General features: G+C 38.4%; 5 protein-coding genes and 1 long non-coding RNA gene across 8 annotated transcripts; 2 read left to right on the top strand and 4 right to left on the bottom strand.

Moving 5' to 3' along the window:
* Positions 1 to 25,106: 25,106 nt before the first annotated feature.
* Positions 25,107 to 25,798, bottom strand: LOC121049867. Its single transcript, XR_005801488.1, has 2 exons — positions 25,538 to 25,798; positions 25,107 to 25,158 (listed from the first exon to the last, which is right to left on the bottom strand). It is a non-coding gene; the product is annotated as an uncharacterized LOC121049867 (long non-coding RNA).
* Positions 25,799 to 25,858: 60 nt separating this feature from the next.
* Positions 25,859 to 27,038, bottom strand: LOC121050176. The gene is made up of 3 exons (XM_040509509.1): positions 26,733 to 27,038; positions 26,534 to 26,617; positions 25,859 to 26,426 (listed from the first exon to the last, which is right to left on the bottom strand). The coding sequence occupies exons 1-3, from the start codon at positions 26,872 to 26,874 to the stop codon at positions 26,170 to 26,172; spliced, it is 483 nt and encodes a 160-aa protein (XP_040365443.1). The 5' UTR covers positions 26,875 to 27,038; the 3' UTR covers positions 25,859 to 26,169.
* A 2,247-nt stretch (positions 27,039 to 29,285) lies between these two features.
* Positions 29,286 to 31,606, top strand: LOC112174120 (histone H2A variant 1). Of its 2 annotated transcripts, none has more exons than XM_024311830.2 (3): positions 29,286 to 29,440; positions 29,875 to 29,993; positions 31,084 to 31,606. In XM_024311830.2, the coding sequence occupies exons 2-3, from the start codon at positions 29,880 to 29,882 to the stop codon at positions 31,378 to 31,380; spliced, it is 411 nt and encodes a 136-aa protein (XP_024167598.1). In that variant the 5' UTR covers positions 29,286 to 29,440; positions 29,875 to 29,879; the 3' UTR covers positions 31,381 to 31,606. The 2 variants fall into 2 exon arrangements, with proteins under 2 accessions (XP_024167598.1, XP_024167599.1); XM_024311831.2 differs by having other exon boundaries at positions 29,348 to 29,435; positions 29,873 to 29,993.
* A 1,483-nt stretch (positions 31,607 to 33,089) lies between these two features.
* On the top strand, positions 33,090 to 36,306 carry LOC112172803 (beta-carotene isomerase D27, chloroplastic). Of its 2 annotated transcripts, none has more exons than XM_040509298.1 (8): positions 33,090 to 33,538; positions 33,638 to 33,777; positions 34,193 to 34,285; positions 34,510 to 34,571; positions 34,868 to 34,974; positions 35,487 to 35,579; positions 35,794 to 35,863; positions 36,034 to 36,306. In XM_040509298.1, exons 1-7 carry the CDS (start codon positions 33,280 to 33,282, stop codon positions 35,829 to 35,831), a joined length of 792 nt encoding a protein of 263 aa, XP_040365232.1. In that variant the 5' UTR covers positions 33,090 to 33,279; the 3' UTR covers positions 35,832 to 35,863; positions 36,034 to 36,306. The 2 variants fall into 2 exon arrangements, with proteins under 2 accessions (XP_040365232.1, XP_024166058.1); XM_024310290.2 differs by having other exon boundaries at positions 33,135 to 33,538; positions 35,955 to 36,306.
* A 2,258-nt stretch (positions 36,307 to 38,564) lies between these two features.
* Positions 38,565 to 39,875, bottom strand: LOC112171550 (zinc finger MYM-type protein 1-like). The gene has a single exon (XM_024308716.1). It carries the CDS (start codon positions 39,873 to 39,875, stop codon positions 38,565 to 38,567), a length of 1,311 nt encoding a protein of 436 aa, XP_024164484.1.
* A 15,571-nt stretch (positions 39,876 to 55,446) lies between these two features.
* Positions 55,447 to 59,100, bottom strand: LOC112174819 (protein LONGIFOLIA 1). The gene is made up of 4 exons (XM_024312630.2): positions 58,757 to 59,100; positions 57,209 to 58,639; positions 56,907 to 57,078; positions 55,447 to 56,229 (listed from the first exon to the last, which is right to left on the bottom strand). Exons 1-4 carry the CDS (start codon positions 58,901 to 58,903, stop codon positions 55,679 to 55,681), a joined length of 2,301 nt encoding a protein of 766 aa, XP_024168398.1. The 5' UTR covers positions 58,904 to 59,100; the 3' UTR covers positions 55,447 to 55,678.
* Positions 59,101 to 71,701: the final 12,601 nt, after the last annotated feature.

The following is a 71,701-nucleotide window of genomic DNA, read 5'->3' on the forward strand; positions in this document are numbered from 1 at the left end:
GCAGGATGCTGTTGCTTTATGAATATGATGGCATTGGGGATCCGGAACGGGTTCCTCTGTCAGCGTTAGAGGCATGGGTGGTGGTGCGCTTTCTCCTGCCGTGACTTCGGACTGAGGCATCTCTGGTTTTGATTGGAACCTCTACGAATAGGTTTCTTCAGGCAGATCAGTTTATGATACAGCGTAGCCTTCTAGAGTAGCGTTTTCAGGTTTTGTTGGATGTCCGCTAGAGTAAGTTTGGTTTCACGACGGCAACGATGGTTGAGGTTGATCTGCACTATGAAAAGGTCAAAAGGTAGTGTCGGGGTTGTGGGTTGTTTAGTCATAGTGATCGCGAATGCAATCAGTTCCTGACTAAGAAGGGCAATGGGACGGCTGCCAGACCTTCTCTAAGCCGGCGGATTGGTGGTTTAAAGGTTGTAGGTGGTGATATTATACTGGTCTCCAACCCTAAGTTTTGGTCTGCCTAATCACAAGGGGGTTTTGAAAATTTCACCTGTGAAGAGCAAGCATGGTCGCCCTAGAGGTTGAAAGAACAAGACTACCCCTTGTGTGAAGATTAAGAGAGTGGCCCGTAAATTGGAGGGTGATGGCACTTTGGTGGTGGCTAATGTGCAAGTCGAGGGTGAAGATTCTACTTTGATGGCTGCTAATGAGGTTATAGGAAATAAGGAGGTAAAGGTTGGTGAGGTAAGTGAGACTCCTCTCCTTTTGGAGATGGAGTCTGTTTCCACTCATGAATGAGATATGCCACTAAGAGTATCTAAGATGTCTTTGTCTTTAATTTCTGAGGATGTTTTAGGATAGTTTTTGGCTAAGTTTCATATCTTTAAAAATGTTGAATTACTTTGATAGTAATTCTTTTGAAAATCTCACTTAAATGGGTAATTATGTGTAATTTCGCTGATCAATAAATGAGTTTACATTTAAAAAAAAAAAACTCCAAAAATTTGTATTCATTTGTTAAAGATGTATATATTTCACTATCTAATGCATATGTCTTTTACTTGTTTGCCATTAAGTGGAGAGACATGTTATGTCAAGTCATAATCATACTTATCTTATCCTAGCTAGATACCTAGTGTGTCAAAGAAATCAACATATCGTCATTTCTTGAATTTTATGACAATGGTTTCCTAATTCTGTTGGCACTGAGTGCATGACTTGTTCCTTTTTCTTGTTAGTTTTTATAGTTGTCCAAAGTAATTCATTAATTTATTAAAAGCTTCAACAAACACACAATTTAAAAATAAAGCATCTTGACTTGAAGTGGAGATAGTGTTAATTGCTATTTCATATAGAAAAAGGGGAGAAAACATTAAAAGATGATCGTTTAAAGTTAGGTTTAAAAGGCATGAGAAGAAGAAATAGCATGAGAACGAAAGAATTAAAATATAAAATCTTATCATTTTAGTATGGATGGTCGTTATACTATTTAAATAATATGCATGTAAAAAGTTGAACCTTTGATCTGCGCGTACCCCTTTTTTTTTTTTTTTTTGAATTAGCCTGAGAGGCAATAATATCATTCATCTCAAGTCAGAATACCGTTACATACCATTTCGCTGCCATTTAGGGACATAGGCAGACAAAAAGATAGTAGTAGTAGCCACAGTGGTACATAGAAATAGACATACTCATTATACATTCAAATACGTAGAGGTAGCGGAGATCCTCCTTTGATATTACTCCAGAGACGCTAGAGGTACATAAAGTACGCACAAATGCTTAGCTTCCTAATACAAGGAATTATTGTAATTTAGACAAAACTAAAAAACATAGAATTGGGCCAAGGGCAAAAACCCTAGCCCAAACATAACCAGTCCAGGGCAACTCCAAGAGAAGGCTCGCCCAAGCCCATTACGTCTGGCTTGGCCCAGACCCAGCCTCCACCTCCAGCAAACACTGAACCAAGGCTGCAGTTGCATTTCCACCGACCTAGGCCGCCGCCACGATTGCTCCGCCATGCACCAAAACGCCACGACCAAAACCCACGAACCAGCTGCCACAACCCGTATCGCCCGAACCTGCACTGATCTAGCATCCTCCGATCCTTGTCCCCTCGCATCGCCGCCGACCCAGGAGCTTCAAACGAGGACCATCGATCCTGCACTGCATGGCATCGCATCCTGGAGATTTCCACTTGAAATCTGAAGCCAAAAACCAGCTTGTAAGAACTCCGAGCAACACCTCTCCAGATCCCCAAGAATGTTAGTATCAATCCCCATCCGGCAGCAGACCGAGAGGCATAGGTGGGCCTATGCCAGGGTCTCCACTAGACGAGGGCGATCTGTCAATTGGAAAACTGCCACTGACCTAGGGTTTTGGAGAGAACCTTAGAGACGATTGTAGCGATTATTATGGTCTCTACGCGTACCTCATCACTTGCCTCGATTGCTGTTTATTGAGTTTTTCTATTAGAACCTCCAAATTTACTCACTTGACCTCTATGCTTTTTACACCTCTTATCAAATTTTCAAATACTAAATTTACTCACTAAACCTCACTAAACTTCCTCAAATAACCTCACTATAGAATTTGCAAACTAATTATTATCTTTAAAATAAAAATTTAGCCATTTAAATTATTTAATCACTTTATAAATCTTAACTAAATATACATTTTTTTATCAAACTTGAGTTTCAAAATTAATGTCTAATCAATAAGAAAATGCCATGAACTATTATGTTTTTTTTTTTTTTTCTATTTTAGCTGTGTAAAAAAAAATATGAAGAAACCATTTGTTTTTATTCTCAAAAAAAAAAAAAAATCATTCGTTTTTTAATGTTTTTTTTCTGTATTTTTTGTACCACATGATTAATTATTTAAATATTTTTTATTTATTATTAATTTTTTTATAGCAAATATGATGGATTAACTTAGATTTAGGTCATAAATCATAAGAGGATTTATTTTGTTTTCCCTCACCAATGTGCATTCAATATATATATATCATACATTTTTATGTCACATGATCTTAATCATATTTTTAACTCTTATTAAATATATATATATATATATATATATATATGAATGCTTTAATGAGTATGTAGTGAAATTGGAAAATGAAAATAGACAAGGAAAATAATAAGGAATACAATCTAATATTACTGAATTGGAAAGTCTACATAAAATAAATATAATATTTTTTTTGTATAATTATTGTCCTTAATAGTCATTTTATAATAGGTTATATATGTCATTTAATAATTCATAATAGAGTGAGGTCAAGTGAGCAGATCTGGAGGTCCCAATAGAAACTCTCTTTGTATCATTTTATTTATTTTCTAGAGGAATTTTTTACTTTCATGTCTCCAATTGATTTTGTTTATTGACTTTATTCTTCATTCTTATTTTTAGTAAAATCTTAAATTTAACCAAATATATAAATTAGAAAAATAACTTTGCTAGATTTACCACTTTTCCACTAGCCCTTGATTTTTTTACCATGTATAGACGATCCATAGAATTAACAAAATGACAGAAAGCGAAAAAAAAAAATTATACTAATTAGATGCATGTCAATCAATTCCATCTTATTTGTTGATTAAGAATGGTGCATGTAAATCTAGCTACTTATTTGATCCTATTTTCCAAATGCATCAGGGAAAATTCACAAATGGTCGATCTCATTTGGACACTATCATATCAATCACCATCGTACATGAAACATTGAATTCAAAGAATCTCTTTTCTCCATAGTCCATATTTTGCTTTTGCTCTTGTTCATCGATCTTTTCTCCACTTCTAGCAACCAGTTATGCACCGTACATTCTATAGTTTCTACTTTCTCTAATTGCAGCAAAAAATGTCACTGATATTTGGCCTTTGTAATAGTACTGAAATTAATGGTAGCTAGTATAGCAAAAGGCAAACTTAAAAGAAGAAAAAAAAGTTATGGCTAGCTAGGTTAGTAATGTGACAGAAGTTTTTGGTCCCTTATATAAATGTATACATTTTGATTCTTGTTTATATACATATTGTAACGACATATCCTTGTTTTTTTTTTTTTTTTGAGGGAAAGATAGAAAGTTCATTCAATCAATCGAAAAACAAACATTAGAGGGGGGACATAAACCGAAACCCCAAGAAACCGCTGTTACAGATATCATTAGGCTAATGGGCTCAAATTCTAACGACAATACACCTCTTTCCAAGGCTACTTTGATCAGATGATCATGAATGTCCTAGTAGTACCTCATAGTCAATAGCAAAAGGACTGCGTTCTCTTCAACACTGTGTCCAAAAAGTACTAGATCACATGTAAAGGATCGCTCGTCAGCAAATCGACCACCACAGGAAACCATAGTTGAACCAAATCATCCTCGAGAATGACACCATTTACATGGCATAGCACCTAGACCTAATCTTAGCTCAAAAGAGTAGGAACACAATCCTAACTCAAAAGAGTAGGAACTTACTAACCCTAACCAAAAAACTAACTGAAAAAACAAAACCCTAACAATAACCAAAAGGAAAACATTGCAACCCACAATCCGCCGCGAAGCTATAGTCGTCGAACCACAAATGACGGTCGTCGTTGCTAGATTGGTGCTGGCGTCATTGCTCCACTTCGCTGCAGATATGCTCTGTGATCGACCCCAAACATCAAAGCCCAGCTACAAGGCCATCCTCCATGCCAACATAACAAAGCAGCCTTGAAAAGCCTCCTCCGAGAACCCATATGATCTACAGCCTCCCGTCAACCCCTACCACAGCAAATCAGACCCAATAGAGATGCAAACCAACCCCGCCTTACCACCCAAAGCCGAACGCTCCTGATTTGGACAAGAATCTGTGCAACTCGACCTTGGAATCACAGCCACTGTCATGCCTCACCCTTGACTAGATTGGAAGCACCATTAGATATGCCGTCGACATCAACCAAGGCAGAGAAAAGTCTCTTGTAATGATTCCGCCTCCACCTCCACAAAGACACCAAGTACCCGTCTGACAACAACCACCAAGCATCTCCGAGGTTAGAGGCCCATGCCAGAGCCAGGGCGCCACCGGACAAGACCGCGCAACCAAAAAAGATAAAACCCAAAGGTTTAGAGGAAACCAAAGAACTCTGATAATCTAGCCAAGAGAATTGAATCGCTAAGTGCATTTAATAACTACATCCTTGTTAGTTCAATATGATCGTAAATTTCTTACTTTCTACTAACTTCTCCATTTTTTTAGTTTTTGTTTTGTGAAGACTAACTTCTCCATTCAAGTTCTTAATATGCACGTATATTGTTGTGTAATCTGTCAACAATTTAAACAAAAAAAAAATTAAGAAAATTAATGTTTAATCAAGTCATTCTTGATTTTATTTAAGGATTAAATATTATTTAGTCCTTGAACTTTTACTGAAAATATACTTTAGTCTCTTTCCTTCTAATTTCACATGTTTAATCATTCTACTCTCAATTTTGGATCAATAGGTCCATCCGTTACTCTCCATCCAAATTAAGTTTCACCTGCTCAATCTTCCTCACTTCTCAACACCCTCAACTGAGAGAGTAAAAACCCAGTATAGGCCTAAAGCCCTTGAACCCCACACAACAGCCACAAGGCCCTCAAAACAACCTAGCAGGAAAAAAACAACAACAACCCGAAAATGGTTAGGTGGTGGCACTCAGCTGGCAGAGGCCTCTAGTCGCTTCTCTCAAACCCTCCCTCCGCCTCATAGCCCTCTCTCCAATTGCAAGTTTCTCTCTACTACATCATCCAAGCCATCCCCAGAGAGTTCACCGGAAACGGAATCTCAGCCAAAGACAGAGCCCAAGGTCGAATCCCAGCAGTCGTCTTCGCTTAGCCGCCACCGGAAAACAGCCCCAAGCCCACCGATTGATCCATCGCCAGAAGGCCCATTGTTCTGGGAAACTCTACGCCTAAATTAATTAAAGACGCAAAATTGAAGGTTGTGGTTTTGGGTGCAGAAATTATAAGAGAGAGAGAGAGAGAGAGAGAGAGAGAGAGAGAGAGAGAGTGTGTGTGTGTGTGTGTGCGTGCCTTTGTTGGGGGAAAGGAAAGGAGAGAAGCAGAGATTGAGAAGAGGGTCAAATTGGGGTCGGAGAGTGGAACCGATTGAAGAGAGAGAAGTGTGGACTAGGGTTTTGCAGGTCACCATTGGAGAAGTGGGGGATTTTCATTTCGGATAGGGTTTTGGGCGACGGAGCAGTGGTGTTGGTGATGGCTGTAGGGATTAGGGCATGGAGTTGTTTGGCCTGGGATTGGGATTTGATGGTACTGGGGTTATTGAAGAAGGTTTTGAGCAAGGTTTGGTTTATTGGTCCAAAATTGAGAGTACAAAGATTAAACATGTGAAATTAGAATGACAGAGACTGAAGTGTTTTTTCAATAAAAGTTCAAGAACTAAAATTCATGGATCATTTTTTTTTAAGGGGAAAGACGTCAAACTTTTATTAATGGAATCAATTCATACAATGGTTAGTAACAAAGTTGCTAATGCTAGAGGGAATTTGACCACTCCAAGCTAAATCTATACTAGAATTAAGAGCCAACTTAGCTAACATATGCACAGCTGAATTAGACTCTCTAAAGACATGAGTAAAGTAAGAACTCGGTAAAGAAGCTTGGAAAAAAGAAATATCTTCCACAATCCTCCCATACCCAAAAGCATCCTCCTCATCGGACATGATATCCTTAACCAATTTTTGGCAATCAATTTCAAAAATAATTGGAGCCAAGCTATGACTCACAGCAAACTGACAAGCTAATCTAGCAGCAAACGCCTCCACCATAGCAGGGGTTGTGACATTAGACACTTTCCTGCAACATCCTCCCATAATTAAACATGAAGAGTCACGAATTATCACTCCAAGGCCCCCACAATTAGTGTACTGATCAAAAGCACCATCTAGGTTAGCCTTCACCCACCCAATTGGAGGAGGTGTTCACTGCCTAGCCTCTCGAGCTGCTTTCCGGCACTGCCCTTTACTAATAGAATTAAACAAAACATGTTGGGAGCAAAAACCGTATCTCAACTGAATAGGAATAGACACCTTCCCTTGCCAAACTCTTTTATTTCTTTCTTTCCATATCAACCAGATTCCCCACAGCAATAGGGAAAATAAATCCCTAGAAAGTATACCATTACAAAATTGCAGCCAATCCAAACAAGAAGCAACATTGTGATTGGAAAAAATACCTTCAAGGCCCGGGCATAGACATAGAGTCTCTTTGACAAAAGAGCAATCTCTACTAACATGTTCAATCGTCTCATCTTCCGCATTACAGAAGTGGCATCCCTCATCAATAAACACTTGTTTCTTTCGTAGCTATGATATTGTAGGAAGAATAGAAGAGCAAACTCTCCAAATATGAACCTTCACCTTACCTGGAACATTAGCTGCCCAAATACTAGATACCTCCGAACCACTTGATGCAGAAGCAAGAGAATGTAGCCATTCAATAGCCTGTACATAAGCAGATCTAGTAGTGAAGACTCCCTTAGCATCAAAGTGCCAAACAAGTCTATCTGGAATAGATCTTGAGCTCAAAGGAATAGCCAAAATTAATTCCGCATCCACAGGGTCAAACAAATGATTAACAGTATCAATATCCCAATGAGAAGCAGTAATTAGCTCACTAACCCGAGACAAAGGAGGATGAATGCAGAATCAAAGGCCTGAAAAGTGTAGGTCTAGGTATCCATGGATCTGCCCAAATTCGAATAGAGGAGCCATCACCCACCTGCCATCTGCCCCTCAATAAAACTGCCTTAGCTTCCACAATTCCATGCCAACAAGAAGAAGAGGAACTTGCTACCGTAGCTAACCAGAAATCACTAGTAGGAAAATATCTAGCTTTATAAAGTCTAGCTAGCAAGGAATTTGGATACCTCAAGAGGCGCCAACCCTGTTTTGCTAGTAAAGCTAAATTATGTGCATAAAGATCACGAAAACCCATGCCTCCTTGCTCCTTTGACTTACACAATTTCTCCCAAGACAACCAATGTATTTTCTTATTATCCTGGTTACTGCCCCACCAAAACTTAGCACACATTTGGTGAAGAGAAGCACAAAAACCTTTCGGCAAGAGAAAACAACTTATAGAATAGGAAGGAAGAGCCTGAGCCACAACTTTGATCAACAAGTCCTTCCCAGCACCACTAAGCATCTTACCTTGCCAACCTTCTAGCTTCTTACTAAGTCTCTCTTTAATGAAGGCAAACGTTTCAGTTTTGCTATGACCCACATAAGTTGGCAAACCCAGATACTTCTCATGTTTAGCTACAATCTCCACCCCCAATGAAGTAGCAAGAGAATGTTGCAAATCAGGATGCACTTTTTTGCTGAAGACAATATTACTTTTACTAAAATTAACCAGCTGACTTGAAGCCAATTCATAATCTTTCAGGACAGATTTGATATGCATACATTCCTCCTCAGAAGCAACACCAAATAGTAAACTATCATCGGCAAATAATAAATGATGAATGACAGGAGCACCCTCACAAACTCTGACACCCTGCAACAGACCTTGGGAAGCTTTCTTATCAAGCAGAGCAGAAAAGACTTATGCACATAATAGAAACAGGTACAGAGATAAAGGGTCGCCTTGTCTTAGCCCTCTAGTAGGAGTGAGGTAACCTTTAGGTTGCCCATTAATCAGAAAAGAGTACCTGACTGTGCTTACACATTGCATAATAATTCGGACCCATGATTCAGCAAAACCGAACCTAAGCAAAACAGCTTCAAGAAATTTCCACTCCATTCTGTCATAAGCTTTGCTCATGTCTAACTTCAGTGACATAACCACCTTAGACGACGTGCAAGTATGAATATAATGTGAAACTTCATTGGCTATCAATGTATTATTAGTGATTAATCTCCCAGGAATAAAAGCACTTTGAAAAGGGGAAATCAGATGAGAAAGAATCTTCTTCAACCTATTCGCCACCACTTTAGAACAAATCTTATAAAGTACATTGCATAGCGCTATTGGTCTCAAATCAGACACCTGGACAGGGTTTTGCACTTTCAGAATCAAGCATATGTAAGTATATAATTAACAGCACCGAGTAGAATTCCAGAATGCAGAAAATTTTGAACTGCAGCAACAACATCAGCTTCTATGATATCCCAATAATGCTGAAAAAATAAAGGAGGCATACCATCCTGCCCTGGGGATTTAGTAGGGTACATTTGAAAAAGTGCTTCTCTGATTTCCATGGCAGAATACTCCGCACACAAATCATCATTCACCCTAGCTGTGACCCTTGGTTCAATGAGGTTGACCACAGACCTCATGTGACCATGGTCCACCTCAGTTGCCTGAAACATATGCGAAAAATAGGATAGGATAACACCCTCCATACCTTCCTCCGTACCCTACCAAATCCCAGAATCGTCAAACAAACCTTATAGTTTGTTTTTCACCCTCCGGTTAGAAGCCTTTCGATGAAAGTATTTCAAGTTACGGTCCCCATCCTTAAGCCAAGTAACTTTGGCCCTCTGCTTCCAGTAAGCATGTTCATCATTCAGTAGACCATCCAACTTGAAAGACAACTCCATACTCTCTCTTTGATTACCCTCTGATAAAGGGAGCGTGAGTAAAGTCTGTAATCTCCCACGCAAAGCCTCAATCTCCCTTCCCCTATTACCATAGTTTGCACGCTGCCAGTCATTGAGAGAATATCTTGTAGTTCTAATTTTCTGCACAGCTTGGAACATTGGGAAGCCCTCAGACCGGCACTCCCATCCAGCCCTTACTGGCCCCATGCTGCCTTCATTATGAGTCCAGTGACTTTCAAAACAAAAATGTCTTCTGCACCTAGCAATTGCTTGCACTGGACGCTGCCAAACCCCAAGCAGAATTGGTATATGATCTCCATGTATAGGAGGCAAGTGATCAACCCTGGCTGCTGGAAAGATATCCAACCATGATGTCGTCGCCACACCTCTGTCTAACCAGTAACCCATCCCCGGACCTTTCCAGGTAAATGGTGCCCCAAAGAAACCCAAATCGACCAATTCAGAGTGGGAAAGTGCATCCCTGAAGAGCTGCATCTGTCCTTCACCCCTCACATCGCCACCTTCCTTTTCCTGAGCGTGTAAAAGCTCGTTTAAATCCCCAACGACCACCCAAGGCAGCTGAGATTCCTCACTCAGATCACGTAGTAACGACCATGTACGATGGCGTTGAGCAGTCACAGGGTGACCATAAAAACCTGTCAGTCTCCAACGTAAACCGGACCCATCAGTTTCCGTTATCTCTAGATCAATGTGGTGCCTCGATTTCGACCGTAACCTCACATCCAATCCATCAACCCAGAACATAGCCAGTCCACCAGATTGCTCAGCTGAGAATACTGCTTCACAGTTCAACAGTCCCAACTCCAGACGAAGATTTTCATGTAAACCCAATCCCTTACCTTTGTTTCACTGAGGAAAACAAACGCCGGCTTCTTCTGTTGAATCAGACGACCCAGAGCTTGCACTGCGGAATCATTTTTAATCCCACGACAATTCCACGCTAATACCTCCATGGAAGCAACGCAGAAGATTCAAGAAAACCCTAACCCTAAAAAGCTCATTGCAGAACCCTAGGAGAGAGAGTTTTCAACTGTTTAACTCTGACAGCAGAACGCCGTAGAGATAGCACGACGGCCACCGGTGTCGGAGCCTCGAATAACGACGGGCGGAGGCCCGAGTTAGGGTTTTTGGACAACGCGAAGTTAATACTAAAATGAGTTAGTTGGACAAGGATTCTAGATTTTATCTCTAAAATTCATGGACCTTAACAAAATAAAATTAAAAGAACAACAAAGTAAATATTCCAACACCTAGTTATAAAAAACTCACCAACTTAAACCGTATCAAAACCTTCTAACACTACACGAGCATAATTTTTCAAAGCTAGAGAATCAAACCATAAAATCTTAACCGCTTGAATAGCTTGCACTCATGCAGCCAGTATTTGGTCTAGCTATGCACTTCAATATGCAACTAGATTTGTGACAAAATTAATTAATGAAAAGATATATTTGAAGCTAAGCATTTCAAATGACGAAACCAAAAATCCGACATCTAGAGTAAAAATGTTTAGTTGTCAGGAACATTACATCTGCCGGTGATAAAGTCATGTACAATAACTAACTTTGATTCTCTTGAATATTAGAGTCATATAGACTAGCTTTGAATCTTTGATCACCAATGCATCCTACCTAGCTTTAAAAAAAAAGAAGAAAAAAAAAAGGAGAGAGTGAGAGACAGGAGTATATAGTCATTTCTAGCTAGCTCTGAATATCTTGCAATCCAAGGATCCTTCCACTTAGGTATAAAAGCAACTGCTCAAATGCTTTTCACTTTTTTTGACTTGTAATGAAAAGCTTCATAATGTGGTTGCCACAGGTTCGGTCCTTATTGGGGATCAACTAAGTCTCCCTGGTTTTAAAGCACAATCTCAACTCTTTCTTTTGCTTTAAAATCCTTTTAACTTTGCTGCATCATATTTTCCATAAATCACCGAACTTATTTACTTTGATGGCCAGGCAGCAGAGTTTGAGTGCGTGAGGGATAAAGAATTCCAATTTCCAATCGAGTGCAGTTACGAAGTTAGGACCAACATACATTCCCCTCTTTCACTCATTACAGTGGTTTAAAGTCTCACGCTCACTGGCGGGGTTAATATTTTTCTTTTACTTAAGGAAAGAAAGCCACGTCAAATAGCAATTTGCAAATTCCTTGCAAAAGTTCTTGTTTTATGTTTTTCCTAGCCTTTTCCTTTTTGTTTTCCTTGATGGTTTATCAAAAGTTTCTTCAATCACAATGAAGGGCTAAAGCAACTAGGATTAAGTACGGTTCTAAAAATCGCTAGGAATTAGTCGAGCGGTTGTCAAAGGACTAGCGCCCGGGCAGACGGTGGACACCTAGGCAGTTTTTATTTTTCTTATTCTTTATTTATTTTAATAACATATAATTATATAATTAATTAATTAATTATTATTTAATTAAGAAAGAAGATAGAGAATGCCCGATATAATGCTATATGCCTAATGAATTTCTCATCAATACCAAATCAATCACTAGCTAACCACTCATATATATTAGAAATTCATATATTCATCGACGATGCAATTAACTCAACATTTATAAGATGATCTCAACCCTTGATATTTATAATCAACTTTTTTTTTAATAACCAAAAAGTGTATTTGATGTAATCCAACCATCTATTCATGTTGGTGCAAGTGCACATCTGTGCTATGAATCCTTTCCTTTCATATATTAACTTCAATCTTCTTGAATAGTAGGTACAGTAATTTTAAAATAATATAATAGGAATATAAAATAAAAATCCCCGCATGCACTCGTCCATCGATCCTTTGTCCCACGACCCAAACCCCCAAAATTCAATTTGAGAACGTAGATCGAGGAACCATTGAGAGCCATCTAGACTAGGACCCTTGACCCGATCCATAGAGATCGCCTTGGCGCCGCAAAAGTCCCTAGACCAGATTGTCCCAAACGATGCCGTCCTCGATTTCTGAGAACAACGAGGCAAACATGTCGACGTCGTTGTTGATGGTGGTGAAATATGATGATGACAAAGAGGAAGAAGGCGTGTGCCAGATTTGTAAAAATTTTGGAGATGTAGATAGATAACCCGTTCAAGTACCCAACCCGCCCACCCCACCGATTTGTCATTTATCAGGGCGGGGACCTACCACCCATCGCTTAGGCGGCCTAGTGGTTGAGTTTTAAAACGGTGGGATTAAGCAAGAAGAATAATTAAGCCCATCCATTAGTTTTTATTTTTTTATTGTTTATTTTTATTAAACAAATAAATTACAACTTAGTACTTAGTACAACAAAACCTAAATTATCAAAAAGAAACGCTTGATTTATAGTAAGAGGTAAGGCATGACTCCAACTCTGAGCTATCCTTTTGTGACTAACATTGGCAATAACATTAGCCAAAAAGTTTGATTCCCTCTCAACATTTTTGAAAGACACCATGTGCAGTAACCGCTTCAAATGTAGAATGTCCTAGACCAGCTTCCTGATTCTCCAAGTTTGAATGCATCCCATTATACTATTGATAAGAATTTTGGAATCACCTTCCACTTCCTGTTGGGTTTCCAGCCCATGAGTCTTTCGTAAGACAATTGTCTTAGAGTATGAGAATTGTTTACCCAGTAGGTTTTGGATTCTTACTGATGAATGGAGTTCCAATAAGGAAGGAAAATCCTTATTGATGTAGGATTACCTGTAATCCTTGTTGATTACAGAAAAAGAGAAGGCATAATTGCCTACCACCAATAGGAATAGGTTTCCTAATCCGTGAAGAAAGTTGATATCCTTATGGCTCTATAAAGAAGGGTTATGCGTTTTGCATCACAAAGACAGAGAGCAAAGTGTATTCCATTCTTGGAGTTAGAGAGTGAGAGAGGGCAAAGAAGAGAGAGATAGGAAGAGAAGAGAGAGTCCTTATTTTCTTATTCTTTTTGGTTGTACCCATTATAAATATAGTGGAAGATCGTTTTTTCTGCCCGGTGGACGTAGGCAAAAGTTTTGCTAAACCACCTTAAATATGTGTTCTTGTGCTCATATCTTTGGTTGTTCCTCTTGGTGTGCTGCGCTTATTTATAGTTTTCGACTTCACATATTGACCGATTCTCAACACTTCCAAATATGAGAATCGATGAATTAATGCAGCATGAAGGCCTGCTCTCAAAGCTAATGCTTCAGTAGTTAAAACATTAGTAGGACCTAATAGTTTGAGGCTGCAAGAACAGGTTCTCCATCTGTAATTCTGAATATGAATCCCCCCACACTGCTTTGGTTTTGTAAACTGAACTTTCAAAGTTAAGTTTCATAAAACTTCTTTTAAGAAGTTGCCATTTAATTAATGTCTCAGAGGAACATTTTTGTCAATTATGTTGATCATAACCAGACAGAAATTGAGCTGTAGCATGTACCATCTAAATTGGTAGTGATTTATCTCTAAAGATTAAATTGTTTAGAGCTTTCCAAGTAAGGTAAGAGGTACCAAGAGCAATATTGAAATGGTGTTGATCATTAGAAGGAGGCAATAAATTAAACCATTCAATAAAAGAAGCATTCCAATCCGAGAGTCATACAAGGAAAAGTAAGATTCCAAACCTGTTTTGAGAAATCACATTGGAAGAAAAGATGATCCAGAATTTCTAAAACAGAATGACAAAAAGGACATTGTCGATCAATAGGTGGGTTTCTTGTAAGCAGTTTTTTCTGAAATAGTTGCCAAGCAAAGATCGACTTTAACTTTGGGAGGTAAGGTTGTGCACCACAATTTCATTAGAAGTTTAGAAAATCCATGCTCAGCTAGGTTGCGGTTACTATTCAATTTTACCTTATTTTAAGCCAAATTAGGGGTTTGTGAGGTTTGAGTTGGATGGGTCTTGTGTCCAACCCGAAACTGTAGTGATTTTTTTTTTGCATTGGGAAAAACACTATTACAGAACACTAGGGGCTAAACCTCTTTTACAATCGGAGCCAAAAATACCAAAAATAAAAACACATAGAGCAAAAAGAAATGGTTAAGGGCATTTTATCTACATGCTAGCTAGCTACCAACTTTGGGGCAAGTCCAAAAATTAACAATATGGTAATTTGACAGTAAGTGGTTTACGGTCCCTGTGTTGAGCATATACCTTGCTTGTAAAGAGTATTGCCTAACCATACAAATAAACAAAAGATCGAAATCGAACTAGCATCTGAATCTAGACATCACTTCTTACAATTTAAAGGACTTGAATGGTTTCAATTAAACTGTTGATGAATGACATGTGAGTGAATCACCATTCAGATAACAAAGAAAATACACGATGGCCTGGAACGTACGCTCCAATGTATGTACAAATTCTCCAAGACGCTATTTTACAGATTTTACTCAGGTGCATGTGCATGCAGTTTCAGCCCATGGTACCCCCCGCATGACATTTGTGACGAGAAGAACATGGGAAACAAAAAAACTTGTTAACACGTCGAGCTTGAATTCGGCTCTCAACGTCTTGAAGACCCTTGAATTGAAACAAACCCGGTCGTCCTCTACGTTGTTCTAGTATATTGACTACCAGGCTAGCTACGCCTACTTGCTAGCCAGATATTTTGATTATACAGGGAAGAGCAAGTTACATAGATCAGTGGAATACCTAATGCCTATAGTGATTGTTTCTTCGACTTTCAATAAGGCTGGACTATTAGCTATTTCGCCCCTTAATTAGTGGGATTAGCCAGGAGTCCAGGACTACCTCTTACTGTGGATTCGCTTGGGGTCATCTCTCACTTTTAAGTGCTTAATCGGTGGTTTGGTTGAAATGTAAATATGTAATAGGTGTATTTGCAAAGCACATCTTTCCATTTTATTTTTCTTTCTGGTTTAACCGAAATTGTTTATATGTTCTAAAGTAACGCATGAACAACAAACAAAAAATCATTGAGGAGCACTCCTAGCTAGAATCATTCTAGGAGCCATGCCATATATGCATGATCTTCAAATTTTGGAAGTGTTTTGGAGTACGTTGTAATCTGTGGAGCGCTCCTAGAATCATTGATGTCTGGTGGGGAGTGTGTGAAACTAGATACAGATGGATCATGGAGGAGTGGTTGTTGAGTTAGTTTGAGTGATGGATTGTGAATTTGAGTATTTGACTGACTTATCCCTTTTGCTCGACTTGACATGCTCTCATTTACTAGTTCCTTAAACAGTTTTTGTGTTGCGAAAAAATTGCCTCGGGCCACCGGATTGCGATGAGACAACAATTAGGATTACAATGGCATCACCCTCATTGAGTTTGAATTGAAACCCCTCAGTTTTCAGGTTTACATTTTGATATGATTCTTAGTTCCGATGCGTATTCTAATCTGATATCTTGGTATGATTAGTCTTGATTGCCATTGTTTAAATTAACTACATCCTTGTTAAATAAATGTGATTGTAAAATTTGTTACTGAGCTGGTACAATTTAGATTAATTGTTGATTGATTGATTGAATTGTATAATAAGATTGATTGATAGGATAAGGTTGCAATCATAGGGCTGATTAGTGTAGGTGTTAAGTGCTTTCCTTTTGTAGACAATCTGTAATCCTATATAAACATGAGTGTAACATGAATAGAAACACATAAGTTTACCCAATATCTATCATGGTATCAGACCTATATCCATATCTAGATTATCATGCCCTAATTCTGCTGTTGAAATACCAAATATCTTAAGAACCCTGCATACCTGCATACAAGTATCAGAAAAGTGTCCAAATACCAGTCTACCAGAAAGATTGGTTCACTCCCAGAACTAGTATACCCAGATTGTTCTTAACATCGCTGCAGCACCTCTATCAATCCCGAAAGCCTGTGCAGACCCACACCACCATATCGAACCTTTAGTCGCTCCATCAGACTCTGGCGTTCGATCGAATTCAATCGCTCCATCAGTCGATGCATTCAAACGCCGGTCGAGAATCTTGTGTCTTCCCGTACCAGATCAGAACCAGACCTCCTTGTCATCAACGAGCCAGCAATCCAGAATGGAGATGTCGCCATTTGCTTCAGATTCCTTCCTAGAAGCCACCTTCCGTCACCGCCGTTTGCTTCAGATACCTTTATCCAAATTGATTGTTATTTCCTCATCAGTCTATTTATTTAAAGGGAGAATTTCACAAATGATCACTCAACTATGACTCATTCGATACTTTGGTCACTGAAGTGACTTAAGTAATTGACAGTGTAATAGTTGAGTGACCAAAGTGATATATTTGAAACTTCAGTGACCAAAGTGTCGAATGAGTCATAGTTGAGTGACCATTTGTGAAATTTTCCCTTATTTAAAAGCTTCTGTTGAAAAAACAAAAAAAACAAAAGCAGCAATTATGGTTCTCGACAATGAGCCATCCAAGAAGGCATCTGAGAGTCATCTAAGGTTTTCCAGAATATGGGAAGATTATCATCCAATGATAATAGTCCCATTGCTCTTGAAAAATTGGATCGCACCAATTTTATTTCTTGGTCTAAACATACCAAATTGAACATCGCTAGCAGAGGTAAACTTGGTTATCTCACTGGCAAGAAAAAAGCATCTTCAGAGGAAGAAGATGAAGACGGCTATATGACTTGGGTACAAGAAGACAATCTTGTTCAAGCTTGGCTACTCAATTCCATGCATAGAGATGTAAGAGGAAATTATGAAGGACTGGAGACAGCTAAAAAGATATGGGATGTTGTCAAGACCACCTTCTTTGTTGCGCAAGATGATATCTTAGATCCTCTCCGGCTCTAAGATGCAGAGTCTATAGCTTACATGGCAGAAAGGGTCAGTAAGCACCGTGTCTACTTCTTCTTGGCAGGACTTGATCCACACCTCGATGGTGTCAGAAGTAGAATTTTGAACACAAAGTCGCTGCCATTTATTGAAGAGACTTATTCCCAAGTCAGTGCTAAACATTACAGGCTTCAAAAAATGATGTCTGAAATAATTGTTGAAGGATCCTCCATGCACACGCAATACCGACCACCACATGTTCGTAATTCCCAGTCTTCGTCATCTGCCACCTCTTGGAAAGCACCCACTCCAGGCCTATGAAATGCACTCATTGTAAGTCTCTTTATATATATACAGAAACTCTCAAGTACGATTCTAAGGGAAGGAATTTACCCCCCTATTCCAACCGGGGAGAACAAGCCGTTCAGCAAGGGGATTCGGAAATTGCGGAGGCTTGGTTCGATCAAGCCGCCGAGTATTGGAAACAAGCTATAGCGCTTACTCCTGGTAATTATATTGAAGCACAGAATTGGTTGAAGATTACAAGGCGGTTTGAATAAGAACTTGACTATGGATAATTATTTTCAATTGAAAGGTTATCTAGAATGGTGGGAGGGGCATGTTGCCCGTCGTAAGGAAACCCAAGCGAAAGAGACAAGAGGCTATTGCCAAAGGCAAACCTAAGGCGGCCTCTGGATTGCCTCACCAGCTCCAGAAGAACCAACTGAAGGTGATTACATTGGTGGCCCTGCCTTCGTTCTCATGACTGATTCAGGTACATTGAGTTCCTCTCTATCTATTATTTCTGACTTTAATTGGAAAGATATGTGTATAATTGATTCAGGCGCAACAGACCATATAACTAATGACTCTAGGAACCTTCAAAATTTGACCCCAGTTCACCGATCCGGCTTAACCAATGCAAATGGTGTTTCCTATCCTATTACTAGTGCTGGATCTGTCATTTTGATAGACTCTATTACACTTGATACAGTTTTGCATGTGCCATCATTATCACATAACCTTTTGTCTGTCAAACATATAACTAAACAATTATATTGTTATGTGATTCTTTATCCATGGTGTTGTATAATTCTGGACATCGTAACAGGGGAAATCATTGGGCTTGGTATTGAGAGGGGGAGGGGGAGGTTGTACTACATGGAGAAGACATCTGCTGGTAATCGCCGTGTAAGTGAAGTGAATCAAGTTCAGAAGAATTCGTCTATCGAAGCAGAAAAAATCTGGTTATGGCATAAAAGGTTGGGGCATCCATCATTTAGTTATCTTCAAACTTTACTACCTTCATTGTTTAGGCATCATAAAGCATCATAATTTAAATGTGATACTTGTATTTTAGGTAAGAGTCACAGTATGAACTATCCTTTGAGTTATAATATAAGTGTTGCACCTTTTGATTTGGTTCACTCTGATGTTTAGGGGCCGTGTCCAGCAACCCCCTCTGGTATGAAATTATTTATTCTCTTTCGTATGAGCTGGATCTATTTGACGCAACATAAGAGTGATGTGTTCTCTGTGTTTCAAACCTTTCATGCCATGATCCATACCCAGTTTCAAACTCCCATTAAAGTTTTTCACTCAGATAATGGTGGTGAATATGTCACAAATACCTTCCGCCAATATCTCAACATCTATGGCATCATACACTAAACCACCTGTCCTTATACACCCCAACAGAATGGTGTGACGGAATACAAGAACTGCCACATTCTTGAAGTTGGCCGATTCATGTTGCTGGGAGCTCATATGCTTGAATATTTCTGGGGTGATGCCAACCTCATAAATCGACTTCCTACACAAGTTCTCCAAACCTCTCTTGGGGAAGATAAGCCACCTCCAAAAACACCTATCCAAGCCCTTTCCAAACATTTACCTTTGCACCCACTCATGCTCTTCCTCCAAAACTCTTTGGTTGTGTGGTTTATGTTCATGTTCTCGCGTTCAAAGGACCAAATTGGATGCATGCATGTGCGGAAAGTGTGTCTTCATAGGTTATGATTCTACTTAGAAGGGATATCGATGCTTTAATCTCATCACTAAACGGACATATGTTACTATGGATGTTACGTTCTGTGAACATGATCTCTATTTTGCCCGGAAGACTCCTCTTCAAGGGGAGAATCGTGATGTAGAAGAGCAGTCTTCAGATATATCTTGTCTGTTGGAGATAGTGGACAAACAAGACAAGTTACCAACTGTAGGCGGAGATTTAGCAGATTCTGCGATGACTGAGAGTAATAATCACTCACCAGTATCAGAAGCTACAGAAACAGAACCTTCACCAGCCGCAAAAATAGAATCTGGTGATTTTGAAGGCGAAAACCAGTTGTTAACACCAAAAGCTATAGACACAGACGACACCCTCACCCCTTCTACTACTACATCAACTCCAATGCCCCTTCAGGATGATCTAGAGGTAATTACTAACTCTGTCTTTCAATCACATGATAATACAAATGTTGAACATTCCTCTGAAATAGGACCAAGTAATACCACCAGTGTGTACCAATTGCCAGATTGAAAAAATAGAGGGCAACCAAAAGCTCAATATGAAGTAGACCCTAAGGCCAAATCCAAATATCCAATAAACAACCACATGTCATCCCATAGGCTATCCAAGTCATATGAGTCTTTTGTGTTTCATTTATCTGCTATTGTCATTCCAACTAAAGTACAGGAAGCATTAGCGTCTGGACTAAAGCTATGGAGGATGAGATGGAAGCCTTGCAAAAAAATCATAAATGGGAACTAGTACCAAAACCAGCAAGAAAGATAACTGTATGGTGCAGATGGAGCTATACACTAAAGTATGCTTCTGATGGGACATTAGACAGATATAAAGCCAAGTTGGTTGCATAAAGGTACAACCAGAAATATGATATTGATTACCAGAAATTTTTTGCACTAGTTGCCAAGATCAACACCATTCGAGTACTATTATCTCTAGCTGCGAATCTAGACTGGCCTCTAAAACAGTTTGATGTAAATAATGCATTTCTTCATGGGGACTTAAAGGAAGAAGTGTACATGGATCTACCTCCAGGCTACTCTCTGCCTTCACAAGCAGGAATGGTGTGCAAACTGAAGAAATCCCTTTATGGTATTAAATAATCTCCTAGGGCATGGTTTGGAAGATTTAGCCAATCTATGAAACAGTTTGGTTACAAACAAAGCAACTCTGATCATACACTGTTCCTGAGACGGAGGAAAGATAAGATCACTATTCTCATCATTTATGTTGATGATATGATTGTGACTGGTAATGATCTAGAAGAGGTGAAGAAACTAGAAGCACATCTCTCATATGAGTTTGAGATGAAGGATCTTGGAGGATTGAAGTACTTCTTGGGTATTGAAGTGGCCAGATCAAATGTGGGCATCTTTTTATCCCAAAGAAAATATGTGGTTGATCTAATGAAAGAGACAGGTTTACTAGCATGTAAATCAGCAAACACACCAATGGAGCAAAATCACAAGTTAGAAGAATATCCAGACCAAGTGCCTACCAACAACGAGAGATATCAAAAGTTGGTAGGCAAACTCATTTATCTCTCACACACTTGTCCTAACATTGCATATGTTGTGAGCGTTGTAACTCAATTCATGCATGCACCAAGTAAAGATCACATGGAAGCAGTAAATAGAGTTTTGAGATATTTGAAGTCAACTCTAGGTAAAGGGTTATGTTTTTTTAAAAATAATCACTTGGAGATAGCTGGATATACGGATGTAGATTGGGCTGGTTCTCTCACTGATAGGAGGTCCATTTTATGTTAATTCACTTTTGTGGGGGGTAATCTTGTCACATAGAGAAGTAAGAAGCAGAAAATGGTAGCCAGATCAAGTGCAAAGGCTGAATACCGTGGGATGGCCCATGGTGTATGTGAGATGTTATGGCTCCAAAATTTAATGAAGGATTTGGGCTTCAAACCCAAATATGCCATGGACTTATATTTTGACAATAAAGCAGCCATTGAAATAGCACACAATCCAGTTCAACATGATAGAACCAAACATGTTGAAGTGGATAGGCATTTCATCAAGGAGAAGTTAGAGTCAAAAATCATTGACATGCCCATGTAAAAACTGAAGATCAATTGGCTGACATTCTGACGAAAGCTGTCTCTAGTAAAGTATTCCACAGCTCACTGGACAAATTGGGTGTTAGAGACATCTATTCCCTAACTTGAGGGGGAGTGTTACTGAGCTGGTACAATTTAGATTAATTGATGATTGATTGATTGAATTGTATGATAAGATTGATTGACAGGATAAGGTTGCAATCATAGGGCTGATTAGTGTAGGTGTTAAGTGCTTTCCTTTTGTATACAATCAGTAATCCTATATAAACATGAGTGTAACATGAACAAAAACACACAAGTTTACCCAATATCTATCAAAATTTTACTCCCTACACTATACCAACAAACCCATCAGACGACAGACTTTGACTGTCATCTGATATGAAGAAAATCTATCGTCTATTAAGCTGATATCTGATTGACGTTCAGAAGACGGTTAATGCCCGACATTAGAAGGTGATTCAGACGACAGTCAACAAAAATATTTATGTCGTCTGAATGTGCCCAGATATGCATAAAATGTAAGTGTATGTAGTTAAATATGATATAGAACGACAGTCAAATGTTGTTGTAGTATAACTTTGGCAACAGACTTCAACACTAGTCTATTGTCTGATCTAATATGAGACAACAATAATGTGTCGACTGAATGTACAGAATTTAGAAGTTTATTTGGGAAATCTGTTGTGTGAACTTTATTCAAACAACATCTACGGTGCGTTATCTATGGATTCTCGTTGTTTCAGACAACAAAATTTTGCTTGAATTCTGTTGTTCGATGTTCAGTTGTTATGCTTTATATGTTGTGTGATTTGGTTTACAACCACAAAATTTGGCTTCAATATATTGTTCTTTTCTTAAAGAAGCAACATACATTCAGAAACCTGGAAACCACAATGATGTACCATACATTCATCAGAACTTGAAAATATAAACCACAATATACCATTCATATAGAAACTGGAAATTGCTTTGTACCATATATTCATCAAAAACCTGGAAACCACTAACAACATATCCATTGATAAACACTGCAAAAATATTACTACCACTTCAATCAGCCACCAAGTGACCAAACTACATCAATTGTTCCAAATTTTCAACAAAGTAAAATCAATCCAGCTTGAAATTGACTACTCTGCTAGGGTTAAAATGATCGATAATAGCAGCAAAAGCCGTTCATTTAGTTAGGCAAAAAACCCTCCATGCTCAAGGTCAAGTGCCTTCTTACCTCTCTGAGAGTGGGGCGAGACAAGTTATGTGTTTGTTGCTTTGTCATCTCCATCATCCTTCCTCATGTAAACCCATGTCCAAACCATCATTGAAGAATACATGACTGTTTATTTTAAGGATAGTAGCAATTGTGTATCCCAGAGCTTAGTCCACCAAGAAGACGCACAATGACCTCAAAAGTTATGCTTGGTGATATAACAAATGAATTATCTGTCACCCACTCCTGAAATATGCAGCACACTGTCTAATCATGTACATGAAAATACATTGACTTTTGGCTATATAACTCTCTTATCATTTAAGGCTGAGGCTATATATAATTTTGACCTCAGTAAGTCCTTCACAACATAACTCATCTCACACAAAATACAGAAACTAAACTTTGAAAGGCAAACCTTAAACATGAGACTATATTTCCCATCTTTATCCCGCATCCTAAGATATGATTGGCAAGATTCTGGATCTTCACCAGGTGGTAGAAGGTATGTGTCATTGGTCTCCTCCTTGGCTTATGTATGCTCCTTAGTAAAGACTGCCTTTATTTGTATTTGATCCACTGACAAGGGCTTCACTGACTACAATATATATGGTGCACTAAATTTTCAGTGAAGATGCAAGTGTAACAACTTCTGGTTAGCAATCAACACCAACACAAGCACATTTACTAAAAGGAATGGAGATTAACCTTTAAAATGTAAGTGGGACTTAGAAATCCAGTAAATGCATGGATTGAACTTGTTGATAATTTTTAGGGTAAAATTATGTTTAGTCCCTGAATTATGCCTTCGTTCTCATTTCAGTCCATGCCTTTCTAATTTAATCTCAAAAGTCCCTGAACTCACAATTTCAATCTAACTAGTCCATTTTCTCCATTTCTTCCAGTTGCTTGATGATGTGCCAGTCATGTACTTGCCAGCTTAGCGCCACCTAAGACACAGAATTTGTAAAGTTACAAGAATACCCCTGCTTCAGTTTCTTCCAAAATTTCCTCAAATATTCAGCAGCAACGCCACAATTGATTGCAACAAATCACGAACACGAAATCGAAACAATCAAAAGCAACGCATACATAGCAAAGCAAAATTAAAGGTACCCTGAGGGAGAAATTTTTGTGCGGTCTCGATGGGATAGTGTATAGCCAGAACACTCTACTCCAATTTTGATTCTCAGCCCTTCCACCAAGAACTCGACGAAATATCACCCAATTCGCAACTTTTGGAAATTTAACCATAATCAACATCCACTTATAATTCATGACGCCAAATTAAGAGGAGGAAAAAAACAAGGCAGCCACCACTAGCGGTGGTGCAGCGGTGGTAGAATATACCCACCTCACCATTTCAACCTTCTTAAGAAATTAAGCTCTAGCAGACATCAATTCGTGTCTCCAGACATCGGAATTGAACCCAGAAACTGGAGAACCGCCACCATGGACGGTGGTTCCAACAATTCCTGAAATAACCCAAAACCACAAATCGTCAAAATTCAATCGAATCCAAAAACAAGTTATACACTTATACTAGCATGTAGAGAATAAAGAGGAGAAGGGATTTCTCACCTCAATCATCATCGGTAATGGCCGGAGTTACCAGAAAAGGCGAAAATCCGCCAGAAACTCAAAACAGTTCAGGCTTCGATTCTCTCTCCTCGCTCCATGCATGGACTATCCGTGACCATAGAAGAAACCACGACGAGGAGAAACGTTGAATGTCACCGGTGCGTCGCCCGAAGAGGGAATTCTGGTCGGTGAAGGAGGTAGAGGTCGTGGGTGCCCAGAGAAAATTTCTACACCCACTTTGTACCAACACCCACTCTGACCCTCTCACTCCCACACTTTGACCCCCATTTCTCACCTCAAAAACCTCCATGATCGCTCCAAAGTTTCAAACTTTACTACCCACAGAGCTCTCACCCCTCTCTACACCCCCAAATGGGCCCTCAAAAGCCCACACCCTCATGTCTGCATGGTCTTCTCTTCCTCCGCCGACGGACCCAGATGGAGCCTGTGACACAATTTCAACGGCAACAAGAACGGCGCCGCAAGAAACCCAGAAACACAGAAGAGGCGGAGGAAGGAGAAAGAGGAGAAGAGACAAGGGTGAGTTGTGAAGTGGATATGATTTCGTGGTGGGAGCGCCGAGTCAAGGCCGAAATTTCAGGCAACGCAGACATCGATTCTGTCTAGAACGCTTTCAAGGATTACGAGTGCCTCGTTGACTTCATCCCCAATCTTGTTGCCAGGTACCACAAAATCTGTGAGTGGTGTTGAAGTGCAAAGAAACTGAAGCAGGGGTATTCTTGTAACTTTACAAATTCTGTGTCTTAGGTGGCGCTGAGCTGGCAAGTACATGACTGGCACATCATCAAGCAACCGGAAGAAATGGAGAAAATGGACCAGTTAGATTGAAATTGTGAGTTCAGGGACTTTTGAGATTAAATTAGAAAGGCAGGGACTGAAACGAGAACGAAGGCATAGTTCAGAGACTAAACAGAATTTTGCCCTAATTTTTATATAAGCAGTTTGAAGATCTGGTTTAATAAAGGCCTTGTACATTGGGTATACCTATACATGGGGAAGAAGTTCAGAGCTTCTGAAAAAACAACAATTTGTCAAGAGCTTAATGGTAACGAGGGAAGCAGAGAATATCATGTCATCTTCAATTACAAGGTACACGGACAATGATTAGAGAGAGTTGTTTTACTTTTTAGGCCAATATTGTAATTGTTCCTACAAAGTAATTAGCTCATAACCAACTAAACCATGTATCCTTGGATGGAATGCAAATCTTACGTAGTTCACTACCTACTTCAATATGCTTATATACTATGGCCATGTATATGTTCTCTAACTGTTCGTAAATACAAGTTTATGTAGTATGACATCCAAACTCCTAGCACGAAAAAATAGCAAATTGCACAAAGACCAAAGCAAGATTCCATACCTATTACACAGATGATCGATTTTGAGAAAGGAACAAAACTTATATTGCCTTCCTCCACATCCACCACTCCACCTTTTATTTGCACCAACAACATGCATAAAAATTTATACGAGCTTCATAAGACAAAGATAGAATAACTTAAAATAGCTTCAGAGTCATCTAGTTTATAGATAATAACTGAAATTATCCATATGAATTAAAAGTTATCGCACAAAATTGTAACATTCTTATCTCACAAAGGAAGTAGGATGAGATAACAAATGAAAATCCAAAACTGGACTCCAAAAACAAAATTTCAAAAAGTAAAAGCCAAACTTTCCAATATCCAACCCCACAGACTTCAAGTCATAAAAACAAACCATTCACACTCCTAAGCATCAATCCTGGTTCCTAGAATCTCATTGCCTATTATAACTACCAAGTCACATGGAACTGCATTTCCCACTTCTTCAGGTCAAGTGGCTGTCTCATTGTTCAATTAATATACTCTCCTCACACGCTCCATGCTTATGTGACAAAAGATTGCAACTTTTCGAATAGTTGAGTAGAAAATACTTCTTTCTTACCATTTGAACTTACCTCAGAGTCAGCCACTTTTGAACTATTATCCACATGAGATAAAATCATATTAATTATCCAGAATCAAAGAAAGAAACACAACCCAGAAACCAATGCAAGCAATTACAAATTTCACCGTTAACTATAGAGAAAAAAGAAGAAGCAATTATCGTTACCCTCCGTTCTTCTCTTGTTGAATGAAACAGACTCAGTTTTATCCTCCATTGCTTTGTCTCGGTGTCTGAGAGTGCTTTTGCTTTTGGGTCCAAAATCGAAGGGCTTAAGCTTGGGTTTTTAATTTGACCAAAATCGGAGCAACTTCTAACCTCAGCTAAAGAATGGTCAAGGGCTGGAGATTAAGCGGCTATGGTTCAGATCCAGAAAGAAAAGAAACAAAGCAATAAGAAACCAATCCATAATACCATGAAAGATAGATACCAGGACAGTGATTGGCATCGAAAGCCGTATTAGTGAAGGCTCCATCCGGGTCATCAATAGCTACAGATTGCCCAGCTTTAATGCCTACAAACAAAGATTCATCAAGCTGCAAAATCCCAATCAAAGATTGAAACTTTAACCCAAAAAATGAAATGAGCTACTGTAAAAACATGTAAAGTATCAAAATTGAAAGACAAACCTTGGGGTAGTGTTGAAGGAGGGTTTTGGTGAGATGGGTAGAGTAAATCGGGTAAGAAAAGTGGGAGGAGATCCAAGTGGAGTGGTCTTTGTGGGCGTGAGTTAAGAAATGGTGCCTCTGTCTCTTTGAAGAAGGACTCCATGTATCCACTGAAAAGGAGAGCCCTTTGGGCATTTTGATCGACATGTTTGGCTCTCTTGCTATGTAGAATGAATCTGGGTAAGAAATAAAATTTGGGTTTGAGAGAGAAAACTGAGTGTATGTGTCTTGAGTTGGGGCTGCTGGTTTCTCTTGTGCCTAAGGGAGAGCGAGAAAGATAGGGTTTCTGCGGAAGAGAAAAGTTATCAAAAGGTTAAATTTTTCGGGAAAGAGAAATAGCTTTAAAATTTGGCATATGTCCCTTCACGTTGTGCCCAAAAAAAAAAAAAGCTACGAAAAAATTCAAAGCGAATTTATCTCCTTTGACAAAACGACATATATATGTTGTCTGAACAAAAAAAAAAAAACAACTACAACAAGAATCGAAATCAATTTATCTCTTTTGACGAGACGACAGATAACTGTTGTTTGAAAACAAACTTAATTCTCAAAACTAACTTTGTATGGTATGTTGCTATATTCAGACGACAGTTTGTACATTGTCTGTCGTTAAAATATATCAGACAACAGAAACCAACTTGTCTGTCGTCTGATCTATGTCGTCTGATAAGGTTATTGGCATAGTGCTATTAACTTATCCATTCGATCGATTTCTAAATTTGTATGTATATCCCTATGTAATGAAAATTGCCAACATGGAAGATAAGAACATAATGTTTAATAACTCATCCTTGACTAATAGCGAAACAAAATTAAAATGAACAACAAAGTTACCAAAACCTAGTTCTGAGAAACTCACCAACTTAAAACATGTCAAAAACCATGCAACACAAGCCGCGCTAATTTCTTGAAGCTAATCTTAACCGATTGAATATCATGCACTCATGCAGCTAGTATTAGGTCCAGCTACTATTGTTAGAATCAGAGCTCTCCAGGGGATACATAGCTAAGTGTAGATTGTTGTTAACCTCTGCGAAGGACCATAGTTGCACCATATCCCCGACCTGAAAATTTTCAACTTGCACCACCCTTGACCAGCCGCTTGTTAAACCATACATGAGGTCTTGATACCTCCTCACAAGAGTCAAAAAATCATCAGGAAGCTGGGGTGACATGAACCACAATGGAATAGCTTGGTTCGAAACAAAATTAATATCTACATCGCATAAGGACTAAGGTAGATTAAGCACCCCTTGCTGTTTATGTCAGTTTGCAGACAACGTTAAGTTGCCAATAAACTGAACTTTTGCAGGGCGCCGCATGGTGATTCTGGCTCTCATATCAGAATGCATTATGCCCTTCATTGTCCTCGTCTAGCTAGCTACTAGTTAATACTTTTCTTTGTGATCGACTTGCGAGATGGTGTCTGCATGTTTGGTCAATATATAACAAAGACAACTTGATTCCCAAGGTATTTTGAAGGCTTACAACTGGAAATATTGAGCAATATTCCTGATTTAATACATGCACAAGTGTCTGAACGAGGTCTACTCCCTTGATTTCCAGTCCAAAGACCAATAGTTTGCTTCCAACATTCCTGATTTAATACGTGCACAAGTATATACATGAGATCTACTCTCCTGATTTCCAATCCAAAGACCAATAATTTGCTATAGTGTATACGTAGCATATAAGATTTTCTGATTGGTTCTTTTGGTGTTTTATTTGGTTTAGTACTACCAGGCTATAGCGAGGTATTTTGATTATTTATGCAAAAGGAAGAGACATTGATTGGTGAGATATTGATGGTAATTTAAATAGTAAATGGATAATACGTGCACCTGCAAAACATCTCTTTGGTTTAACTGAAATTGTTTAAATCCTAATGAAAGGTCTAAACCCGCCAGAAAGAACAAACGAAACCAGGCTCAAAGAGGATCAAGCTAGGAACAGTATCAATGCATATATATGGTTTGCCGGCTAGCTTATTACTAGACACATATTAATTCATGGTTCTACTCAACTTGCTCCCGGAACCCTACATAACATGGTTACATGATCTTTTGCACTTTGAAGTGTTTCAGAGCTAGTTGTAATCCACAACGCATTCTGAGGCGAATCGGCATTGTCCCCTTTTATGCGCGGGTAAAAAACCGAAAATAACTACAAGATGGGAGCATATACATGGAGAAGTGGTTTAGGTGTTGGGAGTTATATATAGGCTTATAATAGCAGAATTGCCTTCACCAGATTTCAACCATCCTGAACCACCATGAGCCACATGACTCGAACAAATTCCTCTATAAAGAGGAACATGCCAAAGCCTTTGTTAAAGAGTTTTTGAACCAAAGAAGACAAAGATTACCAACTAACAATCGTAGATTCTTGGGGAGCTGGTAAGATTTGGCATTATGTAAAAGTAGGGGCTGGATTGGTAAAGCCTCAAAAATTTGAAATCCCAAAAAAATTTTAATTTTGGATTTTCCCACCCAAATGAACCGCCCTTTGGGTCTGACCGGATTCAAATAAACCCAGCTCTCACCCCATTAAATTGGCCCCTCTCTATTAAAACCCCTTTTTCCTATTTCCCTCTCTCTATCTCTCTCTACAGTTCCTCCTACGACGACTCCCCCCTTCTCTCTCCCGACTTCTCAAGAACCCTTCAGCAGGTCTCCTCTTCTCTTCTCTCTCTCTCTCGCTCTCTCAATTAATTGATTCTGCTTTTAATTTCTTCGAGCCCGAGTCTAGGGTTTTGGGCTTTGTTCGCAGATTTAGGGTTTTTTTTTTTTTTTTGTTTCCTTCTTCTTCGGAATTGGGGTTTTCTGTTTTTTGGTGAGGACGGCTAGGACCCAGATCTAGATCTTGGCTTTGCCTCGTTTTGTTACGGATGTGGTTTCTGGGTGTAATTGTGGTTTGGGTTTTTGAATTTTAACGTTAGATCTGTGCGAAGTTTTTACAGATCTGGATTTGAATGTTGGGTTTGTGTGAAAATTGGGATTGGGGTTTTGTTTTCTGGTTAGAGTTGGTTTGTTTGGGCTTGTTATCTTGTGAATTGTGGGCTGTTTGGGTTTTTAGTTTCTGAAATTTGAAAAGAATTTTGTAGGATTAATGGCGGGGAAAGGCGGAAAGGGGCTTTTGGCTCAGAAGACCACAGCAGCGAGCAAGGACAAGGACAAGGATAAGAAGAGGCCTGTTTCGCGCTCGTCTCGTGCTGGAATTCAGGTATTTCACTCACACACTGAGCTACTCTGTTACCCAGTTGTTGGTTTTAGTTGTACTTTTGTGAATTTATATGTTGTAGATCCAGATGCTTGAATTGAAATTTATGTGTGGTCTTGTTTGAGAGATGTGTGATGTCAACTGGTTGGGTAGTGTTTTGGTTGATTTATTTGTTGGATTTGGGTGCTGGTCAGGTGGTCCTTATGGTTTCTTGGGTAAATTGGCTTTGAAACAGTTAGGAATTCCCATGTTTTGAATTGTGTTGCTGGATGTTATTTTTCATTGGTTGAATGTGTTGCTGTCTTTAATTTGTGGCACTCGGTGTTGTTATTGCATTTGCGGATATAGTGCTTGGTGGGTTGTATTCAATACCCAGAGTGCAGTTTTATGCTTATGTTATTGGGTTCCATACAATTAGGAGTTCCAATGTTTTCAAGATGACTTTCAGGGGTTTGATGTGTTTCATCACTGGTTGTACTGGGTATTCTAAGTTGTGGCCTTGTTGTTATTGCATTTTGGGAATTAGCTCCTGTTGGGTTGTACTCAAAACTGAAATTGCAGTATCATGTCTTATTGGGTTGAATGGATTTTTAATTATCTTGTCTTCAAGATGCCATTCAGGTGGTTGTTATTCCAAACTGGGTGTATTCAGTATGTACAACTGGTGGTTTGTTGTTGCCTTTGGGAATTTAGTTTTGTAGTGGTTTGGATTCAAAACCCTCACTGCAGTCTTTGCTTTTGTGCATTGCCACACTGCAATAATACCAAAATATGAGATTTAGTTCCCTGTGGGTCAGATTTAAAACCAGCACTGTTTTGTTATGCTCTCATGTTCATTAAGATTGATACAATTAGTAATTCCCAGTTATATGCTTCTCAGCTGTTTGATGTTATTTCGCACTAGACAATTGGTATGAATAAGTTGTGGCCTTGTGGGGTTGGTGTTATTGCATTTAAGGATTCATATCCCTGTTGATTGGACTCAAAAGTTTCAGATCTATTTGTAGTATTTGATGACAATGTTATTGATCAAAAGTTGTTTTGGGTTTATTTTAACTTGTGCCCGTTGTTTGTATTGTATATGGGAATGTAGTTTCCGGTTGGTAGGATTCATAGGCAGCTGAAACAAAGGATTGCTGCCCATGGGCGTGTTGGGGCTACTGCTGCTGTCTACTTGGCCTCAATCCTCGAGTACCTGACTGCTGAAGTTCTTGAGTTGGCTGGAAATGCTAGCAAAGATCTCAAGGTGAAGAGAATTACCCCAAGGCATCTTCAGCTGGCTATTAGGGGAGATGAGGAGCTTGACACCCTGATTAAAGGGACCATTGCTGGAGGTGGAGTCATTCCTCACATCCACAAGTCCCTCATCAACAAGACCTCGAAGGAATAAGCGGATTCATATGGCTATTAAACTGATGGATGTGTTTAATATTATGACTGTTGCATTATGCTGTTAATGGTTATTTAGTTTAGCTAGGGATTTTAGTACATATGGGCAATCTGGTGTTTGCCTTTTGGAACTAATATCTATGTTCAGGTTATGTGTCTTGTTGGATAGTTGTAACAGTATTCTCGCTTTATTAATCTTTATCCGGATTTAAAATGTGTGTTTGTTTTAGATAATTGTAGTCTGATAGAATATTTCACTCTTGCGTGATTGAAACTGAGCCTAGTTGCTGGTTGATTAAGAAGCAATTAGATGCTAAATTAGATTGGACATATTGCTGTTGCGCCAAGTCTTGTTTGTTTATGTTTTGGAGCCATAAGCACCGCAAGCAGAAATGCTTAAAGAATACAACTAATGAGAATGATATTTTCCAATGCCAACTTATTTATTGTCTCTCCAATCGAACATGTCTTTTTTTTTTTTTTTGAGAAATCGAACATGTCTTCGAACTACGTGCTATTAGATCTAGGTAGATAACTCTCCATGATACAGCTAAGTAAATGGGAATGTCATGGTGACACCATCTTTACTTATGATGTCGACACTTCGTCGGTTTAGGAATCTTCTGGGTGTGTGTGACCAATGTTTCAGTTTTATGGTATAAGGAGATTTTTTTTTTTTGTCAACTTGGTATAAGGAGATTTAGTAGCTCTATTAGAAAGTTGTGTTCAGGTCTGTCGATTTAACATTGTGAGTGGATTATTAGTGGTTCCTTGCAACAGATAAGAGGCAAGGGCAAAATCGTCTGTTCATGTAACGGCTCGGCTAGAGCCAGCACTTTTACTAAGTCAATAAACAGTTAACCTACAAATAGTATATAGTAAATGATCAAATATATTTAAATACATCGGATTGGCTAGTTTTTCTTGTTTTTTTTTTCGGTCACATCCGATATGCTAGTTTAGACTTGCAAACAATCAAGATGACATCTAAACATCTTGTTTTGCATAAGGTAGGCGGTCTTTTTTATATGGCTTAGTTCTTGTGCTTTGTGCAGGGAAATCATGTTGACTCCAAATGTCAATCTGTGCTAGATAAAGTTTGTTAACTTCATTCTCAAGCATGTTTCATATGTTTCATATGATTAGGCTGGGACTTCAGCTTCCATATACTAAATTTAAATTTAAACAGATTTTGTTCAACTTGAGAAGTTGTATTAGGACCGTACGAGAAAGTTGTTGAATCAAGTTAAACTGTTTAGTCGGTGAGTCGTGACATGTTGGTTAGCTAACTTAACTAACACTGTGGAGGTCACGGGTTCAAATCTCACTGACATTAGAGATGGGGTCGGGTGAGGAGTTACATTGTCGTCCAGAGTAAAAAAAAAAAAAATTAAACTATTTATTTATCAAGTCTTTTCTTAAAAATTATTTTCATAAAAAGTTAGAAAAATATAAAATTTACAAGTTTCGTAACTATTTAACATTACTCCGTAGTGGAATGGATTTTTTTGCGAGTCATTTCACAAGGGACAAAGACTACTTCGTCGATGTTAACAACGTAATTTGCCAGGTTATGTTGGTGTATTTTAGTTTTTACTAGTTGCACAGGTGTCCAGCCTTGTTATACTTCGTGTTGGAATTATGCTCCTAGCAAAAATTCCAAACAGGCCGATACAAACAAACGCATAGCCAAAAGGCATCTTCCAACCACCATTAGTTTGTGAAGGATTTTTTGTTGGCAAGATTCCAAAACTACCGGATCTGTGACATGAGCTTCCTTTAAAATCCCCACCATGCATTCTCTGTTCTCATTACCCTTCATTTCTTTCTCTTCAAAATCACCTGCAAAAGCAGTCCATTCTCAACTCTCTTCTTCTCTCTCTTTTGTCACCGTCATAAAATGGAAGCATCACATTTCTTACAAAGCAGCAGCTTTGTTACAACTCTGCCTCACCAGAGGCATATGCATGCTCATAAGCTGAGGCGCTCTCAGATCGTTGCAGTGCTTTCAACGCCGGCGGATATCATAAACATAGGGGCAGATAAAAGCAGTATAAGACCAGCAGATGGTGCAGCAGAAAAGAAAAGTGTCTATAATGATAACTGGTTCGATAAACTGGCCATTGATCATCTGTCTCAAAATGTCCAAGCTGCATCAGGTTTTTCATTTATTCATCTTCTATTCAAGAACACTAAAAGTACCACAGAAGCCATTAAGAGTATCGGAAATGACATTACTTGAGACATTGTTTTTGCAGGGTTGAGAAACAGCAAGACTGGATTCAAAAGCTTGGTAGAGGCAGCTAGCGCTGCGTCGCGAAACTTTAATCCAGAAAAACAAAGAGAAATAGTCGTTCAAGCTCTTCAGAGTGCATTTCCAAGGCCAATACTATCCCTGGTAAGTTCACAACAAAATCAGTTTCCATTATTGTTATTCTACTTCTGTTCTTTTTCTGTTTTCAGAACTACCATGATTATACTACCTTCATATTCTTTTTTTTCTCATAAAAATCAGAAAAAGAAAGGAATTCAATCATCCACTCACTGCTTTTAAATTATAGGTTAGAATGGAATAGGAACAGTGGAAAGGCAACTTTGTTTAACAAGATTTAATGGTAGAAAATATTAAAAAAACTGTTAAAATTAAGTGGTGAGAGACATTGTGACAAATATATAATTATTGCTGCTACCAAAACCAGTGACATTTCAGCAACAGTCCTAAGAATCTGTCTAACATTCCATATGTCATTAGTGGCTGAGAGAGATTATGGCATAATTAATACTATTGCTAATGTGGTGATGAATAAGGACAGATTAAGGCATTACTACCAGAATCTAAATTTGCAAGGGAATACTTCGCCATCTTCACCACCATCTTCTTCGCCTGGCTGGTTGGACCATGTGAGGTAAACATATGAAAACTATTTGTCTTTTACGACTCAATCACTTGAAATATATTTGAGAGGTTTTGGTATACACCGGTTATACATAACCTCGTCACAGAAACATGTATGCTGTGTGAAAACTTATTTACAGAGTTGTGTATGTTATTATTAGAATAGAATCATAGATTAGTAGGGTAATAAGCATTCTAAGTGAGGAAATCTAACTACTGTGCTCATTCTTCAAGGTGAGGGAATCAGAGTTCAATGGAAGCAAAGAGAAAAATGTAGTCCACATACCAAAATGCAGGTAATCAATTTTAGCTTCACCCTTCAATTTCCCTAGCCATATATATTTCCCTAGCCATTATAACCTCACCGACCTAAGATACTTGATGCCTGAAAACAATCTAAGCCAATGATTGTGGCATTTTGCTAATCTTGGACTCCTTTCTTCTCCATTACCATCATTACCAAATTAATTGTCATCGTAATTATCATTAAGTAAACAAATCATCTTCGACATTTCAATCAACGTCAGCATCGATCATCTGAGTTTAACAAGTGTCCTAATCTGTTCTACTGTTTTTTGCAACAAATTTGCAGGTTCTTGGAGGAAACCAATTGTGTAGGGATGTGCATTAACATGTGTAAGATGCCATCTCAAAGCTTTATAAAGGATACACTCGGAATGCCAGTCAACATGGTTCCAAGTAAGTATATGCTTATACAGATTGCTGCACTGATGACCAAACTATACAGGAAACATATGAAATATCGTCCTAAGGAAATTATAGTATACAAAAGCTTGGATTAAAATATCACAACCAAAAAAGGGAAAGAGGTAATAGTACCTCTGCACTTTATTTGTGGAGGAGGGCCATGCTCAAAATTTCAATGGAGGGTCCATGAATAAACCCACAATGGGTGCAAAGCGGCAACTTGACCAACCCAATTCAAGTTAAGGGACCCCAGAAACATATAGTTTGATTGGTACCATATAAACTTCATACATGAAATTCATATTTCAATTAATTCCTAGCCATAAATCAAAATACAGAACTACTTTCATCATTGCTTACCAAGCTAAAACTAAACCATTCTTTTCCCAGTGAGGGCAAATATCTTTGCCCCACATAGTGTCAGTGTGTCATCACAAATATTGATCATCTATGATTAGTGAAAGGATGCCTGAATAGTCAAGAATTACCAATCAATATTGCAGATTTTGATGATATGAGCTGCCAGATGATATTTGGGGAGGAGCCTCCGGAGCTACTCAATGATCCAGCACTCAAGCAACCATGCTTCAAACTATGTAATACCTCAAAACCACATCGTTTACTTCATATTCTACAATTCTATGCAACTAAATAAAAACCATGTTCCCATGGGTAAGCTTAATAGAGCTTTAGCATGAAAGAAAGAGACAGTACTAGTGAGAAATAGGAAGTTTTGTGTTAGAGATTTCAAAATCTATCTATATATTATGGGATCCCATATATTATATCTTACACATATATTTGATGCAGGCAAAGTGAAGCAAAGGCACAGTAACTGCTCCAGTTAGACACCATGGGGACGCTTTCCAAGGCAAAAGAGGTAATCCTGGGTAAAGTTTATTGGTTTGTGACTGCAGTTTAAAGATCATCGAAGCAATCAGAAAGTAATCTACCTTTCTTTTCTTGAACAGTGTTTGGGAAGTTGAATACATGAAGTGATGAAAACATTGTAAATAATGACAATCATCAAGCGGTTGAATATGTTTACAGAAATTGACAGCTGAAGTTTGAACATGTAGCAGAACAAAACAAAATCAAATTCTAGGAAGTTTGCGGAGCACATTTGGAAAATACATAAAACTTGCAGCTGGAACAAGCAACTGAGAGATTATGGTGTCAACTCAAGCAATTTGTTTATGACAGTTGAGTACTTGAGAGTATATAAGAAAAAAAATGAGACATGAACAAACAAGGAACAGTCATGTACTAGACAGATGTAGTATTTCCAACATACATTACAATTCTACGTACTTAATTGTCTAATGAGTGGATCTATAGTTATGTACCATTGTGAGTACTACCACTAACTTCTTGTCTACGGCGGAAGGATATGTACCAGCCTATTATGGCTTGTGATGCAATATATTGGCACCCGATTTGGGTTTGATTAAAAAAAAACAGTTATTTTTCTCAAATTATGGGATGATGATCTCATGAGTCATCACCTTCTCTTTTACCCTAATTGAAGAGCCAAGTAGCCTAGTAGGTTTCTTGTGAGAACCAAGTGCTTTGAATCAAGATTTAATGTAGGGTATAAAGTGAGCAAGGGGTGACCCAGCAATGTCTCCCACCTTCAGTTTGCTGCTAAGTGACCAAGTTCATACTCTGCCATCTCTTCCGTCTCACTAAGAGAGGAGAGTGACCAGGGACGTAGCCAGGAATGAGAGAAGGGTTGGGCTAATTTTATACATACAAAAATTTTGCGAAGAACTCTTTTTTTTTTTTTAGGTTTGGAACTCAGTGGGAGGCTCATCCTCACGCCTTTGTTATTTAAAACATACAATGGGGGGGGGGGGGGGGGGGGGACATAAAACCAAAACCCCGTAAATTAAAAATTACAAGCATAAATCTATCTAAATCTTACCCTCCGAGACCCACTAACTTCAAATTCAGTAATCACTGAATCATTATCAATACTATCAGCAAAGTCTTTTTCAATGTAGAGAACCATCAAATCATCAAGAAAGTCATCTTCCATCTTATTTCGAAGTCTGTTTTTTATGATGTTCATAGATGAAAATGTTCTCTCTGTTGTTGCTGTAGAAACTGGCAGAGTCAGAACAAGGCAAATCAACCTGTAAATCATAGGAAAGAATGCAGACTTTCCTGATTCAACTAACCGCCGACACAAATCAGACACAGAATTTGTGTTGGAAAATCTTACATCCCTTTGAATATCTGTTAGAAAATACCCACACTCCATGTCTAGAGCATACATATCAGATGATGTAAAATCTTGAGAATAAAACTTCAAAGCAAGATTGCAAACATCTTCAGATTTGAATGAAACAAAATTAGCACGAGGATCAAATGTAGGGGGGGGGGGACATAAAACCAAAACCCCGTAAATTAAAAATTACAAGCATAAATCTATCTGAATCGTAACCTCCGAGACCCACTAACTTCAAATTCAGTAATCACTGAATCATTATCAATACTATCGGCAAAGTCTTTTTCAATGTAGAGAACCATCAAATCATCAAGAAAGTCATCTTCCATCTTATTTCGAAGTCTGTTTTTTATGATGTTCATAGATGAAAATGTTATCTCTGTTGTTGCTGTAGAAACTGGCAGAGTCAGAACAAGGCAAATCAACCTGTAAATCATAGGAAAGAATGAAGACTTTCCTGATTCAACTAACAGCCGACACAAATCAGACACAGAATTTGTGTTGGAAAATCTTACATCCCTTTGAATATCTGTTAGAAAATACCCACACTCCATGTCTAGAGCATACATATCAGATGATGTAAAATCTTGAGAATAAAACTTCAAAACAAGATTGCAAACATCTTCAGATTTGAATGAAACAAAATTATCACGAGGATCAAATGTAGCACTAAGAACAAGAAGCTCCAACGAATTATCTTGAAATCTACTATCCAACTCTGCCAATTAAAAATCTATTACAACATTAAGTATATTGACCCGATAATAATGCTCATTTATAATATTTTGTTCCAAGCCCTTATACCTTTCTTGTAAGGAGCAGACATATCCGGCATAATAATATCATACTCACAACAAAATGATGCAACCCTCATAATCAAATTATCCCAACCATCTTCTCTCATATCTTGAAGTTTTGATTTTGTTATTGAAAGAAAGTTTAGAGCATTCAAAATGTCTATGGCTTTTTTTTGCAATGACTGACAAAGAAAGTCAGTAATCCTCATGACATCATGCATCAAAAGCAAGCAAAACATAAAATCAAAACGCTCCATAGCCTTACCTACACTCTTTGCTTCTCCTTGTACTTTATTTGGTCCGTTTGCAACCAATTCTGCGAGAGTTGTTCGGGTGGCTCCAAATAATTTAATCAAACTTGATATAGATCGAAGATGTGAACCCCAACGAGTAGCCCCTACTCGTTGCAAAGTGCAAGCCTGATTAGCCCCTGTACCTGTACCAACAGCCACTAACTCTGCAATTTCTTCTTCTCTGATAACTTTTAACGCTGAATGCCGTTTTACAGAAGAATCAACAAAATTTACAATGAAGTTTAGAGTAGAGAAAAATTCTCAAATATCATGCACTCCTTTAGCTGCAGCATTTAAAGTCAATTGTAAGCGATGAGCAAAGCAATGCACATAATATGTAGATGGACACTCTTCACGAAACAAAGCTTGTAAACCATTAAATTCACCCCGCATGTTGCTAGCACCATCATATCCTTGGCCACGCATGTTTTCTACCTGAAGATCATATTGAGCAAGCACTTTGGATATTTCATTTTTCAGAGTTAGAGAACAAGTGTCTGCAACACTAATAACTTTGAAAAACCGTTCTCTAATAAACCCATAACAATCAACAAATCGAAGAATGATAGCCATTTGCTCCCTATTAGATGCCTCAACCGCTTCATCAACTAGGATACAAAATTTGGCATCTCCCACTTCCTCACGAATCTTTGTTCTAACTTTGTTGGCAAGAATATTGGCAATTTGTCTTTGAATTTCTGGAGAAATATACTTAGCATTTCCAGGAGCATTTTCTAAGACTTTTTGAACTTCTATATTCATTCTTCCAAAAGACTTCCTTACTGCATTGAAATTTCCACTATTGGATGAATCAATGGATTCATCACGCCATTTAAAAGCACATCCTTGGTGGGCTAACAACCTTACACTCTCTATACTAGTAATAAGTCGGAGTCGGTTATTTGCTACTTCTTGTGATAATTGTGTGCTAATCACTCTCTCAATATGCTTAGATGGGTTTCTTAGTGTCTCCCACTTGTGCATGGTAGCATTATGTGGGGAATTTAATCCTCCCACGTGACCAAGAATGCCAGACTGTTTGGACATAACATTCTTCCAACCTTGAAACCCACACTCAGTGAATGCTGGATGGTGGGATGGATAATTATCAAAGAGGAAACACGAGAAGCAATATGCTTTGTCCAACTCTTCGGAATACTCAAGCCAAGGCCAATCTTTGAACCATTTGGCATTAAATTTTCGACCTTGACCTCCATCAAAACAAGGTGGATACTTGTTTAACACAGGTTGATATGGTCCTAAGACCACATAAGCTCTTCGAATATTGTCACGCTCATTCAAATGATACTTGCATATTGGAAGTCGTATTCCTGGATCACGCTCAAGAGAAGTAACATCAACATTTTCATCTATCTCAATTCTTTCATCACGACACTCTTCTAGTGGACTAGGTGGAGAAGTGTTTATAGGAACATCATTCACAGAATTCTCAGCCACATTTCTACTCCCACTCCCACTCCCAATTTCATTCCCACTACCACTTGATGGAGTATCACTTGTAAACCATGAAAGAATATTTTTGTACCGCTTGGGTTTTTGGCGATCCGTCATTTTATTCAATACCTATAATATATATACATACATTTCAATATAACAATTAACACAATGCATTTTGATGATCATATATTCATATAGCAATTGGAGTTCTCGCACAGGTAGCAGAGTTTCAATGCATTTGGATGATCATATAGCAACTTCATGCTTTAATATATATACATTTTGCAACAAATTACCATTCTACTCGTTGTTTAGTATTTGGTTAATTTGGACTGTTAAACAAAACAAGCTAGACATAAAAAAGAAAAAAAAGAAAAAAAAAAGGATAATATGATTATGATCTTTCATTCTTTCTGTACTCTTTTTCGCAGCTTACTGATTTCTAAGTTTCTAACCTTAATCATTGTAACAGCAACAACCTGATACAGAGATCCATTCCCAATTATCAACCCATCATCAACAACCCATTACCCATGAACCCATCAGCAATGACACTTAATTATCAAACATTCAACAAGATAAGTAGACAACAACCCATTCCCACTGCAGCAATGACAATCAATCAACCAAAAATCCAATACCTGGGATTGAAGCCTTGAAGGAGTCGCACTCACTGTCATAGATTCGCAGTGGAGCCGTGGAGGTGGCTCGGTGGTGGAGGAGGCGGCTCAGGCGTGGAGCGGTGGAGGTGGCTCCCGGCTCGGCGGATTGCCAGGACTCGCTAATCGGACCTGGAAGGCTGGAACTCCTGGAAGGCGGAAGCGAAATGGGGATAGCATCACAGGGAGAAGGAGAGAGTCTGAGACTCTGAGAGTCGACTTGATGCTTTGGTATAATATTTTTTTGAGAAAATTAGAAAAAAACCCAAAAAATGAAGCTCCTTTTAAGGGAAACCCAATCATATGTTTTCTTTTAATCTACACCCATTCACATAATTAAACCTACCGTATAGGTTTTAAGTCTATAATTAAGTTTTTTTCTCTTTTTTTAGTTTGACTATTTTACCCTTATCGTCGAAGAAGGAAAAAATTCATCAAATATAGGTGTTTTTTTTAAATTTAAATATGGCATCAGTTATAAACACAAATTAGAATTTAATACCATCAATTTATTTTTCCTGATTTAAAAACGATTACTTGCCTTAATTATTGCATATCTCTTCCTTTTTTATTTGACCTATATATTTGCCATTTTTTAGTAGATATGTTTGTGTAGATAATCCTATTATTAAATATGTCAACGTGATCAATTGCCATTAACTGATGCCATATTTTAGGAGATATGTTTGTGTAGATATTCCTTATTTAAAAAGATTAATGGTCTTAATTATTGTTTATCTCTTCCTTTCAGATTTGATCTTTATATTTGCTATTTTTAAGTAGATGTGGTTGTGTAGATATTGCTATTAGATTTCGTACATTTCTCAATCTGATTAAACATCCTTTTGTGGAGGTATTCCTATCATGTAGTGATTAAACATCCTCTCATCAAGGTATGTCATTTTGCTTTTTTTTTTCTTCCCTTTTTTTGAATGAAATTTGATTCCCCATTCCAATAGGCGTAGGTATAGAATCAATATTCCATGTTCATTAATTTTTCATAATAGGGTCCATGTTATTGTAGATGATGGAGGGTGCAATCAGATCAAGCGCACTTCAGTAATTTCAGCCCTTAACTCGTCGGTCATAACACGTCCAAACTTGAGAAGGTCGCACCTAAATTCCAGGTGGGTGTACTCTTTAGCCATCAAAATTAACTTGTAGTATCTATTGAGAAACAAGAAGATGAAACAAAACCCTGCAATCAAGAACTTGTATAGTCTATCATACCTACTCAATATCAAAAACCTAGAACCATCACAAAACAAATACCTCTTCGTCAGGAGCACACACACCTTTTGAATAGATAGCAATCACAATACTCATCAACCGTACCAATCGGATATGCTGTCGAACACAGGCAACCCACCAACCTCTGATTGTGCAATCCATTTATATCACAAGCTTGTAGAGATATTGACACCAGCTTTGAATGTGCAGATTACACTTTTCAATGTGAAATTACGTAACCTCCAACCCAGAGGAGAATTATCAATTGCTGAAATCAAGGGTTGAGTAATTCTGGGCGACGTCTATGGGCAGCCGTTTCATGATCGACTTCCATCAGCAACATTACTGGATTTTATTATCAATCCTATTTAATAGGTGAATGGGAATTTAAAAGTGACAGATTCAGTAATTCTTAACAATATTGGGTTTTATTATTTAGTCTATTTAATAGGTTTTTTATTTTGCATAAATCTAATTAATTGGTTTGGGTGTATATTAAAACACACTTATGGATGGGTTTATTCTAAAAGAGGTGTGTCAATTTGGGTGTGGAATCAAATTCCCCTATTTTTTTTATATTTTTTTTATTGGGCTATACCCATACTTAGTCAATTTTGGGCCAAATTTTCCCTTGGGCTGTAGCCTAAGTAGCCTTGTCTTGGCTACGTCCCTGAGAGTGACCAAATGCTACGACCTAATTTGACCCATAAGAGAAAATTTTCAATTCATTGGATCCCTTTTTTTCCCTTTCAGATGTGAACCAAAAGACATAGTATAGGAATGAATGATTGTCACGGTTGGTGACGAATTTACCTGCAATCAGATGTAGAAATTGGCAAAATAGTTTGTTTAGGTTAATTGTCGACTGTTGCTGTAGTATCTTTCAGGCAATTCATCGAACACACTACTACTTCTACACTTTTAAGAAAAAGAACAAATCATATGAATATTGTAGTGGAGACGGTTGCTTTCACTAGTCCTCAAACAGATAAACATAGCAATGGAATTTGTACATGAGATACCAGCAAATTTTCTGTTCTTAACCTTAGCTACAAATTATTATTTGTCTGAATACAGCCAAAGCTCAGCCTCAAAATTCTGTTATGGAATATCTGATGGACTTTACTATACACACTACACCTAAACTCAGTATTTATTGTGAGGTGATTAAGTTGTCCATATGAAATATCTTCCTGGCCCTTTCCCTTTGGGTTCCATATTCGAAGGAACATATTCACTTTCTCCCAACTATATCTCCACATACACACAAACCCCATAATGCCATTATGCTATTTGAATGTGTGAAATATATACATACACATATCTATACAAAGCCTTCTCCTGAGGACGATAAAAATGCCTGTATAAGAGTTTATATTATTGCAATATCTACAAGCAGATCTTATGTATGAAAGCAAGATATTGGTCTTCGGATTGGAAATCAGGAGAGTAGATCTCATGCATATACTTGTGCACGTATTAAATCATCAGGAATGTTGCTCAGAATTTTCAGATTTAAGCCTTCATATTACCTTGGAAACCAAGTTGTCTATGCTATATATAGACTAAACATGCAGACACCATCTCACAAATCAAGCAGAGAGAAAAGTCTTAACTAGTAGACGATGAAAATGGAGGGTATAATGCATATGATAGCTGGATCAACATGCTGCGCCCTGCAAAAATTCAGTTTATTGGCAACTTAATGTTGTCTGAAAATGACATAAACAGTGGTACCCTGGTGCTCAATCTACCCCAATTCTTATGCAACGTAGATATTAATTTTGCTTCGAACCAAGCCATTCCATTGTGGTTCCTATCACCTCGGCATCCTAATACTTTTTTGACCCTTGTAAGGTATCAAAGCCTCATGTATGGTCTAACAAGCGGCTGGTCAAGGATGGTGCAAGTTGAGAATTTTCAGGTCGGTGATATGGTGCAGCTATGGTGCTTCACAGAGGTTAACAACAATCTACACTTAGTTATGTATCACCCGGAAGGATCTTCTCATAAGAATACTAACTAGAGCAAATACTAGCTGCATGCTATTGAATCAGTTAAAATTATTATGGTTTAATTTTCTAGCTTCAGGGAATAATGCTCGTGTAGTGCTAGAAGGTCATCATTTTCTTATAGCTAGGTTTTGTTTACTTTGTTGTTCTTTTAATTTTGTTTTGCTGTTGTTTGAACCTATCTTTGGCAAGGCCCACGTAGCAGATAGGTGGGCCCGGCCTTTAAGGCTTAATGAAGGGGCTGCAGCCTAATGAAGGACCGCGGCCAATTAGCCGCGGCACATTAAATGTTTATTGTCAAATTTATGACCGAAAATAACGTGTGCAGAGAGTCGTTATTAAATAGGGAGAGATCAAATGAATCACAAGGCGTAATGAATGACCGCGGCACATCAAAGATGTTGATTGTTAAGAGAAACGTTACCGAAGTTTGGGGCAATTAACTTAAATGAGCATCAGGAGGTGTTATTGCCAATTAGAGGTGGCAAACGGGCCGACCCGGCCCATTTTTAGCAAGCTTAGTCGTGCTTCGTGCCGTGCTTGGGCCGGCCCATTTATTATCGTGTCGGGCTCGTGCCGACCCATTTACTTAAACATTAAGCCCGGCCCGGCCCATGGCCCGAGCCCATATCGTTCCGGGCCGTGCTCGTGCCTACCCACTATAAAGCACGATTTTAAAATCTTAATTTGAACAAATAAAAATAAAATTTATTTAACTATTTAGAAAATTAAGATAAATTAAGTTCTACAACGTTTTTCTTAATCTTAGCTTTTTAAGATTAGATTTCTAATAATTTTTTATATTCCACTATAAGAAAGAAAGAAAGAAAAAACTCAAAATATATTGTTTTTAGTATATTATTGTGAGATTAATCTTTATTAATATAATGAAGATTTAGTATCTATTATTTTTTCCTTCATTCTATAGTTGTATTATTATGAGATTAGTCTTTATTAATAAACATATATTTAATATTTAGAAAAAAATACTTAAAAAATACTTATGTCAAAATAAGGATATAATGTTTTGTTTCATTATTTTGACAATATAAAAGAAAGCATTGGTGGAATTGTCATGAGATTTTAAATAAAAATGTCTCATATTCAAATCTCATCATCGTAGTTTTTTAATATTTTTAAAAACAAAATGAAATTTTGTGTTTGTAACAGGCCGGCCCACAATATGTCGTGCTCGGGCCGTGCCGGGCCCATTACGGGCTCGGGCCGGGCCGGGCCAATGGGCCAATATTCTTAGGCCCAGCCTGACCCGTTCTTTTAAAGTGCTCAAGTCGTGCCGGGCCACTAACGGGCTTGGGCCGTGCCGGGCCGCTTTTAAGCGTGCCGTGCTCGTGCTTTGTGGCCCGTTTGCCACCTCTATTGCCAATCATCAGTTACAAGACCTGATTGATTGCTCATAAAAGAATCAATCATTGAACATAAAAAATATCACAAACATGAATACTATTCTATTTGTGATCAATTTGGTCTTAGTTGTAAAGGCTGAGACATTCAGTAGTTTAGTTTCACTATAAAAAGGATCCTAGGATTCATTGTTAATGGTCCTCGACCAAACACTTTACGCGATTATTCAAATTTTATCTCAATACATTTCAACAATTCAGCAACACTTATCAATCTTTATGTGTTTATCTTATCGTTTTCTTTACCGGTATTTATCTTTCCGGCACTTTATATTGTTTCTCTTTACATTCATGCAATTTATCTTTTGGGCTAAATACTGGTTACTACCCTGTGGTTTAGGTCCAAAATCAATTTAGTCCATGGACTTCTAATTTCATCAAAAACATTCCTATACTTTCAATTTTGATCTAATAGGTCCAATTCGTTAATATTCTGCTATGGGTTCAACTTATAGTTTGATTATATGATGAAAAACTTTTTATTTGATAGATTTCTAATAGTGAGACCCACTCCTAAATTGACTATGCATGCCACCTCAACACCACATCATAAAACATAGGCCATATATGAGCCACGTCAACAAGTTAAATAACTCAATTATCGGAAGACTAACAGATTGGACCTATTAGATCAAAATTGAAACTGCAGGGCTGTTTTTGATAAAATTAGAAGTCTAGGGACTAAATTGATTTTAGACCCTAAACCACGGGGTAGTAACCAGTATTTAGCCCTTATCTTTTCGTTGTTTACTTTGTCTACACTTTATTTCCCGCGGTAATCAATCTTTACATGTTTATCTTATCGCTTTCTTTACCGGTATTTATCTTTCTTGCACTTTGTATTGTCGTTCTTTACATTCATGCAATTTATCTTTTCGCTGTTCATTTTGCTGCACTTTATTTCCTGCGATTTACATTCTTATTCTTTATCTTCCTGCACCTTCGTTTATGTTATTTATTTCGTGTTGTTTACTTTACGTCATTTACTTTATACAAAATCACAAAAAGAATTATCATTACTTCACTTTCACCTCAATCATCGAGTTACACAGCATTATGGCTAGGTAAGGCTGATCTGTGCTAAAATCCTTGCATTCAAGTCAGAGAGAACCCCGCGGCCGAGATCGATCCTTCCTCAGCCCACAATCGACTAATCAGAAGTCAGATCGGGACAAGATCTACAAACAGAACAAAACCTTGCTTGGCCTACCGGCCGCGAGTTGGCACGCCCACGCACACGTCACCACTCCAGAAGGACATGTGTAAGCCAAAGAAGTCTTCGGCCCAGTGACACACGGTCGAGACAATTTTTGAGCGAACAGCTGTTAAATAAAGTCAAAGATGATTTATCAAACATTACTTTTCTTATTCTTCACTTGTTAGCAACTTTCGTTACATAGTGATATACGTGCAAATTAAGAACTAGAATCAAGAAGTTAGTAGAAAGTAAAACTGTACAATCATATTGAATTAATAAGATCGGAGTAGTTACGTAGTACAATGGAAACCAAGACATAATCACATTAAAACACATATCGGAACCAAGAATTAAAATGTAAACCAAAAAAATGAGGGGATTCAATTCAAAACGATAATGAAAGTGATGCCATTGTGGTTCTAATTATTGAAAATCAACTGTCTCAAATAATCTGCAAATAACACAGGATGAAATAGAACTACTCAATGTTCAAATTACTTCCACACACACACACACACATGCATGACAAAGCTAAAAATTCGCATTCTCTGGGATAGAGATGGGCACATAACCATTTGTTATCACCTTCTCTTCGACCAACTGGGTGGCGTTAGATGCATTACCAAACTCATTAGGCTGGTTGGTGGGAATATTGTCGCCCTTAATAATGGGCTGGGGATTTCCTCCCTGTTCAGTTAACATGTCGGATGATGGCGGGTTGAGAGAAAATCTTCAAATCACTTGTTCGTTAGAAAGACCACGACAGTCTGCACGAGAGTGCAGCCTGTAACTGGAGGTCTTGTGTTTCGGGCAGTTAACGTAAACTTTTTGGTAAGGATTTCCGCTTGACTTCCCAATGGTGGCAATCGCGAAGAAACGCTGATGCTGGTCCCACTAGGAGTGCCAAAATGTTTGGCTCCATAACCAGCTTGGGTACAAACAGTCTCTTTTGAGTGCGCAGGCGTGCCAGCACCGTGAGGTGCAGTCTTTGGGGCGTCCCTTGACCTGACTTCTGAATCAAACCCTGTGGACGAGGAGAGCACCAACCTTGTCACCAGGTTCTTTTCTATGCCATTCGGAAAAGGACTTCTTGCCTTATGGATAAGGGCTTGTGGTGTGATCTCTTGCGTCACCGAGTCAATACTCAACGTTGTAGGTTGAGCAGAGCAATCACTGGGAAGTAGGAGAAAGCACGGGTTTTGCTAAAGCGTGACTTTAGCTTCGCTGGGTTGCTAGGGCGTTACCCTTGTTTCGCTGGTTTCAACTAGGTTGAAGGTAGGTTGCTCCGGAAAGACTTTGGATAATCGTTGGGATTGATTGATTGAAGAGTTGTTTGGTGTTGTGTCCTTGAACCCTGGTATTTATATCTAGGTTGAAGGTAGGTTGCTCCGGAAAGACTTTGGATAATCGTTGGGATTGATTGATTGAAGAGTTGTTTGGTGTTGTGTCCTTGAACCCTGGTATTTATATCTAGGGTTTCGATTGTTCCTTGCCATAGAAGGATTATTGACTGAAGATTCCTAATTGGTCTCTGCTACTTGATTCCCATAAGGGCTCGTTTTTCTTATGGATCCCGGAATGGGCGAAGTTATAACCCAAACTCAAGTAGACTTAATTTTGGGTCGCAGGTATCGGCTCGCTACGCTAAACTCCCTTAAGGGATCTTGCCAAAAATTCTTTTGGGCTCAAACAATCCTCTGTCACCATCTCCAAAGGATCATGTTGCTACTAGAATCAGCTCTAGTAGTGTCAAACCTCCAGAGGATAATGCAAGAAAGAGTTCTGACTAGTGATCCAATCTTTCTTAAATTTAGGTATCAAAATGTGACTCTCAGTGTTGCTTTTGAATTTAGGTGCTTACTAGCAGTAACTAGAAAATTCTAAGCTCATATTGAATTATTGCTTAAAGCATGGAACTTATGGAACTCGGAACTTATAGCATGTTTTGATAATCATTTGCTATAGCATGTCTTCATAAAGAGTTGCTGACTAAGATACAAAGATGAGAGCTTCCATGGGGCTTATGATATTGCAGCAATTTTCTGTTGTCTGTACATTTTGTTTTTGTTTATATTGCATTCGGAACATAGAATGAATATCTTGAACGCTGTTCTTTACAGTCTTTCAATTTTTTCCCTGGCATATGCTTATCATCAATGTTCGGCATTTGATATTATCTCCGTCAATGGTATAAGTTTAATTATCATTTTCAACATTTGTAGTTTGGGTAAAGCTATGATATGTTAACATTTCTCATACATCAACTATTTTTACCCCTTTAAGGACTCATGTTACCACTTTGAGGACTAATATTACTATTTTGAGGACTCATATGGTAAACTAAGAAAATTTACCACTTTAACGACTCATGTTACTACTTTGAAGACTAATATTACTATTTTGAGAACTCATGTGGTAACTAAGAAAATTTACCACTTTAAGGACTCATGTTACTACTTTAAAGACTAATATTACTATTTTGAGGACTCATTTTACCACTTTTAAGGCAATTGTATGCATGTTATACGTTAACACATTGTAGAACTTTCCTTGTAGTTTTGTACTATAAACGGTTAGTCTTCTACCAAATTGTCTAAACTTATATAATTATGTATAAGTTTAATAATAATTCTCGGTCTTTGATTGGAAATTAGGGGAGAGAGAGGGAGAGAGAGAGAGAGAGAGAGAGAGAGAGAGAGAGAGAGAGAGAGAGAGAGAGAGAGAGAGAGAGAGAGAGAGAGAGAGAGAGTATTGCAGAATTAATTCTACAAAATTTTATATGCTACATGTGATAGAAAGTTATTAGTCTTTTTAGGAGAGTAGATCTCATATGCATATACTTGTGCATGTATTAAATCAGGAATGTTGTTCAATATTTCCAGATTTAAGCCTTCAAATTACCTTGGAAACCAAGTCGTCAATAAAACCCCAAACATGCAGACACCATCTTGTATATAAACCCCAAACATGCAGACACCATCTCACAAGTTGATCACAAAGAAAAGTCTTAACCAGTAGCTAGACGACGACAATGGAGGGTATAATGCATTCTGATATGAAAGCCACAATCAAAATGTGGCGCCCTGCAAAAATTGAGTTTATTGGCAACTTAACGTTGTCTGCAAACGACATAACCAGTGGTACCTTGGTGCTCAGTTTACCTCAATCCTTATGCGATGTAGATATTAATTTTGTTCCGAACCAAGCTATTCCAATATGGTTCATGTCACCCCGACTTCTTGATAATTTTTTGACTCTTGTGAGGTATCAAGACCTCATGTATGGTTTAACAAGCGGCTGGTCAAGGGTGGTGCAAGTTGAAAATTTTCAGGTCGGCGATGTGGTGCAGACGTGCTTCGCAGAGGTTAACAACAATATACACTTAGCTATGTATCCCCAAGAGAGATCCGATTCTAACAATAGTAGCTAGACCAAATAATAGCTGTATGCTATTCAATCGGTTAAGATTATTATAATTTAAGTTTCCCTTCAAGAAATTAGCACAAGTAGTATTACTAGAAATTTCCCCATTCCACGCTAGTGCTGGATGGTTTTTGACATGTTTTAAGATAGTAAGACTAGGTTTTGTTTAGTTTGATGTTCTTTTAATTTTATTTTGCTATTAAATAAAATCGAGATGAGTTAGCGAACATTATTTTTCTTATCTATCAATTGGTGGCAGTTTTTACAACATGGTGGTTCTAGTTGGACCTCCAAATTTGATATGTGGACCTCCAACTTTTTTCAATTATTAATAGACTTTGTCAAGTATATGAAAATACAAATAAGGACAAAGAGAGCAAAATGAAAAAATAAAAATAAAAACAGAATACCTCCCCAAATATAACAATAATTTTTTTTCCCGAATTTCCTTGTATTGCCATATAGTTTTATAATTTACCTAAAATAATTAAGTAAAAATAATAATTTCTATACATGGTCCATCATTTAATACAAAAATAAATTCAAAATAATCTTATTTGAAATTTCCTTAAACTAAATTACTTGAATGTTATGATATAGCGATTACCCGATCTTCCAACCCAAAACCCTTGAAATCCTTCTTTTAGCAAATTCTGAGAGATTCCAGCAACATATCAAGATTAAGAACCAACCCTCTGATTAATTTTGGTGGAGGAAAGACTTACTCATAAGAGAGCAATATCATGTGATTTTTATTTATTATTCTTCTTGTGGTTGAAGATAGAGATAAAAAGTAGAATAACTTATTGTTGTATCTCATGTTCAAGGATGTTTTGGTAAAAATAAGGAGGTCTACTTCACTTTTCAAGTATTCTAAAAAGTAAACTAGAGGTATACTAAGTATGAGAGATCTAAATAGCAAATTTGGAGGTCCAATTAGAACCACCATTTACTACATAGTAGAGAATATATGAAAAACTTAAGAACTTGAAACAATAATATGTGTGGGTTTTTTTATTTTGTTTTATTTTTTTTATCAAAACACAACATATAATTCAACTAACCACATGGTGTGGTAAGGTTGGTCGAGCGGCCACATAGAACCTCATGGCTAGCCTTTTAGTCCCAACTCTCACCGTTTTGAGGGGTCTTTTCCAGTCTACTGTTTCCTTTGCTTTTTTACTGCTGTCAATCTCTTTTCCAGCTTCTATTCTATTGTTGAATCTACCATTCTTTGCTTTCCCTTATGGCTTAATGAGGTTTCATTATCGACCAAAAAGAAAAAAAAAGTTTGAGGGGCCTTTGGATTCGTGCGTCTATGGTGAGGGATTAGTCTGGCTTTACTAGAATATCCTCATGGACATCTGTCCAAATATTGACTTAATGGGTGTGTTACTAACTCGCTAGCATAACCAAAATAGCTTGCTACCTCATCCCTGATAAAAATAAATAAATAAAAAAAGACATATAACTCAACTGCAGCTAGAATTTAATCAAGTGACATAACTCTCATCTTTTTAATTGAGAGGTTATGAGTTCGATGAATCACAAAAAAAATAGTTGTAATCTATAATTGTTGATGTAATAATAATATAAAAAAAAAACATATAATTCAACTTATACTTCGTTTGTGAGTTCTTAAGCTATAGTACGTTATGAAGCTATCCTTAAAAGTGGCTCTCTCTGCTCCAAAAAATTCAAACTGCTCTTGGGTCTAGGGTTTGAATATTTCTGCCTGTCCGGCGGCGCTCGAGGTCGATGGGGATCTCCTCGCCACTGAAGGGCCGCTGCCGGGTGTTTGAAGGCTAGGTGCTCAGGGAGTTCTGAGAGAGGGGTGTTGGCTCAAGGTTTGGTTGTTGGTTTTGTCGGCGAGTACCTGACAAAGTCTTGGGCACGGTGGGCTTTTGTACACCGCGGGTCGCGCTTCATCGAGGATGGAGGGGTTGGACAATGGGACGGGGTGCTAGATCAGGCATCGTGGGAGGATGGTTCAACGTGGTGTGGCTAAGTGGCTTGGGCACATCGTAGACGTGGCGGCGCCGCTTGCAGCATTAACGTGGTGGTGCGGTTGCGGCGTGGATGTGAAGGAGTGGTTTGCGGCGCGGGTTGCGGTGTTAGGATGCAGCGGCGAGGTCCAGGGGATTTGCATCCGTGTGCAACCAGTGAGGCTAAGATGGAATTTGGGCTTGGGTCAAGCCATTCTTGGGTGGGTCTTGAGTTTGGCCTCTTTCTTGGGGTTGCCCTTTTGGGCTGGGTTGTTGCCGTAGTCTATTTATGTTTTTAGTTAGTCTAAATTCAATAATTTCCTTTTCTCTTAGGAAGCCAGGCGCTGTGTGCGCACTTTATACACCTCTAGCGCATATGGAGTAGTACCAAAGAAGGATTCCCGCTAGGTTTATGTTCATGAATGTCTTTTTTTTTTTTTTTTTTTGGTCGAAAGGTAGCATCAATTAACAAGGCTCAAATCCAAACAACAGTACAAGGGACACAGCCCAATACAGACGAAGTCTGCAAAGCATGATTCACATAGTCAACTGCTAGAACAAGCAAGACTAGAGAAATCAAAATACAAGAAAGAAACAGCTGAAAACATAAAGGCCCAAGCAGCCCAAAAAACCCAAATCCTAATCAAAGTTTCTTCTTCATCTCCAACTTACAGCCGCCATAGCAGATTCGACATCGGAGCTCCGACTGAAATCATGAGCAAGGGTTGGTAACCAAGGGTGGTCTGCAGAGGTGAGGATACGGACAGAGCCGCCATACCTTCTCTAGTTAACCGATTACGAGAAGATCTCGCATAAAAAGGATAACAACAACCAAACCAAAATAGATCTTAGCAAAGAAACCTGAGATCTGAAGAGGTGGTTGCAGAGGAGTACGGACTCTTCCATGGCAGGGCAAGGTAGACAAGAAGAAGGAGATTTGTTCACGGTTTGGACATCTTGAGGAGCAAAGGCAGAACAAAAACTGAGAATGACCATGAGAACAAATCTGAGAGTATATCTTAGAGATTCAGATCTAAGATCTAAAAACATATTTGAACAGTGAGAACAAAAATCAGATGCAAAAGAAGAGGAAAACAAGGAAATCAAAACACCACTTGGGTGAGAATCACCACATGGGTGAGGAAAATCAAAGAAGAAAAAGTTGCTGCAGAGAAGAGAGAGCCTGGGTAAGAGAGAAGCAGGAGCTTCTCTCACTAAAGGGAAACAATACACGACTCTCATTAGCCCTCGTTCATGAATGTCTAATGAGTGAGTCTATTTTTATGTATCACTGTGGGCACACTACCATTATCTTCTTGTCTGTGTATAAATGACAGCAGAATGGTATGTAACAGTCTATTCTGACTTTAGATGAATTTATCTATTGACATCCGGTTCTGGGTTTGATTAAAAAACAAAAAAACTATAGTACGTTATGAATGTGCATGTGACTGTGCATGCTGGTTTTAGAGACAAATGCTGGGAGCTTGAGGTGAATAATACTAACGAAGCAATAGTCGATGACTCCCCATCAATGTGTTCCCTCCTTCAATTTTTATTTATTTATGGAATAGTACTACTCCATGCCATGACTGAAACTCTGAGAGAACCAATAATGAAGTCACGTTGCTCAGTCAAATTCTCATCTGGCAAAGACACCTATGGAGGAGACAACGATGGGGTTGATGATGACTACCGACCCAGACAAAAAAATTTAGTAAATTTCTTTCAAGTGGTCACTAATTTTGTTTGATTGTAAGATGAGCCACCATCCAAACAAATATATATATGTTACATATTACCAAAAAAAAAAAATTCAAATATATGTTACAGAAGAAAGACTAAATGTTATGAGAGTGGGCATGTGGCTATGCCAGTGCACCCATCCCCATCTCCCTCGCACAGTCATAGATAAGCTTGTGCCCTTTTGAGATGACAAAGACCCCATCCTTCCCTTGTTTTGGAAACCCCTTTGGTTTTTTCTCCTCTGCCCTTTTGGAGATCTCTACTGAGGAATGGACCAAAGAGATTAATGGAATGAAATCAAAGATTTTGATAGCTGGCCTAACTTTCTCCTCAGCTTGCTTATGGCTAAGAGACAACCCATTACTTGCATAACGATTACGATATATACGGAGGTTACGCGACACAGAGTTTATATATAACCAAGGCATACAATAATTAGAAGAGATTAGGGGCACGAAATCGCCAAGGGGGCAACGCATGTTGATGCCTTGATGGGATACGTACGCCTTATCTATCGAGAAACCCCACCAAGTTTGAGCTTTTTCTTTCTTTGGTTTATGCCCACTGCATTGTAGAGAAAAATCTGCATGAAAAGATAAAAGGCACTGCCATAGGACCCAAAAACTGGTACCAAGCCTCATGCATCTGTCTGCAACTGATTAGAAATCTAAATAGGGTTTTGTATAATTTTTGTGAGGCAAAAAAACAAAGAGGAAGAGTTGAAAATCAATCTGTTTGACAATGATTGATGGTCCATACACATAATTGGGAACCACCTTATAACTGTAGCTGAATAAGAGAAGACCAGTGATGTATATTATGAATGTGATCCAGCAGAAGATGAGGACCATTCTAGCCTATTATAAATTTATAAGGACTATTTTGTGTAGCTCTCTAAAAAGGTCTGTTTGTGCCTTTAAAGCTTGGACTGGAGGCACATTAGGAACAACAACAAAGTGGAGGCACATGACATAGAGCTCCTGATACAGTTGATAGGCTAATAGAACTCTTAGCTGTGTTGCTGTAGTTGTTAGTTGATTGTTAGTAGTTAGTTGTTAGTTGCTTGTTAAAGCCTGAAAAAGGGGCGTCTGAATCTGCTAGCTGTTGCTTATAATTTGATTTTGTTTTCCACTTCAATTCCAAACACAATTTGAACTCAAAATTAAATTCTATAATGAGAATAATAAGATTCGAATTCGGTTTCGCTTAACATTGGTTTTTTTTTTTTTTTAAATGATAATAAGAAAAAACTACTAAGCTACAGAAAGCAGTTCATTATTAATGAAGTTCTTCTTGATCAAAAAAAAAAAAAAAGCTACAGAAAGCAAGTAAGTACATATTTTATTTTTGGTTGAAAAATCAACTACCCTATTACATTTGAGTCTATTAGATTAATTTTGCCTTCTTAATATGCTCACCTTGCAACCACATTAGCAGGTTTTGACTTTTACTGTTCATCAAAACGAGATAGCCGATATACTCATTTCTGACGCAACCGCCAACATCGGTGAAGTTTACCTAAATTATATATAAGGTTTGCAAAATCAGAAAAAGATCAATCTACTGGTTCAATTCCCTGAATTCTCCGAAAACTTTAAAACCGATTAGATAACCAATCTACAGTTTCAATTTCTTTTTTAACCTCCATTCCATGAAATTCTCTCACTCAGTAATGAAACTCGATGTTTTCATGAGAAGAATTCATGCGCTATCTATGCTTCACAATAATTCTGTCTTTTCCATACTCTATTTTTATAATGTAAGATCCAAAATTTTAGGTTGCTGGCCCAGAATAGGGGTGCTATGATCATCATGAGCAGCCATGGAATGTTTAACCCCTCACTTGGAGACAACACACATGAATCAATCATCGCTTTAACGCTGAAAACATTGCCCCTTTTTCAGGCTTTTAACACTTTTTTCCTCTCATTTCTGCACATGCTTTGCTTTGAGTAGAGCACACCACATTCACTTTTTCATAAACAGAGAGATTATGATAACAAGAAAGAGAGAGAGAGAGAGAGAGAGAGAGAGACCCCCTTTTTTTCTTTTTTTTTACAGATTGTGACCGTTAGATTTGCCTGGTTTTTTTAAGCACGTAGACAAACATTTCCCCAAATTTTCTAATCTAAAAAGAAATAAAAAAGCTAAACAACATCATATTTTTAATTTCAAAGAAAAAGAAAAAAAAAAAAAAAAGAAGGCGCGAAAATTGAAACTTCCATCCCCTTCTTCCCTCCGTTTCAGAAGACCAACTTCCTACAAAGCGCCGAAACTCTACCGGAATTGGGGGGAAAAGAGGCGAGATCTCGGATCGTTTCGCCGATCAAGTCTTTGAAAATGAGGCGTTCAATGTCCAAAACGGCGTCGGACATTTCGACAGAGCAGTCACCCCAGCCGTTTATTGCGTCACCCGCAAGGTCCTTCTTCAATACTCCACATATGACCTCGAACAAGTCTTCGGATTCATCCCTCTCCCGGATTCTCTGAAACTCGGACCAGATTTCGGACACCGAAGTCTGCCTCGAGACGGCCTTCCACGGCGGCAATTGCCGGTTTCGGTCGAGAATCTCGTTGATAATGTCGAAGATTAACTTCCTTTCGAGCGTCGAAACTCTGGACGTGTCTTTTCCCTTGAGCTGTTGCTGCTTCTCCAGCAATAAGAAAATGTCCGAGTCGTCCGGTAAGTAATTCGAAGCTCGGAGAATCTCGGAAACATAGACGAAATCACAGTCGTCGGATTCCGACTCGTTTCCACAGATTGCTTGACCCCAGATATCTTCCATCTGATCACCTGTTTCATCAAACCGAAAATCAGAATCAACAATCAACAACTGGCCGAAAATGTAGACAGGGCCGGTATATGGAAAACCAAATTTAGTGGGGAAAATGCAGCAGCAGTAGTTGCAAGTGGGTCATTGTCATGGATTACGGTTAGGGGTTCATCAATTCGATCTTGACTAGCAAAACGTTGTCGTTTTCCAGGACTCTACCCTAACAAGAAAGTGTATCGTACTCCCATGACTCTACTGTACCCACGGAGTCCATTTATTTCATATCCAAACCAACCACGTGTTAATTGTAGCATTTTGTAAAGCATAAAAATCTGAGCTGGGGGGGGGAGGTCCAAATCGGGGCTGGCTGACGTGGAGCGGATTAATTGGGTGTTAAAGAGTTTACTAGATATATTCACTGCTGCAGAGAGTGCAGAGGATCGCTTCCCCACAGCCCAGGCCAGGCAGTGGTATAGTACCAGTAAACCTATGAAATATGAATGCTAAAAGGGTAGGGAGTAAAAGGGTAGGGAGGGGTGCAGAGACGTCACCATGAGGTTTAAAAACGCAAACTGTAAGCAGTCAAAATCTCTCTGAAACTGGAAGGAAGACCAGTCCAGGGTCCAAAACCCAGAGCTGTTTAAAGAAACAAAAATGGTAGTGTCTGTGTGTGGCAGGGTGGAAGTGGCCCAATTACCTTTGAAATCAATGCTGCGCTTCATCACTGGCGAGGGTGAAGATTCCTCTTTGTAAAACGACGAGTCCAGCACCGAAACCGGACTCGGTTGCAACTCGGCTATACTGTTGAGTAGCTTGTCACACCTCTCCAATAGACTCCTCCCTTCTTTGTACTCCTCCACCTTCCATCTCTGCCATTATCATTTCATTCGATTAATAAACGCGTCGTCGAAGAACTAATAGGGCCTTACTTGATTACATGAAGAAGAAAAAATTTACTACAAGGAAAGTTAATTAAGGAATTTAACCAATTAAGTTTACCTCAGTGTCGGTTTGTGAAGAACTGCTCTCTGACATGGTGGAGGAATCATCCTCTGCTCTGTGAATAGTTATTTTTTCCTCCTTACGCGTCATCTCAGCCGTTGGTTTCTTGACCCTCGGTGACCGGTTGGTCGTAGGTTGATCTGAGACCGACCGTCTTGAACTAACCTTGGGAGAGTGAACCGGAGAGACTCTCCTGTGCTCCACTGAATCCACACTTGCTTTCCTATGCGTCTCGATCACTAATGGGCCTCCTCTCCGACTCGGACTTCTCACACCACTCTCGCTCCTGGTCGGCGCGCTCGGACTTCTACCTCTGCTCTGGCTCCGCACATTCTCCGCCCGCTCACGCCTTGGGCTCATTGCCTGATACGTCTCGCCGGCGGGGTTCGCGTTCCGGCGAACTCCGGCTCTTGACCGGAAGCTTGAAGGCGGCGATTCGTTGCCGAATCTGGCGGCTCGGTTAGTGGAAGTCGGCGATCTGGACGGCCTCATCACCACAATCGGCGATTCCGAGAACCGGTCGTAGACGAAATTTCGGGAGTTGATTTGAGGCGAAGATTTCCGGGAGTGAAGAAGACCTTTGAGCTGTAAAGCTTCAAGGATTTGCTTCAATGTCTCCAAATCTTTAGACGGTTCATCAATGCCTCTCATCCTCAGCCTCTTCTCAATCTCACCGTACACCGAAATCGACTGTTTCGGCTCCGGAAAAAAATCCGCCGAATCAAAGAAGCTCTTCCTCTGCACCATTCCCCTGTTTTGAGCTTTCACATTGTAAGATTTCGGATCTACCTGTCTAGTATTGCAGCTCCGATCCTCTCTGCCTACATTGCCGCAGTTATTGCTCTTCAAATTCGGCTGCTGCGGTTGCCTTGCCTGAAAATTATTGCTGTCCACGGACCGTGGCTGGTACAGATCTCTGTTCACTCTGGACTCTGACGCAGATCTCCGGAGCTTGATCGGTTCGGGATCCGATTGCGGCAACGGTTCGAGTCCCATTAGCCTGGCAATGACGCTAGGCGAGCGGTGATTCTTGTCTCCGTCAATTGCTCCGTCGCCGGAGTTCACGCTTCGGTTGGCAGACAATATCGCAGCGTTGGTACGGATCTCCTTCGGGTACAGGCTTCCCTTTGCGTCCACGGTGGCTCTGCTATCGAGTGAGAGCCTCGGCATGTCTCTGGAAAACTTCCACGACGACCTCGTGCCTTCTTTGAATTCGAAAACCGGAAGAGGAAGAGGCGACTTCGGATAAGGTGATTCCGACGACGGCGTCCGTGGTTCCGGCAGAGGAGATCGGAGCTCAGACGCCGGTGGAGATTGCTCCGACCTGTCGGGTGAAGGCATGGATTTCCTTTGCGGTTGTTTCTCCAGTTCTTTCGATATCTCCGGCGATACGTTCGACGACGGCTCTGGTGACGACACCACGACCGCCTAATCAGCATCCAAACAAACAAATATCAATACCAAACATTGGAATTTGTTGCTACATTGAGCCAAACAGTAATAAATAATCAAAGAGACAATAATATAATGAAACTCAAAACTCACCGAAGAAGGTAGGCGTTTGGTGGAGCAGAGGCGTTTTCCGGTGAGAATCTGGTGGCGATCGAAGATCTGAAGAAAGCCGGCCATGCACCCCATCTGCTTCTCTATGTGCTTTTCAAGGTTCTGCTCTTGCACTATCCCAGTCGTCATTTTCGCAGCCAGATTAAATATCGATGTACTGATCTCTCCCTTTCACACTCCTCTCTCTAACACAGAGTCTAGTCTTAATTTCCTCTCTCACTAAAACTTACATTTCTCCATAACTCTCCTCTCCCTTTCTCTCTCTCACTGACCACGCCTTTATCTGTGTCTCCCGCTTTTCTGGTTCTTTTTAAAGGGGTTGGCGGAGTTAATGGAGCGCCAGCAGGGAGTGATATAATAAAGGGCTCCGAACTGGCGAAATCCCAACAATTGCCCTTGTGTTTTTACGAAATACCCAATGTGTCCCTTGCGGACTAAGGATTTGACGGTTTTGCCCTTTCAGTCAAGGGCGGGGGTTCGAAATAAAAATCGGGATAATCAGATTTGAGAAGTGAGGACTTGTCTGCCCGAAGAGTGCACGGACCTGGAGCTGGACCCGCACTTGGGCCTCTCCGTGGGCAATGCATGCACCCACACCTCCACTTACTCGATCCCCGAGAACTTTGACTGGGTTTGACCCATCCACGGAGGGCGATCATGGCCGTCCATTGCACTCCACTACCGTTAGTGGGGGATATAAAGAATATTGACGCGAGCCACGAGATTAAAATCTCAGGTCACGCGGCCACTGTAGCACTTTCACAGCGGCGAAACCCTTAGGACGGGGGGAAGGTCGTGCCAAAAGGGGCCTTGGGGACTTTGGGGGAGGGTCCCGCCGAGAAGGCCACGTGGAGGAGAGGTGGAGAAGAGTCCACGTAAGGACACAGGGATTCCGGAGGAGTACGACTGCGGTTTTGGGAGGGAATCAAGGACCTGAGGCCAGCTGCTTGGAGGAAGAGGACGACGTTTCGACACTGTTTGCCACGTTTAGGTGAGCAGAAACGACATGGTTCACCGCTGACCGCTTGAGATGTTGAATCAGGGATTCGAAAGTATGAACATTCTTTGTTCCTGCTCATATATGGTGGTTGAGGATGAGCAGTGATATCAAATCAAATCATGCATGGGAGGATCTTTGACACATGGGTTTCGTTTTCATGTGAAAAGTTACTTGAAAAACCCAGACTGATAACCACGTTGGTGTTCTATTTTGTATACGCTGTCATCCAAGAGATCATTCTGAATGGAATGGATCATAATTTCTTTCCCAGTTTTCTACGTGACAATAATGATCGAGAAGGGTCGAAGTTGATTGATGCAAATCATACACGGTTTATAGCATAGGGTACTCTTTGGGGTTTCTTAACTACCTAGCTACTTCTCCATAAGTCGGATATGAGTTTCTAGCTTTAAATAAACAAAGAAGCATCCGTTAGGGTTTTCCTAAGGAGAAATACGAAAATGAGAGACATTCCTATAGCACTTTCGACCCCTTTAGGGTTTTCATTAGGCTAAAATATATTTTCACACCATTTTATTTGATTTAATGCAAATTTAACACATTCAGATTTGCTAACGGTTTTTACTCGTTCTATATTGATATGGAAATATAAGGCTCTTTATACATTCATAGTATGCACATAGCAAATAATCAACTAAAAATTTTACTTTTTCATTTTTTATATCCATCAAATTACGTACGTGTTCCATTAAATTTTTAGATAAAAGTCTGTACCAAAAAAAAAAATATTAGGTAAAAGTGATAGTGAAAACTATTGCTTAGCGATTCTATCATATACAATTACTCATTTTTATATTGTTGATTCAACATTAACAAAACAGAAATTTGTGTATGTCCCCGGTGAATAATAAACCCTAATTAATAAACGTCGTGAGTGCAAATTCACATCCGCCTCTTCAAACTTTTTATGTTTCCAATTCATGATGCAAAAGTAGAAGCGACCACAATCATTTGAAAATGTGCTCACTCTATGATCAACAGATTCAAATTTGCTCATCAAGAATACTTTGGTGGTGATACCACCACTCAATACAAAACTGCCACGTGTTATAAAACATAATTATAGTTTATCATGATGTTTTTTTTTTTAATAATTTTAAGTATTCAATTAATTCTATATGACGTGGCAAATTTTAATAGAGTGGTGATATCACCACAAAATGAAAGTAGTGAGCAAATTTGAATCCACGATCAACACCTTGCATTTTACGCAATACTCATCCCATATTTGTTAACAGAAATAATAATGCCATGGTATATTGGTATGAGTGCCCAATCCCAACTTGAATATAGTTCATTTCGGGGTCTCTGCTTTCCCTTAATATCTCTATCCCATTTTAAATTATACTTTTGGTTTTCCGAGCAACGGTAAACTTACTTATCTCTGCCATGAGGCTCAATATCCAATTCTTAAATAATTATCCAGGCGTATTTTTGCTTCTGGTTACAGCAAATGTGTTCCTAAATACTCGCACACATAATACTAACACGTACTATATACATATCGTTTACTGAGTTTTTATTGTATCTTGGTCTTTGATATAATGCATAAAATCCGTTGAATCCAAAGAGATTTCTTAAAATACAAGGCAAATGTGACTAATACCGTTATCTTTTGCAGATATCGATTGTTTATTCTGTAAATTATATATAATATGTGATAAACCTCGTTGTTAGTAAAAAATGCAACTTGCTGTACTTGTTCTGAAATCTGCAACTTATATGAGAATAGTACTAACAACTAAGTACTAAACGACCTTGACCATCTGATCAAACCTACTATCTTCAATAGTTTGTATTAATGCCAACTTGAGTTGCTTGGATTAAAGTAATAGTGAGTTGTATCAATGGCCGATCCAAGGCAAGGCAATGAAGGCGATGACCGTCGACCCTCCAAAAATTGTTGTTGAGACATGAAAAATGAATGATTTTTTAAAACATTTTTAGCTAGGTAAGTTTCTTCAGCGTATAATCTCAAACAGGCAGGCTAATCGTGAAGACTTTTATCATCATATTGGTGATAGTAGAATGTGTTTGACGTAATGTCTCACTGAGGCTGAAGGCAAGCAACCTCACAAGCAAAATAGGTACGCGTGCAAACCTCTACTATATGTCATCTCTCCCTCAGTTACATTATATTGAGTTTGGCATAACGTATCACCAAGGCTAAAGACAATAGCAACCCCGTAAGCGAACAGGCAAATTGTGCAAATTTCTTCAACGATCTCACTCTCAAGAAGAAAAGATTCTCAAATCCGGCACTAACTTGTTTTATGTATGAAATACGGCTCTTATGCTTCTCAATAATGAACTTGAGATGTTCCTTACATATAAGGTATTATAGGATTCATGCATGTAGTCAATAGTGTAAATTAAGTTAGTTAATCTTCTCAATGATCCGATACATCATACATGTATCATAACACCTTGATTTTTGTTTTGCATTTTACGCAAGACAGCTTATATATGATCGAGGTGCAATAATTTGTTTGTGTTAATGGATTTATGAGAGAGTTTATCTCGATTGAAGAGCTTAAAGTCAATTAGTCAACCAAGCTGTACCGGTTCAGTCTTGGATAAAAAATGGAAGCAGCTGCCCCATTAATTGATACTGGTGTGACAAGGATGTTAAAACTTACAACAAAGCTTAGTTGCTCACTGCAAAAGCCAGTTGATGAGCTGGTTTAAAGAAATCCTGACATCTTATAACTCACAATTATATTACCCTTCACATGCACCCTAAATGCCATCTACTCTTCAACCACAACAAGAACGGACATGACCCTCGAGTTTATTTTTTCATGCAAATGGTATTCAAACCTCAAATGTCGGTATATCGATCAATACCTTCTTTGTTCTCTGTCAGACTCTCTGATTAATATTTTATACATGCAATATAATACATAAATTATATATTAATCTGATTAAATATAAGGTTAATTCTATTCGGAAGGCAATCATCCATTCATCATTTCATCCCTATTAGAGCGTTTTAGTAGACATGAAATTGTCCAGTAACATTTACAGGAAGCACATAAGATGTTCAATGAATTGTGGACCCAAAGGTCCCAAACACATGCCGTTAATTTTGCAAACAGTATATCAAGTAAAGGCCACTAATAATTCTTATACATAAAGTTTCAAACCGAACATTTTGGTACACGAAATCTAAAACTCGACCCACTATCAGTACACGACATCAATGACACCGTTAACTCTAATGTCATTATTCATTTGTCAAAAGGTAGTTTAGTACTCTCACATTCTAACTCATTTTTTATATTTTAAAAAAAAAAACATTTCTCCTCTCTCTCTTCCCTCCCCCCCCTACCCACACTCAGATTCCTCAACCCCGGCGACCACCACATCTCCTCCACCTTCCATATCCATAACCACCAAACTCATCCCCACTTCTAATCCCACCAAAACTATAATTCTAATCCCAGCCCCATCCCCATCACTGATCACCTCCATCATCCCTACGCCCATCTCCAAACCCAAATCCGGATCCACTGGATCTGCCTTTGTAAGCCCAATAGTTCTCGCTCCTTGCCTCGCCTTCAACCTTGCCTTCTCTGTGACCGGAAATTATTTCACTCCGACTTCCAGGGCGGGGTTGGGTTGTACATCGGGTTTTACATCACGTTTGACCAGCATATTCTCTCCTCTTATTCTTTGAGCAAAGCTTCGGTGCTCTCTTCCCGCACTCTCATCACAACCTCTTAGGATTTTCTAGCAAATTGAGATGTAGAGAGAGAGAGAGAGAGAGAGAGAGAGAGAGAGAGAGAGAGAGAGAGAGAGAGAGAGAGAGAATCGCAGAGATGAAGGTGAGGAGAGAGAAATTGGGTCTGAGAAGATGGGTATGCGTGTGATGGATTGGTTTTGATCATGAAGAAGAAAGATTCAATTGGAATTGGAATTGGGGTTTTGGATGATGAGCTGCGAGATGGATTACGATCTAGTCAAGGTGGCAGTCGCGGTCTTGGGCGGCTTGGTGGCGGAGCAAGTCGAGTTCTGGTCGGGGAGGACTGGAAGAGGCGGTGAGAACCCGGAGTTGTTGTTGTTGAACACCGGGATTAGGATCATGGTAATGATTGTTGATTCAGCAGAGGTGAAAAGCTGTGGATTGATTAGGTTGGAATTGCAGAGGTGTTCGAGATTGGGAGGGAAGAAGAGAGATGGGTGCCCATAGTGAGAGTGAGAGAGAGAGAGCGCTGGGTGCCCAGAGAAAGAAAGCCGGGTGCTCAAAGTAAAAAACTGAAAAGACCATATTATCCTTCAAATTAATGGCGTCATTGACGTCGTGTACTGAAAGTGGGTAGAGTTTCAGATTTCGTGTACCGAAATGCTCGGTTTGAAACTTTATGTATAAGAATTATTAATGATCTTTAATTGGTGTACTGTTTGCAAAATTTTCCCTTAATTTTATGCAGAAAGCAATCATCCTTGTTAGACATTTTTTATGGATAATATTTTTTTAAATAAAGTGTCGAGGAATTACTTTAAAGAGTCTAAAGCATATAAGGGAAATTTTGTATGATGACATTTTGTATAGATACAAAATTGTTTAGCAACATCCTCAAGCCGAACATAAGATGTTCGATCAATTGCTTCATCAATTAGTCCAATAAGGAAGTCAATCATCACTACCCGGCATAAACATGAAAATTTTCACATAATATTCAATGAATTACTTCAAAGACATTAAAAGCATAAACCACTGTAGCAAAAAGAATCTAATGAAAACTAGTGGAATTTGGTTTTGTAGGAATCTGCATGCATAATATTCGTTTTCCTTTATAATTGGAATTGGACAATCTTCGACTGGAAACTAACTTCCCTGGATTGCCAAACGCAGTGGCTAAGCTTTTGGAGTTATACTAGGCCACAATGACGATGATGATATGTAAATAAAAGGTAGGGTGGTGGTTCCATGCTTTTGCAATCATCAAAACAATGGGGGTCAGGTTTGCTGATGGAGGTTCCTGCCACCGCCATGTGTATTGTCTTAAGGCTAAAGCTTAAAGACCCATGGCCTTTCTGGTTGCTCCATGTGACCCCCTTAGCTCTATTACTATTGATCTCTGTACTCCTCTATATACTGGATGACTATCATTTCCAGTTTGATATCTCATATGATAGGAGCCTAACTACCTAATATCTCCCTCATGCATTGAGTCACTTGTCCTGTCTCCACTATTACAATCATTGATTGGAGAATTATAAAATACAGATCAAAGATAAGTTGCACGCAGGCCTTTTTCAGTTATTTTTACCTTTTTCTTTCTGCTTCTTATTCTATCTCCCCTCTTTTTTCATATAATCCACATGCATCCAGATCTGCACAACCCAACCCCTCGATCTCTTCCACAGTTCTATTTGTTGTTCTTTTTCTTTTCTTTGAATATATAGTTGGAAATTAGTGATAACTAATTAAGAGCTCTTCTGTCATCAGAGGCCGTATTTAGTAGGTGATCAATGAGGACGAAGTTAATTATCTCTAATCTTTCACCGGTCAACCTCTGTTGTTTCAAAGTTATAACTAGTGTTTAGAGTTTACCTCAATTTGATGCTTATTCTTAATTGATCAGTGTATGATAAAATTTAGAATTAATTACGACTAGTAATTAAACCCAAATGTTGCAAGCTTTATGAGATACATAGTTATAAAGAGGATACTCTTTAAAATTGAAAATTGAGAGTCCAAAATGTAATTCGTGAAAGGGCAATGATATAGGGCCTCAATGAGGCCTAAGATTTATGGCCTCAAATCCTAGGTGTCATGCCATGTAAGCAAATACTAATTTTATTTTCAATTTCACATAATATATCTTGCAACATCATACTATTGCAACACCAACTTTACCCTTTTATATTTCCTTTTAGATGTTATGGGTAAATCAATTACATTAATGAATTTAATTAGGTGACGAAAAAAAAATCAACTATTAATTATGTATTAATTTAAGAGATATGTCTACAAATTCTTTAACCAATATTTTTCTTTATTTATTTAAATTCTTTCCTATAATTTTTCTTTCCAAATAGCATAAATATATTGAATTAGGTGTCAAGAAATAGGCAATAACTTTATTGATTAATTTCATCCAAAAAAAAGCATTAATAAATTGAATTTGGAAAATACATATGTCTAAATTAAGAGGTAAGAAAAAAAATTTCATGTTAGTAGCATTCATTAATTATCATCTACAATCTAAATATAAGGAAAATAAACAAAAAGAAAATAATAAACTAAAATATAACGTTTAAACCCTACCTACATAAAGAGAAAAGAATGAACATAAGAACATATATAATGATATAATTATGTATTTTTCACATTATATTTTCAAAATTTACAGAAACGCAACAAAAGTTGAACTCGTATACATGTGTTATGCAAATCTATTGATCAAATGTATGTGCAAATCTATTGATTGAATTACATGAAATTTTTTCTATTCTTGACATTGTTATTTAAATCTAAGCATGAGTGTAATGAAAAGAAAAAAAAAAGACAAAATAATTTTTTCTTTTAGAAAAAAAATCAAAATAACTTAGAGTCATTAGATTTTGGAAGGCTAAAATGGTATTTTTCTCAAGAATTACATGGCATGATTGGACAAATAGGTGATATGTGTAGGTGACATGGCATGACACCTAATATTGAGGCCGCAAATCATTTTCCTTCTTGAAAACCGGCCATCATTCTCTAATTCATATGCAACTATGCATGCATACACAAAATGCACAAATAATCCATAATTGAAAGCCTTTTAACAATTTTCACTATTAGCATCTTCATAATTCTAATTTTATTCTATAGATTGTAGTTATGACATAGTTTAGATCAACAATTGATTAGAGATTAATTTGACTAAAAAAATAAAAATTAAAAGAAAAAATCATCCGACCATCCGATCACATTTCTTGAATGATCGAAAATGATGGATCCCTTAAATTTTACGTCCAAACGAGGTTAACGAGCCCTAGTTCTACACTGTAAGCATTATATATCACATCCACTTGATGTGACAATATATAGTTTTTATAAATTGAAAACTAAAGTGGTTGGCTAACAGAGCTAATGTTTCTCAATTTCCCGTGCCCTAGTTTTAGTTACATGAATATGGTAAGACAGCACAGTTCCCAAACCTCAGAACTCCCATGTTCTCTCACCGACCCCCCTCTTCTGCACACATTCCTTACAACCAAAACCTTATATTTTCTTAATAATCAAATGCGTCAGAACTCAGAAATATTCATAGCTACTGCATTTTCCACATTTCTATGAAAAATGAGATCAAACCCTAGATAAGCATTTAATATCTATTTATAATCGATGGGCTGGGGGTTTCTTCTAATACGTCTATCCCTTCTTTATATTATAATGTTAATATTCTGATCCCTTCAGTCTTCACCCCATATGCTTTGACAGATATATTAAACAAATGTTAGGTTTCTGCAAAACTGTTTGATTGGAGGAAATGGATTCATGGGAATGCTGAATCAATCATGAAAGCTGATGATGGGGATTCTGACTCTCTCTCTCTCTCTCTCTCTGTGCATGATGACTCGACTGGTGACTACTGTTGAAGACTTGAAGCTTACCCACATGTACATTTGTTCTGTATATGCATGTTATGCATGCATGTCATAGTATGGTCCATTTCTAGCTCCGAGTTTCACCGCATCTATAATTCTATATCCATCTTTCTTTCTTAATTATATTAGGTTTCTTGTATTTTTGCACCCGCAATTGAAGGAGGTGAATGTATGACATTTATTCCATAAGTTAGAAGTTAGGCCTCATTTCCTTAGCTCCATCAATTATTCTACCTAGTCATTAGACCTTACTCTATGGATTGTCTTTGGCGAATAAACATCAAACTAGTGAAGAATATTAACTTGCAATCATCGACTAATTCTTCTTCTAGTAAAAACCAAAATAGTCTCACTACGTCTAAACTCTAGCTCAAATTTAATAATATAAATAATGTATTTTAAGATCCACACACAGAGTAATCATATTTGAAAACCATTAATAACCATGACCAATATACAAAAGAATACAATGTTTACAATATAAATATTAGAATAACCAAGATTGTAATCTAACAATTGACTATGTATCTTGATATGATATTTAGATGAGAATTCAAACCGAGTAAGATGATTGCAATGTAACAGTGCATTCCTTTCTGCTTTTTCATGAAATGAATATCATTCTTATTCTTTTGTGATTAATTTGATGTAGTATAATGGACTCTCATGGTTGTCACATTCTAACAATTTCAAAGAAATTTTTCAAAAAGGGGAACATGTTGAGACATGTGAATAGACCAAGTATAGTTGGCACTTTTGGCACATAGTAGGGAAGGCTTATTGGCCAATGGTTTAATCCTTTATTCTTCTTCGTATTATATTCCATTTTTAGTCTCTTAGCTAGTCTCATGCAAATTAAGAAAACTAGATTAACTGCGAAGCATAATTTTCAAAAATATCCAAAAATGAAAGCATAAATTTTCCCAACATGCATGCAGTCCGCATGATATTCTTTTCTTTTCAGGTTTTAGATCTTTCATCAATTATACAAGAAATAATGAAGGGGATAAAGCAATGCACATTCGGATGATGTAATTGTCATGTTTTTCTGCTAGATCTTGCCTCTTATCTCTCTGTTAAATCATTCATAAACATTCGGATTAAACGTCAAGATCAATCACGCAATTCTGAAACACCCATATGCAGATGATTCAACCCTAGAAATCCATGTCGGACATTTATTTAATATTTTGGATAACATTCAAATCATCATGTTATCACAACTCACAAATGCCATGTTTGTATGTTTGTAATACGAAAGTTCATAAATAGATAGCATAATGTCATTTATCATTTCCCCTTTTGATCACCGAACGTGCTTATTTCATATCCATAATCCATATAACAATTAAGCTCAAGTTGTTTTCATGTCTACTTGTCTAGCAAATGTTCGGCATGTGTACTATCAAGTATAAAGCAAAAACTGACATTTCATCCCTTAATATATCAAAGAAGCGAAAAATAAATTCAATTTTCTTGAATACTGTGTGTATCATTTCATTTCTTAATCTATACATCTATCTCTATCATTACATGATCTAATACATACGCAACAAGAGAATTAATAAACAAATTGCATCTAATACTTACATATGTCGCCTGATCAAATAAATCGCCAAATGTAATTGTTCTATTGTTGTCATTAAGGCATCAAAACGAGTTATAGCGGAACAAGTGGTTTTATGTGGTATAACAAGGTGAAATGTTTATTCAATTCGAACCGTTCATTTGATCAACCAATGGCTGCATTATTTGTATATATGTATAACTAGTGAGAATTTAAGAAATGCACATTAAAAAATCCCATGTAACTTTAATTACTATTATTTTCCGTCACTGTCAGGTTCTATGGGATAGTTCGATAGTTTAGATTGAGAATTGAAAACAGTAATTTTCATAAGAGCTAGCTAGCCTATTAGCCAATGGATTGGATATACATGCTAGCTAGTGTCTACTGACATAGGCCAAGCATTAATCTTTCATTATCTTCCCGAGACAATGATTAATTAGGACGGCTATTAACTATCACTAATTCACCAATGGATCCAAAGAGGAGGACAAAGTGAAAATGACGGTAAAAGTTGGATGCTTCAATTACGGTCTTTTAGGTCACCAGCGTCCTGCATGCTTTTCCAGTTTTCACAAAATGTAATGAGGGTCTGGTCGGATCGGGTCACACAATTGCAGAGCGTTTCACTGGATAATTTGCTTGGGAAGCGTAAGTAGCCAATATCTGCCTAAAAGTAATGAGCTTTTCTCACATCGATGGATACCTATCCTCCTCCTCGACCTCACATGCATGCCCCCGCTCTCTGTGATAAAAAGTAAAGGGGTTTCATGGAAGGAAGCAAAGAACATGGTGGCATAGTGATAGGCTGCTGAGGAATCCTTAATATAATCAAGTATTACGAGTTTAATAATGGGGTTTAGCTCTTCTAGGATGATTAATTTTTGTTGGCTCAAACATCTATGCATTTTCCTATATGTAATGATGATGCAATGTATGGGAATGGGAATTTGGACTGGATAATCAAGTGGGTTTAATCATGTTTAAGCAAATCAGATTATTTCTTCTTTCTTTGTTCATAATTTCTTATTATCCATTATCCCGTAGGTTACATAGCATACTCTACATTCTAGAATTGTGTGAGACATACCATCTGAATTTCTTTTCGCTGTAACATATTCCATCACTCCCAACACAAACAATATCCAACTATTCTATTTTCTTTTCTTGCTAATTTAATATGCTAGTTGCTAAACATCAAGTGTTTAGCAAAAAAAAAAAAAAGGACTAAATAATATCCAGATTAACAAAATATTAACCAAAGACCAAACTATGCTACCCATCACCATGCCAGCGACAATGGCTGGTAGAGGCTATGAGCGAGAAATGGCTGGCAATCCAATTTAGTGTGCTGAATTTTTGAAATGGCAGGACACATAGACCACATCTAATTGGGTATGAAAAGAAGAGGTGTAAAGAGAAATAGAAGGATAAAATAGAAAGTTTACGGGATAAAATTTTTAAAGGGATGTTCAAATATTAAATTTGGAGGTCCATATATAATGGGTCCTTGACCAAAAGCCCCAAAATGAGCAAAAGTTATCCCACTTACCCCAACAACAGATTTTTATTCTCACTAACCCAAATTAGAGTATAATGACCAGTCTACCCTCAACCTAATTAAATAACTACATCAATGCCACTCTCTCTCATCTCTCGATCACACACACTCTCTCTCTCTTCTCGCTCTCTCTCTCTCACGATCTGGCCACATCCCCGTCGGCCTGGTCGCCGGTCGTCGGAAAAGAAGTCAACAGTGAGATCGTGCAGAAGTCCTAGCAGAAGTTCGAAACGGATCTTCAAATTTCGCCAACGAAGAAGGGGAGGATGTGAGTGATGGTCGAGATCGACCTCCTCGGCGGTCCAGAGCGACCTTACCGGCGAAGAAGGTTTCCGATCCCCTTGGGTCCTTGCCCTCCGGTTTCTCTCTCCCTCTCTCTCTCTGCCATGAAAGCTCTGTCGCTCTCTCCTCTTCGAACTCAGTCCCGGTGCCATCTGGTTTCTCCCTCTCTCTCTCCAATCTCCAGTTCCGGCGGAGGAGCACTCTGCCTTCTTCCTCTTGCTGCTCCAGCAATGAGCTCGATACGTCTCCGACTGAAGACGCTGCTTCTGGTCAGCTCGTCAGCTCGCCGGTGACCGGATCTGGACCAAGACGCTGAACGACATCTCCGGCTGAAGACGACGTCTGGTCTTGAGTCTCACGGTTGAACTCCGATAGGGTGCCCAGATCTTTTCTCTTTCTCCGATAGAGACATCAACATTAAGATCCAACATGTCTGCTACTTTGCTACTCTGGTTGTCTTCGAAACCCAGAACCAAGTTGTAAAGACCAGTTTCAAGGATTGGAGGAAGAAAGATGAGGTAGCAAAAATGGCAAGAGAAACTGGTTCAAGAAAGTGAAGGTTTCATTCTCGAAAAAAAAAAAAAAGGTGAAGGCTAAACAGAGAGATATGTGAAGGAATAGACGACTATTGGGGGGCAATAGATGTTTTAAATTGATGTAATCTCTTATTTTTTTTTCGTTAATTAAAGTTTTATTTGTCTAATTTTAGGAAGATTAATTTTCATTCCAGCAAACGAAAATTCTATTGGGGGGCAATAGACGTCTATTGGGGGGCAATACATGGCTGATAGACGTCTATTGGGGGGCAATACATGGCTGATAGTCGTCTATTGGGGGGCAATACATGGCTGATAATTGTCTATTGGGAGGGCAATACATGGTTAATAGACG

This window comes from Rosa chinensis, chromosome 6 (assembly GCF_002994745.2).
Source record: "Rosa chinensis cultivar Old Blush chromosome 6, RchiOBHm-V2, whole genome shotgun sequence".
In the NCBI taxonomy this organism is placed as follows: Eukaryota; Viridiplantae; Streptophyta; class Magnoliopsida; order Rosales; family Rosaceae; genus Rosa; species Rosa chinensis.

Excerpts from the sequence above, each read along its gene's own strand:
- LOC112172803 (XM_040509298.1), top strand. The coding sequence starts at position 33,280 with ATGGAAGCATCACATTTCTTACAAAGCAGCAGCTTTGTTACAACTCTG. Across the intron at positions 34,286-34,509 it reads GGCTGGTTGGACCATGTGAG|GTGAGGGAATCAGAGTTCAA; the intron begins GTAAACATATGA and ends TCATTCTTCAAG. Across the intron at positions 35,580-35,793 it reads GCAACCATGCTTCAAACTAT|GCAAAGTGAAGCAAAGGCAC; the intron begins GTAATACCTCAA and ends TATTTGATGCAG.
- LOC112174120 (XM_024311830.2), top strand. The coding sequence starts at position 29,880 with ATGGCGGGGAAAGGCGGAAAGGGGCTTTTGGCTCAGAAGACCACAGCA. Across the intron at positions 29,994-31,083 it reads CGTCTCGTGCTGGAATTCAG|TTTCCGGTTGGTAGGATTCA; the intron begins GTATTTCACTCA and ends ATGGGAATGTAG.
- LOC112174819 (XM_024312630.2), bottom strand. The coding sequence starts at position 58,903 with ATGACGACTGGGATAGTGCAAGAGCAGAACCTTGAAAAGCACATAGAG. Across the intron at positions 57,079-57,208 it reads CTTCACAAACCGACACTGAG|AGATGGAAGGTGGAGGAGTA; the intron begins GTAAACTTAATT and ends TGATAATGGCAG. Across the intron at positions 56,230-56,906 it reads GCGCAGCATTGATTTCAAAG|GTGATCAGATGGAAGATATC; the intron begins GTAATTGGGCCA and ends TTGATGAAACAG.
- LOC112171550 (XM_024308716.1), bottom strand. The coding sequence starts at position 39,875 with ATGACGGATCGCCAAAAACCCAAGCGGTACAAAAATATTCTTTCATGG.
- LOC121050176 (XM_040509509.1), bottom strand. The coding sequence starts at position 26,874 with ATGGAGTCCTTCTTCAAAGAGACAGAGGCACCATTTCTTAACTCACGC. Across the intron at positions 26,618-26,732 it reads TCCTTCAACACTACCCCAAG|GCATTAAAGCTGGGCAATCT; the intron begins GTTTGTCTTTCA and ends CTTTGTTTGTAG. Across the intron at positions 26,427-26,533 it reads CGATGCCAATCACTGTCCTG|CTGAGGTTAGAAGTTGCTCC; the intron begins GTATCTATCTTT and ends ACCATTCTTTAG.